General features: G+C 48.4%; 1 protein-coding gene and 1 long non-coding RNA gene across 9 annotated transcripts; both read right to left on the reverse strand.

The window, feature by feature from the left end:
- Positions 1-11,950: 11,950 nt before the first annotated feature.
- LOC142058404 (uncharacterized) lies at positions 11,951-29,012 on the reverse strand. 8 transcript variants are annotated; one of them, XM_075095522.1, is made up of 13 exons: positions 28,967-29,012; positions 28,191-28,283; positions 27,822-27,940; positions 27,628-27,731; positions 25,009-25,115; positions 21,644-21,768; positions 20,022-20,245; positions 17,761-19,815; positions 17,405-17,494; positions 16,607-17,273; positions 16,289-16,521; positions 14,393-14,501; positions 11,951-12,542 (listed from the first exon to the last, which is right to left on the reverse strand). In XM_075095522.1, exons 1-5 carry the CDS (start codon positions 28,995-28,997, stop codon positions 25,055-25,057), a joined length of 408 nt encoding a protein of 135 aa, XP_074951623.1. In that variant the 5' UTR covers positions 28,998-29,012; the 3' UTR covers positions 11,951-12,542; positions 14,393-14,501; positions 16,289-16,521; positions 16,607-17,273; positions 17,405-17,494; positions 17,761-19,815; positions 20,022-20,245; positions 21,644-21,768; positions 25,009-25,054. The 8 variants fall into 8 exon arrangements, 1 of the variants encoding a protein (XP_074951623.1); XR_012660961.1 differs by lacking the exons at positions 20,022-20,245; positions 28,967-29,012 and having other exon boundaries at positions 17,761-18,085; positions 19,737-19,815; positions 21,644-22,280; positions 27,822-28,954; XR_012660959.1 differs by lacking the exons at positions 20,022-20,245; positions 27,822-27,940; positions 28,967-29,012 and having other exon boundaries at positions 21,644-22,280; positions 28,191-28,954.
- Positions 29,013-29,863: 851 nt separating this feature from the next.
- Positions 29,864-35,084, reverse strand: LOC142058406 (uncharacterized). The gene is made up of 3 exons (XR_012660962.1): positions 34,577-35,084; positions 33,174-33,338; positions 29,864-32,758 (listed from the first exon to the last, which is right to left on the reverse strand). It is a non-coding gene; the product is annotated as an uncharacterized LOC142058406 (long non-coding RNA).
- Between the last annotated feature and the right edge of the window lie 36,325 nt (positions 35,085-71,409).

Below are 71,409 nucleotides of genomic sequence, written 5' to 3' on the forward strand. Positions count from 1 at the left end.
CGTTCTGATAGCGGCAGAAAGTAAAGAAAAATGTTTTGAAATTTTTAAATTTTCTGGGCCAAGGAAGATGCGGAGTTTCCAGAAACAAAACCCAAATAGGAAAAGAAGCAGCCATTTATTTAGGATTTGAAATATCTCAAAGACAAAGACAATTAGAAAGTGAAAAGAAAGAAACTATTTGTCAAATTCCCGAACCTAGCAGCCCGAAGGAACTGAGAGCTTTTCTGAAAACAATGAAACAGCATCAGCTCTGGATTCTGAACTATAGACCGTATGTAAAACCATTATTTGAGGCATTGAAAGAATCAAAGGATAAATATTTAACCTGGACGCCCGGATGCCAAACGGCATTCAAAGAACTTAAAAGAGCCTCGATGATGGCCCCTGCATTAGGCCTGATTTCGCTAAACCTTTTGAGTTGTTTGTCCACGAAAGACAACCTTTAGCCCTTGGAGTGCTGACACAGCGACTGGGAACCTGGAAGAGACCTGTGGGCTACTTCTCCAAACAACTCGACCACGTGAGTAAAAGATGGCCTAGGTGTTTACGGGCAGTAGCAACAGCAGCGCTGCCGATCCGGGAAGCCCCGAAGTTAACAATGGGACAGAAGATGACAGTATATGTCCCGCACATAGCGGTGACTGTTTTAGAACAAAAAGGGGGTCGTTGGCTATCCCTTAGCAGAATGTTGAAATATCAAGTTGTTTTGTTAGGACAAGACGATGTGGAATCGAAGACTACTGCTATACTGAATCCTGCTATGTTTTTAACAACAGAAAACCTTACGGACAATTTAGAACACGATCGCTTGCTAACTATTGAACAAGTCTATTGCAGCAGACCAGACCTGAGACACAAACCTCTGGGAAAATCCTGATCTGGAGTTGTTTACAGATGGAAGAAGCTCTGGGCGACAAGAGAAGCGAATGGCCGGATATGCTGCCGTTATCACCGCCGAGGGAATGGAGTCAGGGACGCTGCCTGCAAACACCTCAGCACAGAAAGCAGTATTGGTAGCATTGAAGCGAGCTCTGCAAATGGCAGAAGGACAAAGGATAAATATCTAGACTGATTCCAAACATGCATTTGGTGTGATCCACGATCATGGAGCTATTGGGAAGGAGAAAGGACCGCCATCAGCCCAAGAATCATCAATACAGCATAAAGAAGAAATTTTCCAACTTCCGGAAGACGTGCAGAAACCAAAAGAAGTGGCGGTAAAGCGTTGCAAAGCTCATCAATTCGGCCAGACGGCTGTAAACATAAGCAAACGATTGACAGATAAAGCTGCAAAGAGGACTGCAGAGCAAGGTATCCTTGCACTAGTACCAGTAAAACAGATCAGAATTCCAAAGTTGAAACCGAGATATAATAAATTGGATGAGCAATTAGCAGAACAATTGGAAGCATCACAAAACACAGAGAGATGGTAGGTAACACCAGAAAAACAAGTAATAATAACAACCACACAAGTTATGACAGAACTTGCAAAAGAAAAGCATGAGCAAACACATTACGGTGTAGATGCTATGGTTTTGAGTTTAAAAGCATCTGTAGCGTGTGTAGGCATGACAAGAATAGTTAAACCCATAGTAGCTAAGTGTGCAATCTGTCCTAGAAATAATCCCCTGAACCAAAGGAAACCACCTTTAGGAGTAACAAAACAAAAAATTCTCCCGGAAATTATTAGCAAATTAAGTTCTGAGTTACCCAGACAAAATAGATATAGCAGTATTTGTTAGTGCTGATGGACAAATTTTCTAGATGGCCAGAAGCTTTCTCGTGCTGCACCAACAAAGCTAGAGTAGTAGTTAAAAACGTTGCTGAAAGAAATAATACCAAGATTTAGAGTGCCAACGGGAATGCCCTCTGATAGAGCACCACATTTTTTTGCAGAGGTAGTTCAACAAATTAATAAAATTTTGGGTAGAAAATGGGACCTGCATACACCCTGGAGACCAATCAAGTGAAAACTTTGAGAAGATGAACCAAACACTGAACTGACATAGTGGAATATTATTGATCTAGGATGGAAATATTGATAAAATTATTATTTCAGAACTTCCAAATGGGGGAAATGTAACCGAAGTGATGAAATCAACCAGAAACGGTGTTCCATTATGGGAACACGGAGCGTACGAATCAGCGCATCTGTTGATCTGCATTTTAGTCCCTAGGCGATTGTTAATGCGACCAGAAGAGACAACGTGCTTCTGTCAGAAAAGGATGACAAAACGCGGTTTCGTGGAGCGGACTGAGAAAACTAGCCAAGAAGGTAAAAGGTAACTCCGGCAGGGGGAGATCGCGACCACCGACTCACAGACCACCACAGACCCAAGTAATACCACCTACTCGGAAGAGAACAACGGAAGAGGACAACCGAGCCTGCGCAGCGATTTACATACGGAACGAGCAAGTTTGTACCAATCAGTAGACAGGACAATAATGAATATGTACGAATACGTAAAATTTTGATCTACAAATTGTACGGGAAAGGTGCGTGAGGTACGCACGCCAGGAGGAGCGATCCCCTGTGCATCTGGCGCCGTGAATAAAGAATGCCTGCTCTTTAATACTAAATTGGCGTTGAGGAGTTGTTTCCGATTTTACCGCGTTTTTCGGTAACACAGGGAGTCAGACCAAGAGAGCCAGAGAACAACAAAATACCGACAGGCTACAGGACAGAGCAGGAGGAATAAAAAAAACAGAGCCAGAGCCAGGCAGAGAGAGGCGGAGAAAGAAAAAGGAGCCACAGGCTACAGGACAGAGAGGGGGAGGACTGAGAAGACGGGGAGGCAGGGAGCCACTCAGAGCGAGATGGAGAAAGAAGGTGCGGGGGGGCGCAAAAGAAAAAATAAAATTTTGCAGCAGGTAAGGAAAGAGAGGGGGCCGGGGGAGAGACAGGGAGGGCCCAGGACGTACAAGAGAGGCAACGGGGCCCCAGTGGCCCAGGACTCACCGCGACTCTCGCTCTCAGCGCTGCTGGCACAATTTAGCCGTTCAGATGCTTCTTTCCCCTTCTCTCCTCCCTGCCTCTTCTGCAGCTCCAGACTCTAGGCCGTCTTCCACCTGAAGAGAATACAAGGGTGTCTTACAGCTCTTACGAGATGAGGCTTCCTAGGCACATAGCCTAGCTCGCTCGTGCTGGAGCTGGGGGCAGGCGCACGGGGCAAGGGGGGCCAGGGGAGGCTGAGGGGGAGCTCTGGTGAGCTGGGGAGTCGGCCATCTTCTGCGCCCTGGGCAGGGGGAAAGGTCATCCTCCTCCTCCTCCTTTCCCTCTTCCCTTCTATCAGCTCCCGGGTAACTCCTGGGGCTGCCCTCACCCACTCGCCTTTAGCATACCAGAAGCCTGCCTCGGCAGGTCATTTGAAGCTTCCCATCCCACCAGCCCCAGTAGTGCAGGCACACAAGGAGACACCCCTGCACCCACCAAAGGGGCTCGCTCACCTCACCCGCAGCCCTAGGCCTCACCCGACACAGGGAATCGTGTCCGACACACCACCACACTGCAGCAGGAGCAGAGGAGGCCTTTCCTTACCAGGAGGCAGCAACGAGCACGGCGGCATCACCTCGCAGGCACCGCAGCATCACAGGGCTGTTACCTGCGGAGAGAGCAATGTGGATCACAGGGACGCCACCGCGCGTGCGCAGCTCCCGGGCTCAGTACCCAATTCTGGTCGCTGGGCAGCAGCATTATCTGAATTACTCTTCTTGATTAATACCATCCAGAAACCGTAACTTGGCTGCATCCACAGAGCTTCTATTCCTCTGCACCTTTCCCCCTCGCAGCCCCAGCAGCACCATTCATTGCCCATGCACCAAACAGCAAAGCGTCTCGAGCATTTCAGTCCTTTCCTCTCGACTGCTTAAAAAAATCTGGTGCTTGCTACTGTCCATGCCACTGCTCCCCCCCATGCCCGAGGGAGGAGAAGCAGCACAGCAAACCTGGGGAACAAGGTTGGGTTCCCCACCCCCGCAGAATAAGCCCCAGGAACTGCTTGTAGGCATGTGGCATCAGGGTTGTGATAGGGTTTTGGTTTGGTTTTCTTTTTTTTCCCCCGCCTTCTTTACATAATGTAATAATTGGGGTTGCTTTTCCAAACTACTGAGTTCTGTGGGGACTTTTTGTGCTTTTACCCTGCAAAAAATGGCCATTTTCACTTCCGGTTTTGTGCATGAGAATGGTTGGTGGGTGCTTTTAGGTGGTTGTTCCTTCCCCACCACCACCCTTTTTTTCCTTTCCAGCTGCACAAATCCAGCTGGAGTTGGCTTTCCCAGAAGCCCCAAGTTGTTTTCTTTCCACCAGAATGCTTCCTGTTTTTTCACCCCCCATTGCAGACCCAGAGTCAGGGGGTTTGAGCTATTTTTGTGCCCAGGCAGCAGCTCCCAGGCTGCATAAGCAGCCCCACAGGGGGAAGTCCCCGTTTGAGGGAATCGGCCCCAAATTGGGATGGGAAAGTAAAGAGAAGGAGAAAAAGCCCTGAATAACCTGAAAAAGAACACCTACTCCAGCCCACCAAGCACCGGTCACCTTGCCTGACTCACCTCCAGGGCCCAGATCACACTCGGCTCATCGCTTAGCACCCTCAGATCACAAAAAAAAAAAAGAGTAAAACCCATAATGGAGCCCTACAGCCATCAGTCACATCTTCCCTCCAGTACTACACAGACTCACCTTCTTACAGCGCTCCCCCGGGCTCTCCTCCGTTGCCCTGCACGACTCATCCATCTGCACCTGGAAAAACAGTGTTACTGAACAAGTCACCTGGAGGCACAGCAACAGCTTAACCATTCCACAGCTCTTGCGCCCACGTAGGAATACCGTCTAGAGCCCAACTACAGCCTGCCGTTAAAGGAAATGCATTAAATCAAACGTTAAGCCCTCGCATATACAAGCCGGAACAGCAAAAACACAGCACGCTCGCGCACCCAGGGCGCAGCCCGACGGAGGTCCACGCGCACCTCGCCGGTTTGATGCGGAGCCACCCAGCATCCCTGCGAGCACAGCTGCAGGTGCAACAGCAGTTTCACCTACACCCAATTCAGTGCGCAGCGCTTCTGAAGCTTTAAACCGAAAGCCCTACCTTGACGCTTGGCCACACTAGAAGCGAGCCGTAGCTAGAACTCCACAGAAACACAGCAACACAAATTGCACACCCACAGCGGCAACAGCTTCGCAGCTATTTAGACCAGGAACAACACAGAAAAGTAAAACAGCTTCATCACCCGCACAGGAAAAGCGGCAGACGGAGACAAAGGGTCAGCATTCATACCCCTTACAGAACACAGGCATCCTCTCTCCTTCCATTCCTAAACCCATCCCCACTTAGGTCTAAATATCACAGCCCTGCTGTGGCAATAGCGAGAGCGGGGAACAAGAGCCCCGCCGCCGGCCGTTTGTGCAGCAGGACACAAAAGCAGAGGGACATGTTTTGCCACACACAACCCTGATTCTCCTGAAAATTTATTTTTACTAAAAATAGCCATTTGGAACATATTGCCAAAAACATTCTGCAATGAAGCTTTTATGTGTTTGACACCCGCACATCTTTTGGGAACTTGCTATTTGCTTCCTAGTTTTGCTGGTCTTCCCTCAGAAGTTCTACCTGCAGCCAAGTTATTCCCACCCGCCCGACCGGTTCAAGCATTCACCTTCCTGGTATTACCAGCACATTGACACAGGCGAGCAACTTAACTGCTCTTCTAAAACTATCCAAATGACAATTACAGCCCTGAAAGGGGAGTGGAAGAGAAGAAAAGGAGAGATCAGCCACTAAAGACGCTCTGCAGGCTGCTGCCAGCCAACACTGCACTCTTTTGCTAAAGCCACCCCGCCCCCCCAAATGCAAACAAAAAAACCCCATGACTTTGTGGAATGCGGTTTTTTTTCCTTTTCAGCAGTCCTTTTGGAGCTCATCCCTGTCTCAGCATCTTGTCTTGTCAGAACATGAAGTGCAGATGATCTGTATCCCGATGACATTTGCATGGGATGAAGACATTTTCAGAAATAGACCAGATCTGTGAGACTCCTGTCACCTTTGTGGTTTTAATAATCATAACTCAATTTTATCGACTGACACACTTGTGAGAAAACTAATTACCTTTGAAACGTAGCCTCTCCTCGGGGAAAAAACGTGTTAGACACCAAGTGAAACCGATTCAGAGCTCCAAACCACGATGGAGCCGATAGAGCTGTTGTGACTTAGTTTGTATATTTAATTGGTTAATAACTATTCTAAGCAGCACAGAAAGAAGAGCTGGACCCAAAGAGGGTGCACTGCGCTGGATCCAAAAAGCACCCTTCCTCCAGAGACCCGCCTCAGGTGGCGAGTTCGCTCTGGTGCATGCCGGCCTCCCGAACTTCGGGGTCCGATGTGACCAGACCCCCACCTCCGGGGAGGGTCTTCGTACCCTGCCCAACCCCTGCTTTCCCCTGCAGCCCCCAATGCCCCCACACCACCCCCACCCCCCAGCCTGCACAAGCAGCCAAACCGGCTTCTGCTTTTGGCCCCCAAACCAGCTCACTTTGGGACCGTTTCTGAGCCAAAAAGCCCAGCTGCTGAGCCTGTTCTCAAGTCCCAAAAATGCAGCACTTGACCTCTGCTCCTCAGCCCAAAACCACACGACTTAGTCCCCTCGGTCAGGCCCTCAAAACACACGACTCGATCTGTTTCAGGGCCCCAGCGTCAGCCACAGGAGCCTGCTCTCAAGGCCCAGGAACAGAAGAGCTGTGCTCTCCCCGTTCAGGGACCAAACCAGCTGACCCTGGCTGCGTCCCGGCCCCCTCCGCAGTCCCCACGGGCAACGCTCAGGGCCGCGGAGAGCGCAGCCACCCCGCAGCCCTGCACCCCCACGGCCCACGCGGGCACTGTCGGGGAGGCCTTGGGAACTGAACTGCGCGGGCCCGGCCCCGCACCCCGGCGGGGCAGCCCAGCGCCGGCCCGGCAGCGCTTTCTTCCTGCTCTCGCAGGCCTCGTTTCCCCGGCAGCGCCGGCACCGCCGAGCCCGCGCCCCAACCCCACAGGGGGCCGGGCCCAGCCCGCCTCCAGCAAACCGCGGCGGCAGCAGCCGGGGTCCTTGCCTGCCTCGCGGGCAAGGGGGGACCCGCCCGGCACCGCAGGAGCCCCCCGCCGGGGTCGCCGCCGCCGCCCGACCCCGACGAGGAGCAGCCGAGAGCCGGGTGGGGCTGCCCCTACTCCCCGGGGCCGGGCACGGGCTCGGCCCCAAAACCCAACCACCGACCCACGACAGCGCTCGGCCCGGGGCCGCTGCTGCCCGCACTCCCACCCCCCCCGGGGGCTCCGCGGACCGGGAGACCCCACAGCCGAAACCCGCCGACCCACAGCGCGCCCGGCCACGCGGCTCCTCACCTGCCCTCCGGCCCGGCACGGAGCCGAACCCGGCCACCGGACTATCCGCCGCCCCCCCCAACCCCCGGACGCTCCGGGACGGTTCTCGTCCCTTTTCGCTCTGACGCCTCGAGCCGAGCCGGCCCCGCTCCTCCGAGCTACCGGCAGTGCCCGCTCTGCTGCTCGGGGCCGGGCCCTGTTCTCGCCCGGACGCGAGAAGCCGCCCCGGGGTTTCCTCGCTGCGTCCAGCCCCGTGCCGTGCCGGAGCGCGGAGAGCCGGATACGAACGCGGAGCCCTGGGGCAGGGGTTGCCCCAGTGCCGCCGATGGTGTGGGGGGGTGTGTCGTCCCCCCCCGCCCTACGCGGGGGGCGCACACACGGTACACCCGCGGGCAGGGGCATCCCCGGGGAGCCGTGCGGCCGGGCTCCGCCGTAGGAGGGGAAGGTGATGTTGGTTTCCCATTTTCCCCGCAGACTGATCCTCCCCCCCTCCCCCGTACTGACTTGCCCCCCAGCCCACCCTTTCCTGCGCGTTACAGCCCGCGAAAAAGCTTTTAACAACCCGATCGACAACACTCCCTTTATCCCTCTTCCAGCAGCAGCAGCAGCGAGAGATTAAGCCAACTGCAGCAGAGAGGAGGAAGGCAAGGAGAGCCTTTTCAAGCAAGGGCAGGACAAAAATGCACGACGTGGACAGGCACAGGAGAGGCTGCGTTATCTGGAAAGCACAACGCCTGCCCAAGGGCAGAAAATAAGGAACGAATTGTTTCCAAGGAGCTGCAGCAGACGAATCACCTCTTTCTTTATTGCTCTGCTGCCCTTTGTTATCCAAAGCGATAGGCTTCACCACCGGGCAGAAAATATCTGCCTAGATTTACACAGACAACCAGAAACAATCAAGCCACCCAGGAAGAAGTTCGCAGCAGAGGTATAACACATCAGCAGCTAAAACATTTGTTACGCAGGCACAACTAGGCACTAAACAAAGGCTTTCCAACACTGGAGGTCTAGAACAGGTAGACATTAGCACAGAAGCACAAAGGGCTCTGTCACCCTGCACAAATCTCGCCGTGCCTACACACGCACACGTTCAGAAATTTTTTATCAGAAAACGCCCGACTGAGCCATTTGCCACAGTCACGACACTCACGACATGACACACGAGGTGGGCTCAGAGTTTTAAGGCAAGAAATACCTCCCCCACCAGAGATCTTTCAGGCTCCAGACCTGCCATCTCCCCACACCAAACCTACCCGGCCAAAGGGTTTCAGGTGGCCCAAAACACAGTACACAGAAAATAACCGGGGAGAGCCCTACATTGTGCAAAAGCGAACGATGCCCGACCAGGGCTTCTCTGCGGGGCCCGGGCCCGGGCACGGCGCCTGCCCGCCCTCTCCCCGGCCGGGGCCGGGGCCCGGGCACGGCGCCCGCCCGCCCTCTCCCCGGCCGGGGCCCGGGCCCGGGCACGGCGCCCGCCCGCCCTCTCCCCGGCCGGGGCCCGGGCCCGGGCACGGCGCCCGCCCGCCCTCTCCCCGGCCGGGGCCCGGGCCCGGGCACGGCGCCCGCCCGCCCTCTCCCCGGCCGGGGCCCGGGCCCGGGCACGGCGCCCGCCCGCCCTCTCCCCGGCCGGGGCCCGGGCCCGGGCACGGCGCCCGCCCGCCCTCTCCCCGGCCCGGAACCCAGCACGGAGCCCACCCCCCCGGCCCACACGGAGCCTCTACCGCTGCCCGAACTCACTCACCAGCGCTCTCCGGCCCCCGGCTACGGCCGCGCTGCTGTCTCAGGCGGCTGCCGCAGGCGAGGCTCGGGCACCGCCAGGCCTCCAGGCGTCCCGAGGGGTGCCGGCCACCGCAGGGGATGGCTGCCGGCGGCCGGACCGCCGTGGAGCTCCCCGCCCAGCTCCGAGCAGGCTCCGCCGGCCGCGGGCTTACCACGCCGGGCCGCAGAGGGGCTCCGGCACCGCACAGGGACCTCGCGACCCGGCCGCCCCACACACCGCTCCCGCCCCCGCTCCGCCGCGCCGCGCACGCGCCACTGGAAGCCCGAGCCCCGCGGGACGGCCCTTAAAGGGCGGCCGGAAGGACCGGCCCCCACCGGCCCCGCCCCCGCGCCGGACCGCCCCCGCGCCCAGCCGGTGAGCGCCAGCGCCCCCTGCTGGCCGGGCCGCGCTCACCTCGCGAGGGCGCCGAGGGCTGGGGGGGGCGGGACGCGCCGGCTCGGGGCCGGCGCCTTATCGGGGCGAGTGGGCGAGCGGGAAACCCCTGCGGGCCCCGGTCACGGCCGGGCAGAGCCGCGCGCCCTCCGAGAGCGGCTGAACGGGGCTGCCGCTCGTGACACATACCGAGCCGTCCGCGACGGGAGCGGGCAGAGGAGGAAGGGGCCGGCGGCCGCGGGGCCCTGGCCGCAGGCGGGGGGAGGGGCTGGGGCCCGTGGGGCCGCCCTGCTGGGTCACTGCCCTGCGCCGCACCGCGCTGGGGGCTGGGGCCCGACCGGCGCCGGGGGACCGGGGGCAGCCACGAGCAGGGGGCCTGAGCTTAGCCACGGCCTGCAAAACACCCCGAAGCGTGAGACGCTGTAAGGCCAAGGTGGTCCTTGGCAATGGGGGGGCGCCTGGGCTCGGCCTCCGCCTTACCCGTCCTGGGTCTGCGTGGCGTTCCAGGGGAATGGTGTTTTCCTTGTGCGGAAGGTGGGCTGGCAGTTCGGCCGTGCCCCGGCCGTTACTGATACTGCCAAAGGCGCTCGCACGCTCTGGCCCATTACTGCTGCAGCACCGCGCTGTAGCAGAAAGAAGAGGTGGTGTGTTTTCTCACAAAAAGCCTCCTATGGTCAGTGGAAGAAATAACCTCTTTCCGTGGCACTGACTCTTTTCGTACAGTCCATAGCCGGCTTTTGGCTTTTGTCTTTACAGCATTCAGTTTGCTTTCTGCCAAGCTTTCTACCTGCTGTGAAACATTTGGATGGTTTTTTCTTGTTGCTTTTTTTTCCCCCTACTTGCTCCACAACTCCCACACCAACCACCCAGCGCGGCTTGCCTTTCAGCCCCCAGACCCAGGAGCCTTGCCCTGGGATGGCCCTTACATGTCAGCAGAGTTGTTCCAGCTCTCACCCTGTCCCTACCCAGCTGAGGACGTCTGTGTCCGTGGGAGACACCCAGAAACTCCCCCTGCAGTGTGGCAGTCCCCTGCCCCGTCAGTGAAAACTGCGGCAATATCGGCTAGGTTTAAAAGCGTCGGCAGGAGGTGCAGCATATGTAAATAAAGCGGCGGTTGGCTGCCGGCTATGGGTGCAATATAAATACATTTTGTTTACAGGCCTTCATGCCTATTCAGCGTTGAACGGCACCTCAGCCCACCCACCCTGGGGCTCACGGGGCTCGGAGAAGGGTCTCTCCAAGGGCACAACCTAAGGCAGCGCAGGAAGCCCAGCTGCCACGCTCCCAGTCGCTACGGGACGCTTGCTTACGGTTACACCGACGAGGGTACGGATGAGGCTGGCACCAGCAGAAATGCTGACTCTTCTGGCCTTTTATTTGTGGAAGGTACAGCGCGCGAGCCTCGGCAGCTCACAGGAGAAGCGTGCAGTGCTGCTGGACTCTCATTCTCAGCTCACGTACTACTGCCAAAGCTCCTGCCCTGTGCTGTGCCAGATGCCGGCTGGCGTGAGCACCTGGGCTCCTGAGGGACCCCCTTGTCCTGAGAGCCAGAGGTACTCACTTCCCTTTGCATGAGGCCTGTAGGAGATATACCCTGCAATTTAAAAAATCTGTATCAAACGTGGCAGACTCAAAAGGGGGCATTTTTAAAAAGGCAGGTTTGTTTTCTTTTTTAACTTTACGATCTACAGCCTAGCAAAGAGCTCCCTTTCGGTGTCAGTCGCTTGGCTTTCTCCCCTACTGATGAGGTCCCAGCCTCCCGGTGAGATCTCGCTGGAGATATTCTCAGTTTCCCTCAGGTACGGGGCTGCCCTGGCCCAAGGCCAGCAAAACAGCTGACTTTGCCCGTGCCTGAACCAGCAACACGTCCAGCAGGTGACTTGCAGAGCCCAGGGAACCCTCGTAAAGAGGTTTGGGGGTGGGCTGCGCCACATCTGCGGCATCGGCCATGGGAAAGGACAGGCACAGTAAAACAGGTGGGTGAAACCGCAGTCCGCGCCAATACGTGCTGCTGCCTGGGGCATCGCTTTGCTGCGGGTCAAGTCAGATGCTCTCTGTAAGAGTCAGTCAGGGTAAAGGCAGCAGCAGATTTCTGCTCATTTTAACAAAGGCTGGACGGAGCCCATAGAGGAAGGCACTACGCGTCTTGCTGGGTTGGTTTGCCTGCCTTCTCGTAAGCTGTCGCGGAAACTTGCACGAGCAAAGCCTGTGCAAACTGATGACAGCCACACACGGTTGAAGAGGGAGCAGACGGTGAGAGCAGAGGTGCGCTCAGGCTGTACGCTGGAAGCTACTGCTAATGCTGCAAAATAAAGAGTGGATTTTCTTTTTTGGGTTTAGGTGAGCACTAAACATGACATGTGCGTGTGTGCGTGTGTGTCTCTCGCGGGTTTTTGTCATACACCCCACCCCACCCCCCCAAAAAAAAACCACCCACACATGCCACGCGTTAAACAGTGGTTTTCCATTGTACTTAGAAGTGCTTACATAGGTGTGTTGGTTTTTTTCTTTTTTATTTTTTAATGCAGAAACAGCAATACGATAGATTTAATACAGCTAGCAATTAGATGGGTGTAGCTTTAGAGCGTCGGCTGTTTACAAAGCAACTGCACACCTTCTTTAACTCACAGTTTAAACAAGTAAACTTGCAGTGCATCACACGTGCTTTGTACAGTCACGTTCCACACGGCAGGCCAGATGCTTCACCCTGCCTTGTCCTTGTTCCCCCGACTCCGACGGGACCGCCGAGGCCATCCTGGGGACAGCGCCGCTTTCTAGCAGCTGGGTTGCTTGCCTGGACGCCCCACAGACAAACAGTCATTTCCCCACTGAACCTCTTCTCAAATATTTTCCTAGCCCTGCAGGCCCCACGTCCTTTGGTTCGTATTTCCTTTTTTCCGGGCTTGATGCACAGGACCGACGATTTCCAGAAATAGAAACAGAGGCTGATTCAGTCCAGGCTCAACATTCTCTGACCTAAACCAAACTGTCTTCGACGAGATAGCTGTACTGTAGGCACCACCTCGGGAACAGAAGTTGCCCTGTCATAAAAAAAAAAAAAAAAAGGAGGAAAACAAGGCATTTCAGGCTGAGGAGACTGAACGGTGTGCTGGGGGCGGTGGGGGGTTGGAAAGAAACAGTTCAGACGATTAGAGCGAGCTTAGCGTTGCAAAGCGTGCCATTATTTTTAATTTGGCAGTCAGAAGACAATAGATTCTGACACTGATTTCCTGTGTGCTGCGGGAGTTCTCTCCTCAGCATTCCTGTGCACCATTTTACTTTTGTGTCCTGTCCGCTTCGCTTTTGCGCTGTAGCTCTCCGGTTCTAGCTACGCTTCCCACCACCCCCATTACTCTTTGACAAGCCCAGCTCTCACTGTGCTTCCCTTCTCTTCCCTTCCCGTATGCGCGTGCAGGGAAAAGCCCGCGCGTCTGCCACTACAGGACACGCTCTGGGAGGCAGGAGAGATGACGACGCTCCCTGACAGAGGACACAGCTGAGGGGCGGTCCGCCGGGGCTGGGGAGATGGCAGCACCTTCCCTCAGCTGCCCCATCCGAGCACAGGTGCAGGTGAGCACTGAGGAGAGACAAGCAGGCAGGAGCCGCAGAGCGAGAGAGAAAATAAAAATCACGGGTGGGTGCTACTTACGTCTCATTTTTAGCGCAAGGGATGAATTCTCAGCACATTCTTGGAGCTGCCCCTTTGGGACTCATGGAGAAGAGGGAGGTTGGCCATGCGGTGCAGCCCAGCTCTGCTTCCCCTAAATGGTTTTACTGTTCAGGTGTTGCCCTAATCTGGCCGGTACCCCTGCAAAGAGTTTGGGATTTCTGCTGCCTCTCCGGGCGAGCCACAGACCCCGACTTCATCGCAGCGAATGACCCTGCACTCGTCAGAGCGGTTGCCAAGTCACATCCCGCTGCCTTCCCTGCAGAACCGGAGACCCTTTTTCAGCCCTTGCCCCCTCTTCTCTCAGCTCGTTGCCCATCCCTTTATCAGTGCCGGCACCGATCCTGCCTCCAGCTTGCCCTGTCTCCATCTGCGAGCGCCCAACAGGAGCTAAATGTCTCCTCAAGGATGCACGGAAGAGACGCGCAGGTAACCCAGCACAGACCCCCTGCAAACATCTTCTTTCCATTTTCTTTCCTCTCCTGACACAAAGAGATGACTTAGGAAAAAGCGTACTGCTCACATTTCACCTGCACTGCTTCTACTTTCACTTTCGCTCTCCTGGGCAGTAATTAATAGCGGTGGTTGGGGAGGGCTGGGGCATTCCCCCAAAGCGGCTGCAGTTACATCCAGGCGGTTGTGGCACTCCATTAGCTCTGTAGTTTTTAAATCTAAAACTTCTGGAATTGTTAGTTCTGGTCAGGAATCACCCGCACCTGCAAATTTTCTTAATAGCTACGCTTGACCCCAGCCACTGTTTAACAGCTCACCTTTATTTCTCTTCATTTAAGAATCTAAAGCTTCATTTACTGCTTGGGTTGGAAGCAGGAGCTGTCGCTGCCTCTGAACTTTCTAACAGCCCTGTTACAATTTCAGTACTACCCGCTCCCAATTTAGCTTTCCAGGTCGATTTTCACTGTAGATTCTAAAACTTTCCTTATTTTGTTTCTGATCAGGAGTCATTAATGCCTGCAGTTGATTTAATAATGGCTGTATTTAGATTGAGCTATTAATGACTCGCAACTCTATTTATGGCATAAAAAAGGACTGCCTTTATTTTTTTTTTTAATTACGGATTAGGAATAACGACTGCCTGGTTTGTTCAGTAATAGCTGCGATTAAATTTAGTCACGACTCCTCCCTAAATAATATGTATTTATTTGTACTCTAACAATTTAACCTTCCCTTTACTGGTCAGGGGCACCGACAAGTGCCCGTGCGTACCTCCGCTCCCCCTGCGCCGGCTCCCCAGGGAACAGCCTCTTACCCTGACCAGAGTCTGCAGCGGCCCGTTGTCGTCCCAGCTCCTCGCCCTCGAGCGGCGGATCCGCTGCTGCCCAGAGGGGATGGAAATAGCGCGGGGTAAATGATAATATGAAATGATAAATTAATAAAATGATCTCACAAGGGGGAAGAAAACCAGCAAAGCAAAAACCAAACCCCAAACAGAACACCATACCACTAAACTGTCTCACCGCCCCCTCAGCGCCCAAAACAACATCCCGGGAGAAAAAAAGCAAAGCAGGCCACAAGGGACCTTTCTAGTACAGATGCCGCCAAAGAGTGCCAAGCTCTGGAATCCTTACCTCAGGCAACGCCTCCGCTTCTCTAAACGCCAGAGCACGCCTGCCCGGGGAGCTGAGACAGCCCCAAAGCTGTGACCGCCCGAGGGAACACGGGAGCACCGACGCCAGAGGAGCCCAGGGGCAGCAAGAGCTGCCCGAGCCCAGGCTGGGGCTCTTTGACCCCCGGGCCCCGCCCCCGCCCTTCCCACAGCGCCCCGCGAAAGGGGCGGGCCGAGCCCCCCCCGAGGGGTGAAGGCCCCGGGAGCCGTACGAGAGCCGCCTGGAGTTCCCGGCACGGGAGGGAGGGGGGAGAGAAAACACCCAAACCGAGCACCCCGAGCAGAGCAAACACAGGCTCGGGCTGTTGCCGGGGGGCGGGGCCTGTCGCTAAGGGGAGAGAGCCGGCACCGCCCCCCGGGCCGTTGCCAGGGGGTGGGGCCTGTCATTACGAGGACCTGCTGGTACCGCCCCCCCGGGCCGTTGCCAGGGGGTGGGGACTGTCACTAAGGGGGTGTGTCCAAAGGGACGCTGGCAATGCCCCGTGAACCATCACCACGGGCAGGGCCTCTTGCTATGGAGGGTGGGGCCAGGCACACCAGCAACACCCCCAGGCTGTCACCAGGGGGTGGGACCTGTTGCTAACTGGGGGTGCTGGGGAGCACAGGAGCACGGCCTCGCCCCCCCAGGCCCTCGCCAGGGGGCGGGGCCTGTCGCAAAGGTGGGTGGGGCCAGGTGGGTCAGACATCAGACCGCCTGCCCGCCCATCGCCGGGGGCGGGGCCCGTTGCTAAAAGCGTGGTGAGGGGTATCAGCACCACCCTCACCGGGCTATCGCAAGCGGTCAACGCCTGTCGCTAAGGGCTGTGCCTACACGGTTCCGGCCCCCACGATGCCGTCACCAGGTAGCGGGAGGGGGGGTGTGGGGGGTGTGTGTGTGTGTGTGTGTGTGTCACTAAGTGTCGTGGAGAAGTGAGCGCGGCAAAATGTCGCTACAGCCCGTGCACGGCTGCTGGTTGCAGTACAGTAGTTTTGTCGCACGGTGGCAGCAGAGAGCTAAAATGTCGCCACTGCGCATGCGCGGCTGCCCGCCTGCAGTACGAGGGTTTGGGTGCTCGGTGGCAGTGGAGAGCGCAAGATGCGCCACTGCGCATGCGCGGCTGCCCACATGCAGTACCGGGCCTTGGTCGCACGGTGGCAGCAGAGAGCGCAAGATGCGCCACTGCGCATGCGCGGCTGTCCGCCTGCAATACCGCGTTTTAATCGCACGGTGGCAGCAGAGCTTAAAGATGCGCCACTGCGCATGCGCGGCTGCCCGCCTGCAGTACGAGGGTTTGGGCGCTCGGTGGCAGCAGAGCAGAAAATGCGCAACTGCGCATGCGCATCTACCCACGTGCAGTACCGGGCTTTGATCGCACGGTGGCATGGCAGCAGAGTTAAAAGGGCGCCACTACGCATGCGCGGCTGCCCGCCTGCAGTACCGCGGTTTGGTCGCACGGTGGAAGTAGGGGGCAGAAATAAAGCGCCACCGCGCACACGGAACTGCCTGGCTGCAGTACCGGCATCTGCTTGCACGGTGGCAGCAGCGACCAGACGAAAACTTCACCCTCGGGAACGGGCGGCTTCCCGTCTGCAGTACCCGGTTTTGATCGACCGGTGACTGCCGCGATCAGATAAGGGGCGGGTCGAAATCTCTACCAGGGTAGCGCAGCTCCCGCCTGCAGTCCCGGGGTTCGGTCGCTCGGTGGAAGCAGCGAGCAGAAAACAAAAGGTGGCCATTGCGTATGCGCGGCTGCCCACATGCAATACCGCGTTTTGATCGCACGGTGGCAGCAGAGAGCAGAAAAAGGCGTCACTGCGCATGCGCGGCTGCCCACCTGCAGTACCATAGTTTGGTCGCTCGGTGGCAGCAGCGAGCACACAAAAGGTCGCCAGTGTGTCTGTGCCTGCCCCGCTTGCAGTACCAGAGCTCGGTCATTCGGTGGCAGCAGCGAGCAGGGACACAACGTCGCCACTGCGCAGGCGTCTGTTCCGAGTGCAGTACCGCAGTTTGGCCGCACGGTGGCAGCAGGGACAGACCACTGTCACTGCGCATGCGCGATTCCCGGCTGCCGTAGCACAGCACGGCGGCAGCGGCACGATCTCCATGACTCTTCTCTGGGGCAAGACCCGCGCCGGCTCTGGGTCACGTTCGCCGGGATAACGGAACTGTTACTGCGTGCGCAGAGCTCCTGTTTCTCTCCACCTTCCCCACTCACGCAGCCCCTGCAGTGTCAGTGGTTGCCTCCGCACCACCCAGCACCAAAGTGCCTCGAGCATTTTAGTCCTTCCGTCTCGACTGCTTTAAAAATCAGGTGGCCATTACTGTCCTCCCTCCTGCCCCACTCACCCCCACCCCACGCCCTAGGGAGGAGAAGCAGCACAAACAACCTGGGGAAAAAGGTCCCCTTTCCCACCCCCACACCCCCCCGGAGTAAGCCCCATCAGTTGCTGTAGGCCTGCGGCATCAGGGCTGTGACAGGGAGAGCAGCAAGTCAACAGGTCCTAGAGGGTTAAAGAAGAAAATCAATTAGGGGAACACAGCTGCCCTTCTGAAGGCAGGCTGCCTGGGGTGAGGAGGGCAGCTGTGCGTCGGGGCACAGGGCAGCCAGGCAGACCAGATGCCAGTGGCTGACCTGCAAAGGAGTTGTGCACTGCTGAGCCTTGGGCTTCGTTGGCTTGGCAGCGCCTCGCCTCTGCACTGCCAGGACCCTGCTCTGCTCATCCTGCGTAAGCACAAGGCTTCAGCGAGCACACAACAGGAGAGCAGGGGAAGCGGGGGGGGGATGTCACCAGGGGAAAAAAGTCATGCAGGGGAGCCATTTCGGGGGACAGCGTTTGGGAGGGCACAGACACACGCAGAGGGAGGGCGGGGGAGGAGGTGGACACTGCTGGACAGGGGCATGTCTGGGCAGACATGCCATGGAGAACATGCATGGGGATGACTGACACCAGGGGGTCCCCCCAGGATAATCCACAACGGGCAACTCACCTGGGCTAACCTGCAGCAGATGATCCGCTCCAGATAACTGACCCACTCCGGAGAATCCATTCCAGAGAAGCCCCAGCAATGCCCCTCAAACTGCCGGTGTTTCACCCCAAATTTTCCCCAATTTGGGGTTTTTGGCGCAGTCATTTGGTGGTGGTGATTTCTGTTTGGATGGCTTGGCTTTTTTTGTTGTTGGGGTTTTTGGGGGTTTGTTCCTTTGGCTTTTTTTGCTTTTCCATAAGGTAAAAGTTGGGATTGCTTTTCCAAACGGTTCACTTCTGGGTCTCTTTGGCCCTTTCCACAACACAGAAATCGGTGATTTTTGCTCCTGGTTTTGTGCATGAGAATGGTTAGTGGGGTTCCACCCCACCCCCCGCTTTTTTTTCCCCCCCTCCTTTCCAGCTGCACAAACCCAGGAGTGGGCTTTCCCAGGAGCCCCCAATTGTTTTCCTTTCCCCAAACCTGTTTGGGGTTTTTCACCCCCCATTGCAGACCCAGACTTGGGGGCTTTGGGGTGTTTGTCTGCCCTGGCAGCAGCTCCCAGGCTGCCTACGCAGCCCCAGAGGGGGAAGTCCCCATTTGGGGGAATCGGCCCCAAATCGGGATGGATGAAGGAGAACGGGGAAGGGGCAGCATTTGAAAGCGCTTTTGTGTCTTCAGTTGATTGGGGGGTGGCGGTGGGGTGTGTGTCTAATTTTTAAATCCTCTCTATAAACATCTCTATCAACATGGTTTCTTTGCATTTTAAAACCTTATATAGCATAGACATTTGCACTTGTGTGTCTACTTACACATCCTTACAGAGTACATCTATATTTTATATATACTATCTATTTACATTTACATACAATACCTGTTTAGACTTAGCTATTATATGTACACTTACACCTATTTAGGCTATTTACACTTACACAGAATATCTATTTACACATACCTGTTTAGACTTCCATATTAACACGTATATAAACCACCTATTTAGACTAGCTATCTGCTTACTTACCCTTTGACACTTCAATCTTTTTCGACTTCTCTATTTAGACATCTACTTACAGTTATACCTAGGCTTATTTCACTCTATATAACCTCTATTTAGATTACACATCTGCTTAGACTATGTAACACACACTAAGCGTAGATGCTCACTCTAGTTGGACTTTCTTCTGCTTTGAATTCCTTCATCTATCCTTTTTCTTCGTTTTAAACTCCTTTATTTTTTAATTTAGATATATAGACAGTCGAGTTACTTTTGTGTTTTAAAACCCTGTATCTCGATGTAGAATTTTTGTATCCTGAAATCCGTTATATAATATAAGAGAGATAAGTTCTTATTTTAAAATCCCTTTATACATCTATAAATTAATATTACATGTCAATATATATAAAATAAGAGGTTTTTGTAATAGCCCCCCTGAATTTTCAGGCATTTTGGGGCTGCAACCCCCCTTTTTGGGGGGGAACCCCTACATGACGCCCCCACTCACCTGTTCCTCTGACGCATTATCAGCTCCCCCAGTGACACCGGGGCACCCCACATGACGTCATCACACCCCCCCCCAATTTTATTCACCCCCAAGAAGGGCACTAGACAAGGGCATCTACTCCAACCTGCAGCTCATTACTTTAATAGTGCCATTTACAAAGGTACACACGCACACCCCCCACCCCCCAGAAAAGGGGGAGCTCTGCTAAAATCTAAAACGTGGGGCAGCCCCCCAAACAGCTGCAGCCCCCCCAGCCCCTGTCCGCAGGCTGGCGGCTGCCCCACGGCAGAGCAGGAGTGTGCCAGAGGATGGTGTCACATCTCTCTCGGGCTCTGCTCGGCCATGCTCCTGCGCTGGGATGGGCTCCCCGGGGCGACAAACAGCCCCGGTCCCTGGGGGCCCCGACTCTCCCTCCCGAGGCAGCCCTCGCGGCCGCACCTGCGGGGCACCTGCTGGAGACAGAGCCGGGAGCCTCCAGGCAGAGGGATGGCCCCTTACCTTCACCATGCTTAACGACCGGCAGGCAAACCCGGGCCGGGGGGCATCTCTTGAGCATCACGAGACACTTAGAAGACATCTGAAAAACAGAAATCCCAAACTATATTTCAGCACGTTAATAAAATAGCACAGAAGAAAATGGAGGAGCTCAGTCAGCATAAGGGATAGGAAGGAAATTGAGCCGCAGCAAGATTCTAGGTAAACGGGTCATGTCAAAACACAACACATCCTTTAAAAGCTAGAGTGATTGGAACACTTCAAAACGGTATTAAGACTAACCGATACCATTTTGCACAGATTCTTTGCGTAACACTGAATGCTCTGGCTGGTGCTGGAAAACGTCTCATCCCTTCCTTATGGCACCGCTGCGGGGAGATAACCCCGTGAGGCTGCGGGGCAAAGTTGTACCGGAACCTCCGCTTACAGATCCACCGCAGCAGCTACAGCCCTCGCCCTGCCGTCGCACGTCTTGCTGCCTGGCTCAATGAAGCCTGAAGTGAAGCGTCAAACTTGAAAGAGTAACGTAAAAAATTAAGAATAAATCTCAGTAATTCACTTTGTGCTGAGAAGGCGGGCGCGTGTTTACGCACATCCAATATGAGCGTCTAGGCTATAAAAGCTTTCCATTTTCCTTCTGCGTTCATTTAACTCGCACAGCCGTTCACACCCGCCATAAGATTATCTATCTCCAAAATACACAGCAGCAACATGACTAGGGGGTTTTGGCGTGTTATGGAGTCGGGAGGGACATCCGCCCAGCTGCCCTGCCCAAGAGATGCTGCTGAACTGCCAGGGAACCGCGCATCGAAAGCGAGACTGAAATAAAATACTTAAGAGCGCTCCCTCAAAATACCAGCAGGAAACACACCCCTCCCCCCCCCAACATTCAGTCGCCCCTCATTAAATATTTACAACAAATACCTACCTGCATAAGTACACCTAACAAATCGTACCCTACATCTGCTTGGCAGTTACAGCTGAAACAGCGCAAGTCACATCGTAAATCAGACACTGTTAGCTTTTTTAAAACTTTCATTTATGATAGAAGAATCGGTGAGTGAAGAGATCCCCGATACGGTTTTACTTTTTTTGGGGAAAAAAAATACCACAACAAAAAAACACGCAAATCAAATCCCCAGTGTTGCAATACACGGGGCTACCAAGAAGGACCGGCAGACCTGCTAATGCGTTTGGCTGTACCGAAGCATACAGGGGAACCGTATTTTTATGGTATCTCGACTGTTACAACTGAGAACCCAAGCACTACCAATGCCATCAACCTTTGGAGTATGTGCTGTGCTTGGATCTCCGCAAGGACCATTGATTTTTTTATCTTAAAAAAAAAACAAAAACAATACTTTGCAAGTCTTGTGCTGATGAGTTCTACTGACCAAGTCATTGTCTCTGAGATGCACTCTGATGGCAAGTTCATAGAATGCAACCTCACTGAATAAGAAATATCTCAATTTTATAAAATCTCTTCCTAACAAAAGTCACACTGCGGGGCTTTCAGATGGGCAAGATTATGAATCCTTTCACAACAAGAAACACACCAGCTAACCAGGATATTCTCGCAGTGGCCAGGTGCCTCTTCATCACGTGGAAAAAAAAAACAAACAAAAAAAAACCCCAAAAAACACCAGGGCCAGCAATAAGTATCACACGGGTCAACACAGATCTCTTCCAGAGCACCCCCCTCATCAAAACGAACATGCCCATCGGCTCACCTGCTCTGCACAGATTCCAGCATCACACCCCGCTTCCGTCATCACTTGTGGCACCAAATGTATGAACACACAGTAAACTACCGTTACGCTCGTGAGAAATCACCGCCCCGTGACTTCCTCATTACTACCCAGCTCACTTCTAATGCTCATACGCCATTCCAAAGACGGCCCACGTGTTACCTACAAAACTGAAGAGCTCGACGACGGACCACAGCATTCTCTGGTCTTAGATGCTGGCCGCTGCCCCACCTTCTCAGACCTCTCATAGGCGTGCGGCAGCACCGCTCCGAGCCTGCCAGCGGCACCTGCAAAAAGCCAAGCGAAAAGGCACCTCCTGAGATGCTGCCCGATGCCACAGCCTGCCCGCACCAATCCCCGTCTCGCACCCCTTTCCCTCGACAGCCTCCCACCCAGCCTACGTCACTTCCAGGTGCCGTGTTCAGCTCGCCCGCCGTCCGTAACACCCGAACAACGCGCGTTGCTTATAACTTCCCCAGCAACACAACACCTCAGAAAAGAGCTGCTACTTCAGCCCACCAATCACCACTCGCCTTGCTCGACTTGCCTCCTTTGCTCATTGCTACGCTACTTCAAACCCGAAACAAAAGACAAATGCAAGGACCAACGGAGTCATAGAGCCATCGGTCACATCTTCCCTCTATATACACCACGCACCAACTCACCCGCTTACATCGGTCCCCTCAGTTCCCCTCCGTCGCCCTGCACGACTCATCCCTCGGCATCTCCAAAACCAATACCAAACAAGTCGCCTGGTTGCACAGCAGTACCTTAACGGTTCCTGAAGACCGACTATAACCTGCCATTAAAACAAACATATGACATCAAACATGAAGCCCTACGCACGTACAAGCTTGAACACCCTGCAGAGGTAATCTGCTCAGCTGAACTCTAGCTGCCTCTCCCAGATAGCTACGGTCACGGCCTCCGAGCCCACAAAACAGTCCTCGCCCGCTGAGGAGGGCCACTCAATCTGAGATGACGGTACAACCTTTCCCCCAACAGCCTTGGCACAGCAACAGATGAACCCTAACCTCTCATCGCTGTGCCACCTACCCGACTCTACACGGCCAGCAAGGCGGTCCGAGACAAACTCAAACGCACGCACCAATGCTATGAGAAACACTACAAACTGCGCGCCTCCAAGACGAGAGAACACTCTCGGCAAACACAGAGACAACTGGACGGAAGAGCTCGTCCAGCAACAAGACCTGCAGAACCCTGACAGTGACGCAAGGAGGCCCTAACGCGATCCAAAAAGATTAGAAGAGCATCAGGGCCCGTGACAAGAAGTTCCTCTCAAAACTGAGAGGGAGGAGGCACAAGAAGCCCAGCTACAAGACCTAAGAATGTAAGGATGCAGGAAAGAAATCACGCTCCCTGAAAATGGACAGCGACAGAGCAGAGCTGTTCACACATCTGGGAACGACGCCGCAGACGACAACTGCCCAGAAACTCCTCAAACACCAGAGCGATCCACACTTTAAACTGTAACGCAAAAAAAGAAGCACCCGATGGGCGCCGGCCCCACAATTAGAACCTTGCCAGCCCCTAGAGATAGCGCTGTGCTCCTGAGAGCAAAGAGAACAAAGTCACCAGCCCCATGCGCCTCCTCACTGCGACCCAGCTCGCCTGAAATGCTCCTCAAATAGCCTTCAGTCGCATCTTCCCTTTAATCCTGCACACGGACCCGCCGCCTTAGTGTGCTCTACTCAGCTCTGCTCTATCACCCTGCACAGCTCCATCTTCATCCTCTGCAAGAGCAGCATGATAGAACAAATCACCTGGACGCACAGCAACGGCTTAACCATTCCACAGGTCTTGCTTCCACGCAGGAATACCATCTAGAGCCCAACTACTGCATGCCATTAAAGGAAATACCTTCAATCAAATGTTAAGCCCCATGCACGTACAAGCTTGAACAGCTGAGAGATGCCCTCTGCTCAGCTAGCACTCTAGCTGCCTCTCCCAGACAGTTGCGGTCATCCCCTCGGCACCCACAAAACGCCCCGGAAATTACCGTCCTCGCCCGCTGCCAACAGCCACTCGCTCTGACGAGGGTTGTACGGGCATTGCCAAAACAGTCTATGCATATTAACATTAACCATATACTCTTATCGCTATTCTTTCCCCCGCTCTACCATTGCTACACCCCCAGGCGGAGCAGCTCTGACACAGGCATCGACGTGCACGGACCGACACCGCTCACAAATACTACAAGTGACGTGATCGAGGCACCTAAGAAAATTCTCACCAAGACGACGGACTTCCGGCCCAGAGATGCCACTGGGCAAGAAGACCTATACGGCAGCGAGGAAGAAGCTATAGCATCCGCAGAGAAGTCACATACCATCACCTGCGATAAAGCCATATACCCACAACTAGGACGATGTACGAGCGACAAGCCACTCTTAAAGACCTTAGAACGTTCAGGTGCAGGGAACAGGTCCCAGAAAAGGGCTCTGCGTATTCAGACTGCTCTTCAGCAGCAGTACTGAGACCGCCTTAATCACCGCCGCAAAAAGATAATCTTCTATAAAGGTCTAATATTTAAGACACGAGACAAATCTATGCAGTAGACTTAAAATGCGAGAAAGGAAGCTCTCTGTTACCATTATGCCGATGAGCCAGGGCTTGCAAAACCCTCAATATTGCTACCTAGGTGTCTGCTCAGCACGGAGAACAACAGACACATCGAGACCCAAGTACAGTAAGGAACAGACTACAAAATCCACACAACAGCACAAGCACAGGCAGGAACTCCCCTGCCTGGCAGATGCTTCTGTTTTGCAGAAAGGACACCACAACCTCTCTTGGCCCAAACGTGTCCGGTCTCTGAACGGTACCCTCCACTGATTTTACAACCCTTGCCTGCCCCACCTGCGCTTCCCCCAACCGACCGGCCACCTGCACAAAGACAGCATCGGCCCCTCAGCTTCCCTTCCAAATCCGGGGGCTCAAAAGCCATCCTTTAAAAAGGCCACACAGGCTATGTAGGATGGGGCTGCGGTCACACGGATACTCTTCATCTCCAAATGTGCGGTGCCATCACTCAGCGTCACACCACTCAACGCCAGCCACTTCTGCAACGACAGCCTCCTCGGAAGCGCCGTGAACTTCCGCTCCCCCACACTCTAATGAGGCTGGATGTCATGGCCGCCGCCACCTACGGTGCCTACAGAACCAGAGAGACAAGGTGACCGCTGCGCCTGGAAGCGGCCGCCCGCTCACAAACAATTCCACACCTCAAAAATAACAGCTGCTACGGCTCCCTGTTCATCGCTCACCTTGCCCAACGAGCTCGGGGCAGACATCCCGCTTTGCATATAGTTTTGTGAGTCCCTTCATTAACTAGTCACATAGGTGCTCGCACTGCACGACCCCTCCATTGTCACGTGCTGACCTACCTTCTCACGATGCTCTGTTCGCCCCCTCCCTCCCGTGTCCGGCTCCCTGCCATGCATCTCCACCAACAGCCACATTCCAGACTCATCCTTTCCCCTACCATGCCAACACGGCTCCCTCACCTCCCGATCCGTGCCTCCCGGGTCAGTGGCCGCGTCAGGCGCCTGCTCACGTACTCAGTCCATCCCCAATGGCTGGGGAACCGTCACCTTCAATGCCGGGCCCACTTCTGGGGAAATACGGAGAGGCACACAGACATTAGACACTGCTTTCCAAAAGCAAGAGCTCACCACGCAAAACAAACTAACAAATCCTTTTGACTGACTTGTTCGGCAACACAGAGACCCCAAAGGCAGAAATCCCAGACAAGTGACCTCACAGCCTGCCCCGTCGCAGCACACGACGCCATCTGCTCGCCTTTGCTGTCACGCCTCACTCAATTGTCCTGCTTAACCCTAGACCTATTACTTGAACTGCAAGAAAAAGTCAAACCACGCAACACACAAAAATTACAGTTCGTGTCAGATGACTCAAGCACAGGCGGACACCGATAGGGCAAATGCCAAAAGCAATATGGGAAGCAAACGGGTGTGGCTGGTGTAGTGACACACACTCCCTTTGTAGGTAACTCACTCCTGAGTGACTCCATGAACAGCTGCGTGGAGAACCTCTCGGCAGACAGCACGCTCGAGTGGCCGCGCTGACACATACGGGGAAGGAGACTGGGCTACCGGAGGCTGCTTGCACACAGAACGCGACCATTAGCTAACACTTAAACACCCCTTTCCCAACCATCCCCCGGTACCAAGACTTCAAAAACCCCTCCTCTCCTCCTGAACTGTCAGGGAAGGAACCTCACTCCTTCCCGACAGCTCCTGCCCTGTATTTGCACCCCTAAAGCCCCTCTGTCAGCCGCTCCTCGGGAGCTGCCCTTCCCACCTCTGCCCCGCGTTCTGCGAGCACCTCCCACCTTCCGGCTTCCCGCAGACTCTGTGCTCTCTACAGGCCCACAAAATAACGGAAGCCCTGATGCTTATAATCTACGAGGGACCTGCCGCAAGCTGCAAAGGTTCTCGGGACAACGTGGTACTCTGCGGGCGATTGGGAAAGGTGATGAGCAGTTCCATACCCCGAAAACCACCATGCATTACGTCCCTGCTGCTTTCTGAAGAAAGGCTAGAACTCCATATACAGGCACATACAACACGCTCACCCTAACCCCTACCGCAGCATCTCACCATCAGTCCTATTGAGAGAGAACGTCAACAACTTGCACAATACACAGGCAAAACTGGTGGAAAAAATATAAGCTTCTACCTTCAGCCAAGTCATAACATTCCTGGAAAACAAAACAACCAAACAAAAAAAAAAACTACCACACACAAAAACAACAACAAACCACAAACAAAAAAACCCAAACAAAACCATAACACCCCCACAAAACCAAATAATCCAAAACACACTATTAGACCGTCTTGCTACCCCTGAACACCCAACACAAACTTACTGACCTAAGGAAAAACAAAAGCTGCGTACAAGTGTACTTTCTAATATATATATGCTGCTCAACTTTGACAGCTCCTTAATCTCTTACCTCAAACAGAAACCTCCCCCTCTCTAAATGTCAAAACACACCTACCCAAAGAGCTTAGACAGCTCAAAACCTGCAACCAACTCAAGGAACAGTACCAGAGAAGCCCAGGAGCAGAATGAGCCTCCCGAAAAAAGGCTGGGGCTCATCTACCCCAGCGGAATGGCAAAGCAGAATGAAATCTTTTAAGAACCCCTTCTCAAAAATATCTCTGGTTATAAAGTAAATCATTTATTGTAAAACCATCAACCATTCGGAGTCACCTCAACGCGCTCTCTCGCTCAGTCCCTTAACAGAACTGGATCAGTCTCAAAGGACAAAAAACATGAAAAGAAACGTGGAAATACACAAGCGTATCGGGAACCGTACGAAGCAGCTAAATTAACACCTCAGTAGCTGGGACAAAACTAAATTGCAAAGGACAACAAAAAAACACCCCAGGAGATGCATCGATAAAAACAGATGAAGACTATCTCTTCTTGCAGAAGCTCAAGAAGAGACCTGAGCCAACGGTACACAGCTTTGGGGTATCCGATACCAAAAAGAAACATACTCGAGACAGAAAACAGACTGCTGTGGAGCACAAAGGTGGCTTTGGCAAAGGTTCTGCCAGGACAAGAGTCACAGTTACAGGGAACGGACAGCGGCCGGCAGGGGAAACGCCGTCGGCGTGGAGGGGCCAGCGGGGGAAATGCCGCCATCAGCGAATGCTGCGCTATCAAGCCTTAAGCCAAAACTGCAGAGTAGTTACAGGAGACGGGCGTAAGATGGATGCTGAACATCACTTGATGGTCACAAAATCTCATGGGGATGGGCACCATGTAGCCTCGTGGACACCCCTCAGACCCAAACGCTTAACAAGAGACGCTTCTTGCCAAAACATAAGCTCGACGAGGAAAAGCCAACGGTGATGCGGGGGCAACTACCAAAATCTCAGTACGTGAGCAGGCATTACTTAAGATGGTGCGGTGGTTCTGCCAGGTCCATCCAACCTGAGCAATGGGTTCTAATGCCTGTCCAGCAGCATCCATGATCTCTCTCACGGCCTCCCACGTCATAGACACCTCCCCTGCCTGGGACCACGTTTTGCATGTCCCAGCCCCTCCCCATCCCTGCAATGAAAATCAAACACAACAAATAAGCACTCTACTTCATCTTCTTGGCCTCCAAAAGAAGCTTCCTTCCTCTGCTGAGCGTTGACGCCAACATCCTCGTGTTGTTCCTCAAAAGCAGGCTGGCCCTCGGGTGCCCGTACTGCCACAGGAAGAAAAAATGATTATGCTCTTATAACGAGCTCCATCATCCTCTCCTCCCTCAGGAAATCGAATCCCAATTGCTACATACCAGAAGTTTGTGCAGGAGATGGCCGAGGCCAGCCCCGTAAATGAAGCACTCTGTGACCCTGCTTTCTCTTTTGGCCACAGCACCCGACACCGGGGAGCCCCAAACCCCTTCGTGACTCCCTAGGAGAACCAGATACAACTAGTTCAAAACATCTGGCAGGTGAGAGATGACCAACAAATATGTATAGCCCACCCTATCCTCAAACCACTCAGAGAGCTGGCTTCCTCCCACACTAAACTCTCATCTTTGATGAATACACCAAACAGAACAACGTTTACACTGAACAAAACAAAATCCTTACCCTTTGACACTCTGAAAAGGATTCGTGCACCCACAAAATATATATATTCATGCTATCGACCCACATACCACACTTCCTCAGGGTCAGCCCCGCAAAGACAGGAGGACGCCCGACACTCCCTCCATGGATACCCTGACGATCCGCACCCTGCTTTGCCGCTCCTGTCACGGGAAAACGCTGGGAATAAAAAACAGGTTCAAAGAAGCAAAACAATAAACAACAGGGAGAGGGACCAGCGCAAAGGAATAGAGAGAGGAAGAGATGAACAGGAAGGACAGACAACCCCATCCTGAGCACAGCCTCTGGGAGAGGGAAAGAGGAAACAGTGACCGTTATTACTGCAGATCAACCCTGACCAAAGCCTCTCCTTCTGCAGGGGCTTCTGGACACACCGCTCCTTCCCTGCGCTACTGCTAAGGGCCCCTGCGCCGAGGGGGAATCCAGTGCGCTTGAGGGCCGGCTCGCTGCCTTCACGACAGGGCCTGGGGGCGGCCAAGGGCTACGCAGCACGCTTCAGGGGAGGTGCCGGAGCTGGGGGCAGGCGCACGGGGCAAGGGGGGCCAGGGGAGGCTGAGCGGGAGCTCCGGTGAGCCGGGGAGGCGGCCATCATCTGCGCCCTGGGCAGGAGGAAAAGGTTATCGTCCTCCTCCTTTCCCTCTTCCCTTCTGTCAGCTCCCCGGTAACTCCTGGGGCTGCCCTGACCCGCTCGCCTTCAGCAGACCAGAAGCCTGCCTCGGCGGGTGGTTTGAAGCTCCCCGTCCTGCCACACCCGGACGGGCAGGAGACACCCCCACACCCGCCGAAGGGGCACTTTCGCCTCAGCGGTGCCCCAACCCTCACCCACCGCCGCCATGCTGCTCCCGCGCATTGCGCATGCGCCGGCCTCCGACGCCCCGCTGGAGGGGCACACCCGGCCCGCGGCGCGTGCCCAGGGGTGGCGCCGGCGCCGCAGTTCCGCGCTGCGCGCGCCGACCACCCGCCGACAGCACGCAGGTCGCGGAGCAGCGGCATTGCCTTACCGGGAGGCAAGACACCGCAGTGTCGCGTTGCCGTTACCGGCAGCGCGTAGCGCGGCGGCCCCTCTGCGCATGCGCGACGCCAACGTGCCGTACCGCCTATTGGTCGCCGGGCGTCAGCAGCGAGCGCCGCGTCGCGCATGCGCGGCTCCCCAGCTGCAGTACCGACGTTCGGTCGGCGGGCGGCAGCAAAGCAGCATGCCCATCGCGTTGTAGTGCTGGCAGAAACGAGCCGCAGAGGCTTGTTCGGGTTGGGAAATACCGGGCTTTTTCTACCTGTGAGCACTGCCTGAAGGCTGTTACAGCGTAGTGGCTTGATCATCCATCCATCTATCCATCCATCTCTCTCTATCTATCGATCACTTCCTTTTCTTGATTACTATAGTTATTATTACTGAAAACACCTAGCCTTTTATAAAGGGCAGATACCGACTTTTTGAAAGCTTTTTTTAGTGACTCCACAGAAATGCCTTTACTTTTGATAGGTTGCCAGCTTCCTCAAACCAGGCTGCAAGAAACATTTTACCTTCCAGGAAGAATCTTCTGCTTCTCCAGGAGTTAAAACTGTAGTTCACTATTTTCTAATAAAACCTAAGTGGTAAAACACTTTCTCTAAGGGAAGTAACTACTATATCTCATTCACTGCAGGTTTCTGAGTATCACGTTGTAATCTGCTTTAAATGCTTTTATGTAAAAGAAAGACATCAAAATGAGGTATTACTGGATTTAATCTTTATTATACACACAACCCTGGTGCCATGGAGGACCTGCTTTAAAGCATAACACACAATTTTTGCACTTGATCTCAAGTATGCCTGTGCATAAAAAGCTATGAAAATGTGCCATTAGGTAACAAACCTACACATGCAAATATTCACTCCAATCCTTTGGTTCTTGGTACTTCCACTGGATGTAGCCAAAAATGTCTTTTTCACATTCTACTAGGTAGGACCTCCCAAGAAACTCCTGCAAGCATATTACAGATGGGATTTAAAAGGTAGAAATTCTGTGCAACTGCTAAGTGCATTACAAGCTTAAGATGAACTGGATTTGTGCAGAAATCACAGACCTTTTCATACAGTCACAAAGGTGTTTAGATATTAATTCAGAGCACCAAAGGAAATAAGGCATCTAATTACCTTTGGGGCTATATGCTTGTTCAGTTTCAAAACAAGAATGATAGCCAGTCCTGTCCTGTCCTGTTCTCCTGTCCAAGAAAAGACACAACTGAAAGACATGGATAATCTTGTTAAAAGAATGGGAAAACAGACACACGCTGTGCATGGCACTCCAACACAATCTTTAGACCAAAAAAACCCCAAACCAACAAAAAAACACTCTTAAATTAGAGTGGATGGCCCAAAGGGATATCTTATTTGTGACACAGTAGTGCCTGTATGTAAGCAGGCTGCCTCTCCCTGCTATAATGACATCTACTACCAGCAAGGAAACACAAAAAAAAATTAGGAAACTATACAGCATTTACCAGAAGCATTTCCAATACATGTAGGGAACTATTTCAGGAAAAGATCACACAGAGCATATAACCAGAAATAATACTCTTCATAAGGCTTGAACTGACCAGCCTAGGGGATAGATCATGTACTCACCAATTGTGAAGCCCATTTCCAGAACACGAGTTCTCATGTTTTTACTGAATGTATCACTGCCTATGAAATATAGTGCACCACAGTAATTCTGATCTTGGGGCTTAAGTCTGGAATAAGAATGAATCATAGAATCATAGAATGGTTTGTGTTGGAAGGGACCTTAAAGGTCATATAGTTCCAAATCCCTGCTATGGCAGGGACACCTTCCACTAGATCAGGTTGCTCAAAGTCCCATCCAACCTAGCCTTGGACACCTCCAATGACGGGGCATTCACAGCTTCTCTGGGAAACCTGCTCCAGTATCTCACCACCCTCATAGTAAAGTTGTTCATCCTTACATCCAATCTAAATCTGCCCTCTTTACAGTTTAAAATTGTTGCCCCTTGTCCTGTCACTATAGGCCCTGGTAAAAAGTATCTCCCTGTCTTTTCTTATAAGCCCCCTTTAAGTATTGAAAGGCCACAACAAGGTCTCCCTGGAGCCTTTTCCTCTCCAGGCTGAAAAACCCCAAGTCTCAGCCTTTCCTCACAGGAGAGGTGTTCCAGCCCTCTGATCATTTTCATGGCCCTCCTCTGGACCCACTCTAACAGGTCCATGTCCTGCTTGTACTGGGGACACAGATCTGGATGCAGTGCTCCAGGTGGGGCCTCACGACAGCGGAGAAGGAGGGGAGAATCACCTCCCTTGATGTGCTGGCAACATTTCTTTTGATGCAGCCCAGGATACAACTGGCTTTCTGGGCTGCGAGTGCACATTGCTGGCTCATGCCCAATTTTTCATCCACCAGTATCTCACAGGGCTGCTCTCAGTCCATTCATCCTCCAGTCTGTATTGATACTGGGGATTGCCCTGATCCAGGTGCCGGACCTTGCACTTGGCCTTGTTGAACTACATGAGATTCACACTGGCCCTCTCCGTAAGCCTGTCAAGGTCCCACGGGGTGGCATCCCTTCTCTCTAGAGAACTGAATGCACCACTCAGCTTGGTGTCATCCGCACAGTTGCTGACGATGCACTCAGTCCCACTACGTGTGTCATTGATGAAGATATTAAATAGTACTGGCCCCAGTACGGACCCTTGAGGGTCACAACTTGTTTCTGCTTTCCACTTGGACATCGAGCCATTAACTGTAAGTTTTCCGATGTGGCCATTCAGCCAGTATCTTGTCCAGCTAACAGTCCATCCATCAAACCCATCTGCCTCCAATTTAGCAGCAAGAATGTTTTGGGGGACCATATCGAAGGGCTTACAGAACTCCAGGTAGATGACATCCATAGCTCTTCCCTTGTTCACAGATGCAGTCACTCCATTGTAGAAGGCCACAAGATTAGTCAGGCACGATTTGCCCTTGGTGAAGCCATGTTGGCTGTCTTTAATCACCTCCCTGTCTTCTGTATGTTTTGATGTGTCTTCCAAGAGGATCTCTTCCATGATCTTATCATGCACAAAGGTGAGGCTGACTGTTCAGTAGTTCCTAGGGTTCTCCTTTTTTAAAATGGGTGTGATGTTTCCCTCTTTCTAGTCGCTGGAGACTTCGCCTGACTGCCATGACTTTTCAAATACGATTGAGAGTGGCTCGGCAACTACATCAGCCAATTCCTTCAGGACCTTGGAATGCATCTCATCCGGCCCCATGGACTTGTTTATGTCCAGGTTCCTCAGGTGGTCCTGAACCTGATCTTCAATTACAATGGGAGGGACTTCATTCCCCCGTCCCTGTATTGAGCTTCAGGGGCTTGAGAAATGTGGGAAGAGAGATTACCATTGAAAACTGAGGCAGAAAAATTATTGAGTACCTTAGCCTACTCCTTGACAGTTGCCACTAGTTCTCCTGTCCTATTTATCGGGGAGAGGGGGTGTGGTGTGTGTGTGGCGTGTGCATTTTCTTTCATCCTCCTTTTCTGCCCAACACACCTGTAGAAGCCCTTCTTATTATTCTTCAAATCCTTTGCCAAATCCAACTGTGCCTTGGCTTTCCTGATCCCATCTCTACACATCCAGGCAGCATCCCTAGATTGAAAGAAAAGTATACATTGAAGACAAGTGTGAGGTTACAAGTCATCTGGAATTCAGCCATCCAGACGTTCTAGATTTACTGCCTGTCTAAGTGCACATATTCCAGAATTCTGTATACTTCCCCTTCCCAGAAGCCTGTTGCAAGAATGACATGCATATTCAAGAAAGGTCTGGCACAACTGCCTTGACCTATAAATTACTGGTGTTCAACCACTGCACAGTTATAGTGCTAGCATTCATGCTAAGAAGTAATGTCAAGGCAGCATGACAAAGTAGGACATAATTCTGAAACTGGATATAAAGAGCTATCCTCCAGTTGTGAGCTGAGGTGCAATATTCTCACTAATAACAGATTATAGAGAGCTGCAGCTGTACAGTGTCTTCCATACTACACAAAGAAACCAGATACCCAGTAAATGCCAGGTTCAGAATGTAGAAGTAGAGATTTGAATGTAGAGCTTCAAACAAATGCCCATGATGTACCAGACATTTAATGTATTCTTAGCTTTACTGGCTAACAGCTCTTTTGTGTGGACAGGCTGCTCCATCTTCCTTATTTGGCAGCTGACAGACACTGTAAAAGGAAGCAAGGAAAATAAAAAAAAAAAAATCAAAATTAAATTAACCAGATGTGACATCTGTCTTATAGGATTTGGCCGATTCTTTGCCCCCCAACCAGCTTTTGAAATGCATGTTTCCAAATACACGTAGTTCTGTGATCACTTGTATTCTGGAGAGGCTAATAAGAAATGGCACATGTTAAACAGGCATGAAATGGTAAACATAAGCCTCAGAACTGTATAAAGCCAAGATGAAATGAGAAGCCCTGTGTTACAGGTTTCCCAAGCTCTTTGTTTCATTCAGAAGTTTGAAGTTTTTTGAACGCCATTTACAATGTCAGCTATACCAACCAACATTCTGGTATAACCTCCCAAGCATTGCTTCAACTCAATAGTTATGAATGACCCATGTGTGAAGGACTACCGGAATGGATGCATCTCAGTCATACACCTGCAGATAGACCATTGCAGGGTTAAAAAGCATGTTGTTCTGAAACTCTGGGGTTCCCCAACCCTCTTTCCCTAGCCCTTTCCTCAGTGCCTGGATGAGATGAAGCTGTTCCATTGATCATGACTTTTCATCCTCCAGAGGCAGGTGCTGGAGTGAAAGGACAAAACCGGCAACCACAGCCTCCTACTGAGCAGCGTTCAGTCTTTCTGCACTTACGCAGCTGCAAATTTGCCTTTGCCTGCTCAGGGCTTGAGTCAGGACAGGCACATAACAATCAACATTCATTCAAAGGCATAGTCTGCCTGCCTATGTTCATTATTAATTCAGATGCTATTATTACTAGATGACTATTATTTTATAATACCACAAGTTATAATACCACAATTGCAGCCCCAGTATCACCATATATATATGAATTGGATTATAATTTCCCCCATTTTTTTCTGGATTTTTACTGCTTCTTCCACCAGAGCCTAAATTTCTTCTTTATTCTTTTGTAATGTTTTTCCCATTCCCACTGATTGTCTTCAGGATCCTTAGGGTTTTGTGTGTGGAGCACGGGCTGTCCAAACAAAACATGCCACAAATGTAAACTGGTGCATGAGCTGTTGCTATTTCTTAAAGCTCCTAATATCAATGGTAATTTTTCAGTCCATTGCTTTGGATATTGTGCTAAAATCTTCTTGAGTTTAATAGTCTGCTTCATTCCTTCTACCACTCCGGAGTGCTGTGGTGGCAGGATATATGCAGCCTTTGTTTAATTCCCCGTTTACTCATGAATGCTTGAATTACTTCACTTACCAAATCTCCTCCTTTTCTATCTCCTGTTCTGTCTTATGCTAGCCAGTGATCCACACCAACAGCTGATTTCCTTAGGCAGGTTTTTTTTTTTTTTTACACTTCAGCTGTGTTTCTTTCGGTAGGGGGTCCTCAACCCATCCCAAAAAGAGGTATGTGATGATAAGAAGAGACCGGCTGTTTCTTTAATTTAGAGCAGGTTATATAATCCATTTGCTGTTATTTACAAGGTTTCCAGCTTCTCTGATGCAAGAGATGGAAGCTTGGTTTTATTATTTTGCTTACAGAGTTAAGCTCAGTAGACAAAATGAGATGGCATGAAGCACCTCACGGCAGTCCAGAGCTCTGCCCCCCACCTTCAGTAAAAACAGAATACAGCACGAAGTGCTTTATCTCGAGATGCTCTAGCAGATCACCGGGCGATGCACCCCTCACAGGCAGTGCCTGACATTCCTCTCCGGAAAACCTGCACCTGCGGGGAGCGCCCACCCCACCCTCCCCAGTACCCTTCCCCTCCGCAACAGCTCGGCGCCCGACAACCCCGAGCGGCGGCCGCCACTCTTCCGCCCGCACACCCCGCAGCCCCTGCACGACAAGCTCTCCTCCTGCCGGCACGCCCGGGGGCGGCCCGGGGGCGGCCCGGGGGCGGCCCGGGGGCGGCCCGGGGGCGGCCCGGGGGCGGCCCGGGGGCGGCCCGGGGGCGGCCCGGGGGCGGCCCGGGGGCGGCCCGCCGAAACGCCGCTCCAGCCCCTGCAGGGGCGAGCGCACGCAGGTGCCCCGCGTGGCGAGCGGCCGGTCCGGTTGGGGTGAGGGAAGCAGAGCAGGACTCCGAGGCAGCCCCGGCCTGGCGCGCCGCCGCCCCGCGCGCCGCCGGACCTCCCCCCCCAGCCTTCCCCGCACCTCCCGGCGGACTAGGCCGCAGCGGGCGGGAAACCTCCCGCGGCCGCCATCGGGGACGCGCTCGCCTTGTCGGGAAAGCGGCCCCGCAGCGCCGGGCGGCCCGGCCTCGCCGCTGCCGACAAAGCGAGAGGCGGCCGTGGCTCGCCGCCCGCGGTGGGGCGCGGGGCCGGGGGCGCGAGCGGGCGCAGCCGAGACCGAGAGGGCGTGGCGCCGCGCGAGCTGGCGAGCGGGCCCTGCTGGCCACGGTCCCGCAGCGGCAGCGCGGCCCGGCCACGCCGGGGCTCCCCGGCGCTGGCAGTCGGCCGCGGGCGCGGCGGAGCTGCGCTGCGTGGCCGCCGGACAGCGGCGGGGAGCGGCGAGCAGGGTCGGCTGGCGGCCGCCCGGTGTGTGAGCGTCGGAGGGGTCGGCGGGCAGCGACAGTGCCCTGAGCCGCTGCGGGACGCCGTCGGGCGTGCAGCCGCGTGCCTCAGACTGCTGGCACAGCGCAGGATCTGGGTGGCCCAGAAAGTGTTACCGGCGGGCGTGGGGCACAGAAGGGGTGACTGGAGGGATCTGCCTGTACAAACAGGTAGACGCATGCTCTTCTCGGGCTCCCTTGCCCCGCTCCTGATCTCCAGCTGGCAGTGAGGTGTTACCATGCTGTGGAGGAAGAACGTGTAGCAATCAGAGCACCAGATAGAGAAAAGAGATCTAAGAGCCCTGAGCAAAACAGGAAAGGGAAGACGTTCGGTCCAAGTCTTTGCATTTGTATTTTTTTCTATTGCAAAGCAAGGCTCTTCTTTCCCCCCCCACCACCCCCTCCCCTTTTTCTCCTTCCTGACTGTTTGTCAACAGATGCAGGCTGGAGAGGAAGCTGGCCTGCAGGGGCTGTGTTTTCAACGGATATGACTGCAGCAAGAGAGGGACCTGCTGAAGCACATTGTCAAGGCTTGCCTTGGCTGTAAGATGGGTCACTTCCTGATGGACAGCTTCAAAGTTAGGCAAAGCAGGAAATGAGGGGGAGGGAAGCCCATGTCACATCTAGGTCTGTTTGCAACAGGTTCTGGAGTAACTGAGAGGATCTGGGGGTGGGTGGAGATGGATATGGCCAGGGTAAGGCAAGTGGCTGTACCGATGAAGTCGTAACCAGCTTCTTCAGTTAATAACCAGTGTAAGTGGAAAAACAGGAGAAATCAAACACATGCTAAAATTAGATCTGGTGAAATGGTTTTCCTCAGGTATTTGAGGTTCTTGGAAGATCCTAAATCGAAGTGCCATGCTTAACGTAGGAGGGAGAACAAGCTGTAAGGATAGTCTGGGCACTCTCAGGGTGCCAGCTAAAGTCATCTAGTGAGTGCTGGTTAGGAGCATCCAGGACTTGTGGGGGATTTAAAAAGGAGCCAAGACATTTCCATTTACTCAGGAAAACCCGTTCGTTGGATCATACTCTGGGCTGAGGTTTGCAACCACACCTTATAGATCCAGCCACAATGGGAAATCATCACCTTGAAGCCTACACTACGTGGAAACTAAACCCTTTAATTTCTTTGGTGTCAATGGAGAACAAATTCTTTGCCACACTGAGGTCTTTCCCTTGCTGATCTGAGGGATCTGCAAGGAAAACTGCTTCCAAGGCTGATCTGAGCTCAAGACCATAACTCAGAGGAGCTGAGCTATTAGGTAGTAGCTGCTGATCTCAATCCACCGTGGAAAGCTTTTCCTTCTCTAAGCCTCTCTGGCAGGCAAATGTTGCTCTGCTTCTCCACATCTCAGATTAGGGTAAAACTGTGGTTGGGATTTTGTTGACGTTTTGCAGAGCAGCTTACAGAGAGGGCATTCCAGCATTCCCCAAGAGCGGGATGCATTGGAACAGGCTATTGAATCTACTAACGTACAGCCTTATTTGCTGTCTCTCATGGTTCAGGTGGCTGCAAGGTGCTAGCAAGGCATGGCCAAGGCATGAGGTAACACCTTCTCGAAGCATTGCTTTGAATATAGACAGGCTTTGTAAGTGGTTACGCTTTCCAAGGTCTGTGCATTTGCTTGTACGGCTTTGATCATCTTCCAATACCCTGTATCCAAAGCATGCACACTTAAGGACAAGATCCTTACAGGAAATGAGAGCTCTTGCTTCTGGGGGCCAGCAGTGTGTATAACTGGTGTTCTGGTAGCTAGAACATGGTTTCCAACAGCTAAAACAGTCTAAATCTGAACCTAGATCACTGAGAGTCTTTCAGGAATCTCCCCTTTGTTCTGTGGCTGAACCACAAAGGGGTGTGAGCCAAGTCATCAAGACAAAACCAAGATAGAGCAGTATGTTAAATGAAAGGACCGAGTCAAGACAGTAAAGGTAAAGCCAGTATCAGTAAGTGGAAGGCAGCATGATCCAATGATCACCAGAGGGGGGCAGCTGGAACTTCCTGGAAGTGTTGGACTTCCCATGCTGGCCCTATGCAACAGACCTGAGCACTCACAATAGAAAACATCTGCGTGCTCTGAACATGTGGAAGTCAGGCTGAGTCTGTAAGGGATTCCTGCACTTTGGAAAACCTTAGACAAAATAAAAGATAAAGAAATCCCTTCAAAATCACCCAAACAAAATCTCTGGAAAAGCAGTAGCTGCTAGGTGCTAGGAGGATGTAAGGGAATCCTCTGTTTCCATACATGCTTTCCATCATGATGGCAACCACAAACTCTGTTGTCCCTTGGAGTACATTTAGGACACCTCAGGGGTTAACAGGGCTGGTATCTAGGATGACTTTGTCACAATAAAAAATCACCCAACCCTGCAGCACATATTATTCCTTTTAGTGATGGCAAAAGCATTCTGCATTTTTACAGGAACCTTGCTCTTCTAGTGACTTAACAGTTACTCGTTTTTCTGGTATTATCTGTGCTGATAATTCTCTGTGAGGTGGGAGTGAAGGTCATTCAATATTCACTCACACAACAGCAGAAGAGCTACTTCCTTTTCTTTTGCACTCTAAGCTTGCTGCTTTTGGTCTAGATGTGGAGACTTCACTGTGTCTTGGAACTTGTGGCCTTGCACTGGTTTGATAGTAAGGGAAGTTAAACTTTCACTGTGCAGATAAAGTTGTTTGTGTTAAGGGGCTCTTAGGTTTCTGTACAAGTATGGTATTCGAAACTACACCACTGGCAGTTGCTGCTTAAGAAATTGCACTGGTTGGCTCATACATGCACTTTTATCTCAGCATCAGACATTGATGTGTGCTCAATGCTCTGGGGCAGATATTTTACTCATTCCTTTCTTCAGGCAACCATTGGTTTTGATTTCAGCAGATGTTTTCCTGAGGAGGGGCAGCAGAGATAAGGGAGTACTTTTTCTGGTAGGATTGTTATACTATGGGATGCTTCTCACTTTCTTCTAAAGCACTCAGAATTTGGAGACATTACAAAATAGATGGCCTAGGAAGTTTGTCTGAATGTGGCAATTCTTGTATTTTGATGAATTTAACATTGGAGAATTTCCAGGATCTGTCTGACCATACTGTCAAACTAAAAGTCCTTTTTTTTAAGCTCCCACAGGATAAACTTAAAAAATGTTCAGGAAGGATGGGTCAATTTCCAAAAGTCTAACACTGGATTTGGGATACTATGCCTAGCTCTAAACAAAGCTGTTCCCATTAAGGAGTGACAGGCAAGGAGAGGCTGTATAGCAAAAGAATTGGCCGGTTTGTTAAACATACAAGAGGTAGGAGGGAGATGGGAACAAATTTGAATCCAGCTTGTGATAAAGATGTGATTAATCCAGGTTTTGTGGTAGAGAAAGGTGAGAGATTGAAGATGTCATTTCAAGCTGCATCAAAATGGATACATTTTAGTGTTCGTGGGGTGGACAAAGCAAAGATGGGTGATAAAGATCAGCCCCAAATGGATGAGATCAGAATCACTATAATAATGTTGTAAATAGGGAAAACTATCTTGATATAAACAAGGCCAGAGCAGCACTCTCTGTCTTCCCATCTGCTGGAGGCTAGTGTGGGATATTTCAGAAATACAAAATTCCAACCACATTGTCAGGGACAGGCAGTGAGTCAATAATGTGAAAGCCCAGCAGACATTTTCTCTTCTGTTCCTGTCATTGTGAGCAGCATGGGGTGGCAGCTGGAGAGGCAGCAGATCACTTGCCTAATAGGATGCATTTGACAGAGAAAATGAATGATGAAAAGTTGAAAAGAAAAAGGAAAATTTCTGAAGTCCAAAGGACAGTGAGATAAAAGTCAGTACTAAGTTTTCAGGGGAGGTTGAGTGTAGCCGGAAACTTTTGATGCATTAAATTACTTGTCCTACTTGTTCATATCAAATCTCTCCCAGTAATCTGTAAATTCAGTATTCATGTTGGGGGAAGTTTCAACATACAGCAGTACAGCATGTAGGGATTTTTTTCTGAGCACCTTACGTTCAAGGTATATCCAAGTTCTGTATAAGCACTCGTGATCTCATCTTTTGGTTTAACTGTACTATTGCTGCAATGGTATTTCTGCAGTGAATGCATCACCATCCAAGTAACTAAGGAAAATGGCATTACCTTATGTGCCTCATGCAATGAACAACCTCCCTTCAGTTCCATTGGGACTAAGGAACTGGGTTATCCAGTTTGTGTTTCAGGTAGTGATAGATAATGCATTGCACATTTATTTTAAGTAAAGTCACTGAGTTTCTGCTGGTCTGCATAATTGGCTGCAATAAATTACCAGAGTGCCGCGAGCACCAGCCCTAAACTGCATTCATGCCTGTGCAGTCTGTCAAAGTCTCTGTCTATTGCTGTGAATAACTGACTGTAGTGAGAGAGGCTGGAACTTTGCTAATACTTAAAATGCTTTTGAATGAAAGTGAGTAATGGAGGGGGGAGGAGCCTGTCTGTACAGATTACTTTGCTTTTCGAGGCAATCGTCAGAGCAGTCATCCTCTTTACAGGGAAGATGAAGCATAAGAAGGTTATTAAATAGGATTGGTGAACATTTTTCTACTAAAGCAGATTTTGATAGAAAATGTGGTTCTTTGTGGGAAATTTTTCATTAAAAGAAAATCGTGAAGACATTGGGCTGAAAAACAGCGTATCGCAAAAATAGATGTTCCCCATCTCCTCTAGGAATCCAGCAGGGATTTAATCTTCCATGACCCTTCTGTGAAGCTCTGCCTCACGTTATGTCAAGAGCAGATTGCAGTTTGACAGGAGAACTGTACTGCAGCATGAGCCTGCGCTGTTGACAAGGTGACAAGGATGAGATCACAAATCACAAGTCCCAGAAAGTACAGCAGCAGCATTCCCAATCACACAGGTTCAGATTTAGCAGCAATATTTCAGTTTTGTATTTCCCCTTTTCTGGAGGTTATATTTTTCCACCCAATCAATTCTACTGATTTTTCCAAAGCCAGATGGCCAGTTAGTGGTAACACTGAAAATGAAGATCCCCGTCTTTCTGTCCTTTCCAACCTCCAACATCTAAACAAGATGGCCATCACTTGAATAACAGAGAAAAATAAAGTGGGAAAAGATCATTCCTTGTTCCTGTGGAAAAAATTGTATAAAATGCATCTCTCTGATCCTATTTGGTGGCTCCTGTCTTGTACTTAAAGAGCAGTGATACAGCTAACTTTCTGATGTATATGCAAATGAACTGATAAATTGGCTGCTTTTTGTTTATCAGTACAATCCTTTTGAGTCACCCTAATTCAGAGTGTGATTGCTTATGTTCTGCTATTAGCAAGCAATACATACTCTTAGTGTCAGTAACGCTTCTGTGACAAATAATAATACTACCACCAGTTGCTTTTACTGCTTCTGGAAAATTAAAATTTTACCTTGTGGTGGCAATATGGGTTGTGCCCAATCTATACCCATGCTTTACAGGAAGAAAGCAAAACCCTCACAGATCCTGAGAATGTGGCTTCAAAATTTCATTTCCAGCTTCTAACCTAAGGATAAGTTTAGTTGTTGTGACAAGAATTGCTATAGCTAAGCATCTCATTACACTACAGCCAAGATACAATCAGTATCGACAGGGACAGCTGGATTGCTGGAAATTGAAGCCATTAGCTCTCAAATGGAAAAACCAGTAGCTTCATTGCACAGCATCCTCAGGTGGATGTCCAGATCTCCCCTGATAGCAGAAATCTCTGTTACTAAAGCTACAGTTCCCTTTCTGGCTCATTGCAAGAGAAATTTCATTTTGTTTTATCAGGACAATCATAAGTAAAACAAAGCAAGGAATGACAGATAAAACCTAATGCCTTTCTGCCTCTAAAATCAGATATCTTTCAGTAAGCCTGGAACCTCCACAAACTGTCCTACAAAGCAATGTGATAAGAATACAAAGAAAAAGGTGTCATATCCACTAATGCCACAGGGCCCAGTTGATAATGTTCCACTTACTGGAACAAGATGCAATACAGCCCAAAAGGCATCTAGCTTGCAGAGGCTTCACTACATGCTGAAAACAAAGGCAGCTGTAGTCAGCAAACACAGAAATGAGGCCAGGCCCATAGTTGATCCTGGTGGCCTCTTTCAAGAATGTCTTAACATTATGACTGTGGGTATCTGCCGAAAATGTGAAAATAACAAGATTTTAGCAAGGAATGAAAGTTGAAAAAGACTCAAGAGAAGAAGAACAAAATCTGAATCCACTCCTAGGAGAATTACAGCTATGTGTTCCTTGCCTACCAGCAAAACAGTACCAGTAGGACCTTTGTAGTGGAGTCTGTTTATCACTTCATTACCCAAAGCTATCAGCCTGCATTAGTCTTATGAGGTTTCACTCCTGACTTCACCCTTTAGAAAAACTTTGGAAATTAGGCTGATTGTATAACTGTGTCTTGGGGCAATTAAGGGTGTAGAGAACTACTCAGGAAGAATACATCTGAAAAAGGAAATTACTATGCCTGGCCAACCCCGATTTGTGTTTTTTCTCTCTCCCCTCCCATCCCCTGTATTGTTCTCATGTGCTGTCCTCCACATCTTGTTTTCTCCTCCATAAGCACTGCTCAAACAGAGCCCTAAAAACATACAGGACTACCAGTAGTCTGTCTCACAGAAGTCCTAGCCATTGTTTAGCTGTCCTACAATAATAAACTACAAGTTTCTTTTAATTCTTTATCAACATAGATCTCACAGGGCATTACAGGAATAGGTAAACACCATTTTCCATTTTAGAAGGAGAAGGGATCACTTTAGATACCGTGATATGTCACTGACATAGCTTGAATAGCATCCTTGTTGTGTTCTTGTCACTAAACTCTGGCTCCATCATCACAGACTCCTGAGAACTCCTGGCAGGATGTTGCCTCATCTGGGAAGAGGAACAGGTTGTAGTTCCTGCCTAGAAGATGAGGCAACAAAGGCCTGGCTTTGTTTTAAATTGTGCAAGTGTGTTCAGAGAACATAGCTGTTGCTCAGAAACGTGACATAACTATAGATGTGCAGAGCAAGTGCCATTCAATTTCAAAGCAAATATGGGTGTCAGTGGGAACAAGATAACTCAAGACCTTCAAGAAAAGTTTATTTTATTTTGGGTTTTGAGGTTTTCTTGGCATATGGTTTCTACTCAACAAAAGTTTTTCTTTTTTTCTTTATAGTGAAACTTGGTCTCACCTCTTGGAGTGTAGAGATAGATGCTTGCTTGCTTGTTTATGGAAGCCACATACAAGACTTAAACTGTTATAAAGAGTAGCTGCCCAGTGACATTGGCTCTGAATAATTTGTAACCGCGGTACAGGGTGACAGGAGCCCATGCGAGATCATCGCTAAATTGTGGGGTCAAGTCATAGGTCCTGCCACGTCTGAACAGACCAGAAAATAGTGATCAGATGCTTATGGACTGATGGCAAAACTTAGGACAAGGACCTGGGGCCTTGCACATCAAACCAGTGACCCTGTGCTTATGTGCTGTGCCTGGAGCTCACTTGCAGGCTCCGTGTTTTCAGATAGGTAAGAAGGGCTGCCACTTCATGCTTCTCAGAGGCCAGAGAATATTGTAATGGTAAAAACTCTGGCTCTTTGCTTACTGGAATTTCTACTCATGAAGCATCAGTGAATGCTTTTCTCTCTGCTTCCTAAGTTTTATCCCTGTGGAAGACCCTTTCCAAGAAACACAGAAGAAATCTAGGGAAGATCCTTTGACAAAGGAATAAAAAAAGACACAGGTCTAAGCATTTACCATGGGAACTCTGCCCCTTTGCTACTCCAGAATGAACGCATTATCTGCCATTTGTTAAAAAAAAAAAGAAAAAAAGGATCTCTCTTAAATTAGATATTGGGGCTTTAGAAATGGACAGGCCTTAGGAGAGTGTTAATTTGCATGTTTCTCTTAGAAATGGGATTTCTTCCAAATCTTTGTTACGCCAGATTATAACCTACTTCTTATCCAGTTTGTTTTAGAGAGAAACAACAGAACTCCTTGGTGTCTTTTTGGGTTAAGAGACATCCTTCCAGTCCGTGGATGAGTTAGGGGAAGATGTGATCCTAAGTAATTCTGTCTTCTGTAAGAAAGGCTGAGAGGATTGATGTGCACAGAAATCCCACAGAAAAGAGGCCAGCTGCCCTTGATTAACATGTTGCTAAATTAGTCAAACCCTAATATTCTAACATCACAACTGTAGGATGACCAAGTCACCGTTATGCTGAATCGGTCATAACAGTGACCGAATTATTAGAACATAGCGGGGGAGGTACTTCCAGCAGAGACAGAAGAGCAGCCACTGTACATTGTGCTGGAGAAAGCTGATCTGCAGTAGTGTATACATAGTTGTCAGGAAGGAGGAACTAGAGCGAATGAAGAGAAGAGCTAGCCTAACCACTGTTAAACTGGGGCTAAATGAGTTTGAGGTCAGACACTGAAGACCATGGTTGCCTCTGCTAGCAGAGAACTGCTGCAAGTGACACAGGAGGCTCCTTTTGACCTAGCGAGAGATGGAAGTCTGCTGTGGAATTATCCCCACTAGTTTGGATAGGTGCAAAATCTATAACGTGCCTGAAAAAACTGCTCCTTCATTGGCTGCTACAACTGGATTTGAAATTGATGCAAGAGCTGAACCTTTGGGGGTTGGTTTATCTTTGGGATTTTTATAAGTCTTGCCATCATTTCCCCATGTGTCCATCCCTCGTCTACTCCAGCATAAATAATATGCTCTCAGCAGGGAACTTAACAGGAGATGAGACAGGTCAGGCATATGAAGCATTTAGGGGACACTCGCTGGTAGTTCTACAGAGTAAGCAGAGGAAGCCTTTATCTTTGGCAGATCAGCTGGCAGGTGCATCAGTTCTGCAGCATCGGTGCCAACTTGATCTGTGATGGTGTGGCAGGCAGTTTTAAAATGCAGCTGCCAGTAAGCAGACCTGTTCCCATGGGACTTTAGCTTCAGGGATTTCTAAAGGAAGAACAGGGTCACTGTTGTTTGGAAAACCTTGGAGTGATGCTTTTACTTTTGCTACTTTCTAATAAAGAACACCATCATTAGATAGTGTTTTTTTCAAAGTCTGGGTAACGAGGAATGGAAACAGACCACTGATCAATATTCTGTCAGGAAGGTAAGTGCTGTGCAGATAGACTTTCAGAAGAGCTGGATCTTCTTGTTGGACATTGGGAGTGCAGAGGGACAGAGGTGTGGTCAGAAAAGCTGGAATCACTGGGTAGAACTCCATTCCATAGGCAAGTACTCTGTCTAAGATCTGAAAGTTGGGACAAGGCAACAAGAAAAAAACAGTTTAAAATGGCAATACAAATATCCCAAAGCTAAGTTTCTGTGAGCCAGATTCCATCTTGGCTTGAACACATGAATCTCCCAGCTAGAACAAGTGTCAGAATGCCTGAGGGAAGAATTTGTCTCACAGACCCTACAGTGAGAGACTGCAGACCTTAAATTGGCATAAATTTGCAGAATATTTACTGACATGACAAAAGTTAGTCTGCTATAACTAGATATGCCTCCAGTGTGACTTCTTTGCTTTGCTTTGTGGGAAAATTTCTTCATCCTTCCAAAGTTAAGGCAAACCAATGAAGACCCATTTTTGTCTTCAGATCAGCTCTCCACTAGAAAGATAAGTTTTAGGAAAAGGGTAATTAGTGTGCATGAGTATTATTGATATTTAAAGTGATGTACTTCTCTCTCTCCAGGGCCTCCTTTGGGTGGATATCTCAGGTCGTGTTCCTGAACTTTCATTTTCCTACCACACCTGATTTTCATACAAGAAATATTTTGACTCTGATTAAGGCACATTGGCAACAATTTGTTCAGCCCAGAAAAACAGTGACACAGCCACCTTTATTACCTGAGTTTTCCCTATTAGGCTGCAGAATCTGATGTCTGTAAGGAACTTGTTACTGGTGCAAAAGCAGAAGAAAAGAAACTTAATATCTCTCAGAGCACTGAAAAAGATGCCTGAAAAGTGTCTTGGCTGAACGGCAAAGCATTGGGCATACGTGCTTACAAGGCAGGCGTGTGCATCCCTCAATTCTGCAAACATGTGCTTTTCAATTTTCAGTTTGATAAATTTGGGTGCTTTGGCACTTTCCAAATCTGAACATAAGGTGGTTAGTAAATATCAATTTCATGACTTTCCCCTTCCAAGCCTTCACTGCTTAGTTGCTGCCACAAAGAACCTTGAGTAGAGTTCAGGTATGTCCTTCACAGATGTCCTTCACCTGGGTGGCAGCCTCTGCGAACACCAGGGTATGTGTCATCTCCCTGTCTCAAAATGAGAGGAAGGGTCATGCTCACTGTCTCTGCCAGAAAAGACATTGCTGAAGCACTGTCAGGGCCAAAAAAGTGAAGCTTATTTAACTTGGATATAGAAAAAGGCCATACTTGCCTTTAGTTTTAAAATCAGTTCCAAAAGTCACCAATGAATGGCATTTGCCCCAAAGGAGATTGCAACCAGTATACTTTTCCAGATTCCACTTTCAGAGGATGCAGCAGCCTCCAAGAGTCAAATTCTGAGCCCTGCTAACTGAATTTCAGCTTTACACACTTGTTAGAAACATCTGTATATACTGCCAGCAGTAGTAAAATGCTGAAGTTTCCATTAAACAATCCTTCCACACAGAATCTGCATCCCGAGCCTTCAAGTTAATGTGTAATCCTATGAGGTTTAATCTTTCTCTTCCATCCACCAGACTCACCCTGGTTGACACTAAGGATTTCCCTTTCCAGCTGAGTGCCGCTTGCGGGAACCCATGCACTATCCATTTCTCTGGGAGGTGGAGAAGTGAGTCTTTCCTAGGGCAGCAAAAACATTTTGATGGAAGTTTCTTTCCCATGGCTGTCTGGGAGAGCTGAAATTCTCCATTTCTCTTACAGCAAAATTCTCATTTTGCTTCCTTTTCATGGCATACTTTTGGCTGCTACTTTCAAATGGACTCAGTCAAGAAGTGAAAGAGCACCATTTATTCTAATGCTTGAAGGCTGACTGAAGCCAGACTAGATGTCTTTATTTTTAAATTTTTTTTAATGTGGAAGGCTAGAAGTCTGACATCACCAGCCCTGGAAGGGACGTCTATGGTGGCTGTTTGAGAAAGGAAGAGCAGAGGAAATCCTCATCCACCTTAGCTACTGGGTGACAAAACAACTAAAAAAAAAAAAAAACAGCTCCAAGATCTGAGTTCAGGTGCAGGGACTGCCCAGGCTTACAGCAGCTGGTATTACTACAGAGCCAGTTAGCCTCATAAGGGAAACTGAGACTAAAATATGACACATGACTCCACAAACACATCCCTGGAATCTGAACCACAGAAGTCTCTCAGATATTGATAGTAGCTGGTCCATCAGCTTTCTTTTGAGCCAGGTAGTGTTTTTTCACAGTATATTTCTGGCTGATCTGGGCATGGATTCAGCTGAAACTAGGGAGGTTTAACTGGGGGCAGGGGGGAAGGGGAGGCTGCCAATTAAATTGTTTACTCAGATGAATTCCTGCTCCATTTCACCATACAGCTACACAAAGGACTGCACAGATGTGAGGGATGGTGTGAGCACAGAATGAGTGAGAAAATTTGCTGGTTTCGGCTGCAGCATCAGGCTGATTGGTGGCATAAAACATATGTGGAACTAAGGCATTTTAATGTAATATTATCTTTGGATGGTGGAGGAAATTGTTAAGGCTCAGAATGTCATTTAAAGGAACACTGATTTTTGAACACACATACACAGACAGACAGATGTGTTATATATATATATTAACCAGCCTCAACTACCACACTTCAAGACATCTTCCAAAACACTGTAAATGTTAGACAATTAGACAATATGACCTAATTTAGTGTCAATAACTCAGTTTGCTGAGGAAGACTATTCCTGTTTCATGTAATCATTCCCTAATAATGCTGTGAGTCAAGGGAAAGCAACATTGTCTTAGGACATCTGGGATACAGGACAGTGAAACTAACTGTAAATGGGAACTTAAACCGATAGCTTTTCTTTCTGGTTCCAGATTACATGGAGCCTAAAAGGAAGGAAAACACCATCATTGGAGGAAAGGCACCAAGTTTTTTGGTGGGGTTGTTTTGTTTCAGTTTTGCTCTGTTTACAGGATTTATTTTAAATGCTTCCTACATTTTCAGTTCAATCTGTATGTTTGGAATTTGTCCCATATTACACCCCCATCATGTTGTTATTTCTGCACTGACAGTATCCTTTTAATTTGTGCATTTAAAGGTCACCAAAAAAGGTGAATGGCTGGGAGGGGGCATAAGTGAATTTTTAAAGAGCAAATGTATGTTGTGCAGAGCATAAAAGGCTAATGTGCACACCCCTGCAAGACCTGCATCCTTGGGGATACTCAGCTCCTCCATAAAGGTGGTGAACACCTGCCATAGCCCAAGGGAGACATTGAATGCTCAGCACTTCTTGGGAAATGCTCAGCATTTCTCAGCATGAGCCCTGTCCTAGTGTTTATAGGAAACACCTCTATGTTTTAGTAACTGTAGGAGGGCACAGGGCTGACAAGAGGCTCCTGCTGGCAGCTTCTGCTGATTTTATTCTTGGCTTCATCTGATTATTTTCCCTGTCATGCTTTGTTAGTATCATCAGAAAAGAAAATCGGTGCCATAAACTATCCATCAGATTATATGTTGCCTTCCAAGCCGTAATTCTCAATTATTATCCAGCTGCTACATGTATCTTGTGCAGACTGACAATGCAGGTGGTCAAGGGAGTGCAATGTAGTAAGCCATTGTCTAAAATAGTCTGTGACTTTTATCTCTTCATTGTTTTTTTCCCTACCTCTACCTTTTTTACTTCTTTTTGGTCCTCAAGGAGTAAAACAGGAATCTTGAAATAGAATGAAGGACACACCGATAAATACCTGCCATGAGAAACATGTTCATTAAAATGGCGCAGTGCAGCACAAGCTGTAGTGCTAGAAGTTGTGGATTTGAAGTTCTGACCTTTTAAATGATGATTTGCCATCAGCACTGCATGATGAGTAGCAGGGTTGTCAGTCCTGCCTGACTGCAAGAACTTATTTTTTAGTATATATTATTTTGCAGTACTGTAGTGCAGTTGAGAAAAATTATTAACCACATTTCACAGCTAGAGGAAATAAATAAAACATCAGTTAAGGTATCATGAAAGTCAAAGTGCAGTCTCAAAACCTGGCTCCTGCTCAGTGGTGATGCTTTTGGAAAGCACACTGACGTGGCATGGTGACTTCCTCTACCACCTCCTTCTCCTTCCCTTGCATGGTTGGGTTGTGACCTCAGGCTTGAGTGATAGCAGCAGTGCAAGCAGCTGGTGGTTTTTTCCACAACTCCTCAGACAGACCCCTAGACACAAAAAAGAGAAATCTGCCACAGCAGTGTCACCTTTGCACTGCACAGTCTCAGGAGCGAAGTGCAGAGGGCGACAGAGGAACTCGTAAAGAATTTGCTGGCCACAAGTAAAAGCAGTCACTCAGCGAGGCTCACGGTTTGTTGTAGGTCAGGATATGCTATGGTCAACTTGTCTTACCTTTTCACATCTCTGCATGTGACACTTGCCTGCTAAGTTATCACTTCAGCAAAGACAGACAGGTTTCAGAGTCAGTTGTGACTAATTAAATGTGCCTTCTCCTTATGTGGGAATGCCTCACACTGCAGCGAGAACTGGAGAACAGGCTCCGGGCAAGCTGGCTCTGTCAGGGCACTGACAACCATGTTGCTCAAGGAGAAGAGGGTTGTCCAGGGAAACACTGCATGTATTTGCACTGTAAGTGCCTATCTTAATGTACTTTAACTAGATCTTAAAAAATAACATTTTTTGGCCAAAGGAGTGTGCCTTAAATGGCTTTGGGCCAAAGTTACGCAGTTCATCACACTTAAAGCTTGTGGCCAATGGAAAGTACACCAGCAGACTCGAGGTGGGTAGCAGTGCCAGTCTTTCACTGTATGGATGGTAGGGATAATGGCAAAGATTAGCTTCTGCACTGAGCCTTTGGCACCATCATTACAGGGCTGTTACCCGCACAGGAAAATACTTAAGTGCTGTGGAGCTTAATCACTCTTATTTCCGCAAGAGTTTCATTCCCATTTCTCTCAGTCTATTGCAGGTGGGACCTTGGTTCCAACACGCACAGGGAAACACATCATCAAGCTCCTGCAGCCACAGCAGGGGAGCTGGATGTGGCAGGGACGCGAACAGGGAGATGCTTTCGGGGAGGAGAATGACATCATTGAGGTCCAAGTTTGCAAATGGAGAGAATGACAGTGAGCAAAGTTCTCTTCTTCAGCTTGCTTAGCTCTTGAGCCCTTTTGAGAAGATAAAGGCCACAGAATAAATTATTTTGCAAGCCTTTTCCCATGGGCTAAATTAATCCTCTTGATGCTTCTAAGGGTGATCTTTAATGATTGTTCATATAGAGTATTTATTGTATTAAATACTGAAAGTTCTGGGGACACAGATTCTCAGAGAAAAACCCCTAGATAAAAGAAAATTATACCATATATAATGTACATATGCAATAAAGACAGCAAATCACACAGGATCTGAGAACAATTATAACTCTTTTTTTTTTTTTTTTTGCCAGATCTGGGAGCTTTTTACTCTTTATCTTTCAATAAAGCTGGTAAAACATTTGACAGGGTATCTTCATAACAAAGTGCTCTCTGGAGAGTGTGATAAATTAATATGGGCCAGAAAATTGCCATCATTAAAGCAACATTTTATTGGTGTGGATGTCTAGCTATTCCCCATGCAGACTCATTCTCATTATCTAAGAGATGTTGCATGATTTTACTCAACTATATAAAACTGCAGGGTGGGAGGAGAGGATGGGAAGAGAGAAAGAAAACAGTGAGAGGTCCTCATGGACTTCTAAGATCAAGAGAGGCCAATCCATTTTCATTTGCTAAGAACATCTCCCTCCCTGTGGGAGCCAGGCACTACAATTATGGTGGGCCATAGAAAGGTATCTCCTTCTCTCCCCTCATTGCACACAAAATGTTGGATTTCTGTTATACCGCCCTAAGAGGTAACCTTGTTAAAGCATTGACTGTAAGGTTAATAGGCCTGAATCCAGACATTACCTGTGAGGGAGCAAAGAGATATGACTCCTGTGATGGAGTCCAGTTCTGCAATGGTGGAAGAAAAGGACTCTGCCTCAGACGTGAACACAATACCACAAGTATTTATCAAAGATTTAGTGTCCTGAGAGTTAAGTATACCAGTCCTCTTTGCAAAGTCCAAGCAGCCGTAAGGAGGTGGTTCTGTGCAGCTCAAATAATGAAATAATGGAGGTCCTTGCCTCACAGTAGGTGGATGCCAATAGTTTAAGCAGATCTCAAATGGGAATAGAAGTATCAATAGAAAGAAAACTCCTCTGAATCTAGGAAATCCTAGAGCCACAGATCTCTGGAGAATGGGACACTAGCCTGGGGGATGATCATTACCTACCTACACTCTTAAGGCGTCCGCATTTGCTACTCTGGGACACAGGATGCTGGGCTGTCCAGACCTTTGGTGTGACCTGCATAGCTGCATTTACCTCCTTAGGCACTGGATGAAAGTCCTGAGAGACTCCAGGAGAGTGGCAGACACCGAGCAGGACTGTCCTGCAAAACCACAGGCAACAATAGCCAGCATGGTCCTTTGCCCTGGGAACATCTGGCCAGATACAGGCTACACACATTTTGTGCTTGTCAGCTGCCCCAACAACCCACCACTGCTGGCCCAGTCACAGAGGGCAAGGTGTCCTCTGACGTACTGGAGGGCAAGGGAACAGGCCTCAGTAAACACCCCATTGCCACATAATCCACACTCTTTTGGCTTGCCTTCTTCATTCTCCTCTATCTGGAGGACACTCTAGTTGAGACTGGACTTGCTTGCAAGCACAAGAACTAATATAAAAGCAGCTTTTGCAACAGCAATGGTGTTCTGTAGAATCAGCTTTCCTGTCAAGAAAAGCCACCTCTGCCTCCATAGAGGCTGCTAATAGTATCCTGTGTCACATGGACCAAAACAAGGGATTTCTCAGACCTGTCATGGACTGCTGCCTTGAGCAAATGGACACAGCAGCTGCAATGAAGATACCCTTCACCACCTCCTTCTAACAGAGATACTGACAATTTGGGAGTCAGGAACACATTTCCATAATCAGACCTAATTCCAGCTGGGATAATGTAATTTACAACCTCAGCAGCTCAAACCCATCTGGAGCACTTCAGGACCATATGTTCTGTAGGCTGCACGGATTATTTATCCTGAAAATCTTTGGTGTAAAACACATTTAAGCCTCCATTTAGTATCATGATGTGAAAGTCAATATCTTTTAAAGAGCTTACTCTGTGCTCTGTCAATGTGGGAGAACTTTGGCCAGCAGCATCTATTGATTACAGCGAAAGATGATGATCCAGGAGAGCTAAGCCTGAGCTTTCACATCTGTGCTCAGGGCAAACCAACATGCTATTATAACAATAATGAACAGCTCCAAAGCTGCAGGCATAAATAGTGCCTGCACAGAGTTCTGAAGTACACACATACAGGATTAGATCCTCCACTAACATGACCCTGGGCCAGTCTTTCCAGTTTACTAGGGCCTTCATTTTGTGATGAAACAAGGAATGAGAAATCCTTTCTTTCAAAAGAGGCAGGATGAGAGCAGCTGCCAACATGATCAACAATTTTTCTGAGCACTGAAGTCTGCTGATGAGAGCCACCATGGGAATGAAAAGCACCTCTCTCCCTCTTCTGCAGAGGAAAGTACATTCTGTCCAGCCCACCTGGAGACATAGTAGAGCAAGCTCTGCCCCAAGAGCCAGGCAAGGGGCAAAGCTCTGAACACCTCCAATTCTGAGCCCATGCTCTTTCTTCTTGCTTCCATGATGTTCTTTCTGGTCTACTCTGAAGGCTCTAGAGTTAGCTGGGGCTCGCATCCCTCTTGACCCTCACACCTTTGGGATAGTGCCTGTGTTATGATGCAGTACATATACTTGCGACCCACTGAAGAATGCCCTGGTTGGTGCACATTCATATGCCACCTTCCTTGTGCAGGCCTCCTTAGCCCAAACAAGGCACAGATTTTCCCAACTTCACTATGGCTCAGGCCTCAGATCTGCCCTGCCACTGTGGTATGATCACTCACAGCCCCATGTGAGTCAACGAAATCTCATCAGCTGCTCCCACAACATAACAGCTACTCCAGGAAACCAACAATAACAGTTTTTAGGGCAGAATTGAGCAGGGGCAGGGTAATGTACAGGCCAAAATCCTGCACAGCTAGGAAAACTCTGTTAAGGGACTGCTGTACGCATTTGCCGTTAAGAGGCTTACACATGAACTTTAAGATCGAATTAGTGTGTAGAACAAAGTAGTGTCTTAGAAAGGACTGACCAAAGCCATTCCTGTATACTGTAGGGAGAAAGGAAGGAACACAATTAATTCAAGGACAATGATGGCTAGTTATGTGATGATCTGAGCCAGACCTGAGACTTGGATCCATGAGGAGGCTGGTGATACCTAGGAAAATGTATCTTAATTTGAAGAATCAGAGAGCCAGTGAAAAAAAGGAAAAATGGACAGAAAAAGGAAAAGTAGATTTACTTATACACCCTAAGATAACACTGGCCAAAAAATGGGAAACTGCATTAAAAAATCCACCCAGATTCACTGAGTGTAGTAAGGCTGGGCTGGGAAGTGGGCAGTTAAAGAAGATTCATTAATCACAGAGACGTGGTTCTCTCAGCAGCCATGTAGGACACAATCTATTAGAATTTATAGATCGTAAGGTTACCCCAAGGGCCACCATTGCAATTATCAGCATGCACTTCAGCTAAGGTGCGAAAGACCAGCCAGGCCATGAAGGTGAAACTACCCTTTCATCCTGAGAGGTGGATACCAAGGGCAAGAGTGGAGACACATGGGTAAGGGCAGAAGGGGCAGCAAATGCAATAGGACTGCACTTATCACCCTCAACTAGTGTTCAGCTGCCTGTTAAACCTGAGCCAGACTTAAGTCCTGAACTGGCAGGTTTAAAGGTTACATGACAACTGCATGCCATTGTCCTGCCAATGTCATTCTAAGCCCCAGTGTGACAATACAGAAATGCAATTTTAGACTCCTTCCTACTCCAAAGAACTGGATCAAGACCACTACAGCCACCTAGCCAGTGTGCTGCACCAGCCTGAAACGACAATTTTGAACAGCTTTAATGCTAGTTCTGGTGTTGCCTACCTACTCTGTCACAGCTGGAATAAAATAATCTGAACTCTGTGTTGTGTACAAATCTTTCAAGGAATCAGCACCTAAAAGAATTTCTAATGTGTGCTATTAAAAAGAAATCAACTATCAGCCCAGATTGGTGAAAACACTGTATTCATTCCATGGAAGGTAATTTAGGAATTCTCAACACACATGGAATTTTCTAATACTCAATAAGTAAGTGTATAAATGTAATGCAGTGGAGCAATTCAGCAGCATTTTTTTAAATTTTCATTTAAACCAAAACAGTTGCTTTTAAGCAGGTTTTTAACATCCTCCCACTCTGCTTACTCTTCATTTTTCACCATCACGAACCTGAAGGTGAAATGGCTGTAAAGCAAAATGAAGCTGGCTGTCTTGCTTTGCCTTTGCAGAGGCAAGCAAAGAAAACAGCAGACGCTGATTGTGCACACGAAATTAGATTTCAAAAATTGTGCAGTTGGCTATATAGAGAAAGACATTTGTTATGCAGCTTTTAAATTGACAGTGTTGCTTAAAAAAAAAAAAAAAGGGAGGCCAAAACTGAAAAAAATAGAATGTAAATCTGACACCCCATTTCTATAAACACTTTAAAGTAATGATGCTGCTAATGAATGCTGAATTTCAGTGTAAATCTAATAGATCAACTCCTGGCACCTAGATTATGATGACAGGACTTCATCAGGTGTAATGAATATACCAGTGGAGTAAACAATGATTATCTCATTATGTTAAAAATGTTACCTATTTTTCTTTATTAAAGAATCATTAATTTCATTTTTCCTTCCAACAAAGCAAACACTTGAGGAGCTCCCATTCACTTAATACAGCAGGGTCTGAGATTTCAGCAGGCATCTCCTCTTGATTTTTGCAAGGTATCTGAGGAGGTGCAAGAGGTCTGACAGCTTGTTGCTGTCAGAACGAAAGCAGTGTTTTCAAATGATTAAATATCTAAGGGGGCTTTCTTTGTTGTGTTGAAAAAGTTTCACTTTCCTGTTGCACTTTCCTCCTCAACTTTGTGGTTTTTTTGTATTGATTTAACATTGGAGTTTTCCAGGAACAGTGGAAAAAATATTTTGTCATTGTTCACAGAATGAGGACAGCAAAAGTAAGTCAGCAAGAGGTGGCTCTAGCACAGGCAAGAGGCATTTTGTCCACAAAATGATAAGGACCAGGATTGCCAGGGCTGACTGCTCTGCACTGGGAATGGTGAAATGGAGGCTACTGGGAAGCCAGAGGAGCTAGGCCTGTCACTGCAGGGACAGAGAGGGTGGAGCAGGTGGCTGCTTCTTTGTGAAGAGCTGGGAGATATGGGAGGATCAATGAGCTCATGGTAGCCCTGCCTGTGCTAGGAGAACCGGGAGGTGGATGCAGCTTTAGAAACTAGCCGTTGCACTGACTGTGCCTTCACCATTGTATAGATATGTCCCTGAGTGACAAGCCTTGATTCAGATTTGGAGCAACAGAGTCATCTCCCCTCATCTATAGAGGTACCTGTATATCAACTAATAATACAGTTCATAGACCCTAAAATAGTTTTCAATGGATAAGTATTAGCAACTACATGCTGACAAAGGAAAAGACTGAGTGGTTCTGCCTGTGTTACATAGAAAGGCTTTAAATATAGCCACAAAAAAAAAAAAGAATATGCTAAAATAAGAGGTATCTCTGGAAGCCTTTTCCATACTTCCTTCATCTGAAATGCTTAGAGCAGGGAATAGCTGCAGGGAGGAAGCCAGGAAGTAATCTCAAGGTTTAGAAATGGCACCATATGTTATAGTCCCTCTTAAATACTTTCTCTGGTCCATTTTAAAATGGTGTGGTGCAAGAAGATGGGAAAAACACATTGGAGGAAAAGCAGGAGTTCCAAGGCCATGGATGAGGCAGAACCTCCCCAAGACAGAAGGAAGAGAGCTGATGAGGCTGCTGGATGGATGCTGGTGTTCTTGGTCAATGCTAGAGAAGCCATGCTTTTTTCAGTTCTTGCTTTAGTAATTGAGTGATGAGTGAGAAGTGCAGTTCCTGACTTAGAGGGGATGCACCCAGCAGGAATGTCAACTCCACACCCACCAACCTTACCAATACAACCATATAAAAATTTTCTGCACTGTCCCCAGAGTCTTCAGCTTCGTTAGTGACAGCTACCTGGGATGTATCTGTACCTGCCATCCTGCTGTGACATGGGGCATTAAAAAAGTGTGACCTGTACTACACTGTAAGCAACATCCTGAAACTTCAGGGAAGTGAAGAATACTGTGGCTGTTCTAGAATACTGTTCTGCTGTATTCTAGCAAGGGACAATTTTACCCTAGAAGATGTCCCCCAGTAGCATCACATGCATGACTGCATAACACATTACAAAGTGTCTGTGAATACAGATGTATAGTCATACATCTGCGTAAACACATCTGTTTACAGAGGTAATGCTACAGCAACAGGTTTGTAAGAGGTGGTTGGATTTAGAAGAAAGAGTTCTAGCCTTTCCTGACTGAGTTTCAAACTCAGTGGTATTCCAGTTGCTATATGCTGTTCTTATACTGTAAAGCATAATGACAAAATCTATTGAACGGGCTAGTTAAACTGAGTTTATGGCTGCATGGTATCTCTGGAGAAACACAGAAAACAGGCAGAGCATTCAGCTCTATCTTTACTATGATCTTTTAAAATATCAGAAGGTATCTACATTTGCCTGGTCTTATATGTCCCTGCCACCAGTCTGCATGGTCCAAAGCATCCATGGTTGCCAAGTCCTCATGCAATTTTTTCTACCAGTGCAGATATTGCTGTCCAGTAGCTCTGAGTTCACTGAGACACTTTGCACCAAAATCAAAAACCTTTGTTCTCTATTCCCCTAAGTCTAAAAGTTCTTACGGCTGCTGTTGTTAGCTAAAGCTATAAAACACCCTTCAGCAAACCATGCAGTGCAAGAATTTCCTTTTTGGACCATGTGTGGCCTGACTCTCACTTGGAGCTGTTTTAAATCCAGCTATGGCTCAGATTTCCCTTTAATGATTAACTGTTTCTCTACTCCCTCTCAATGGTGTTTGAAAAGTTAGGATAAGTGCAATCCTTTGCATACACCCAATAAAATGGTGGTGCTGAGTGCTAGGTCTTATTGTCTGATTAAATGCCAACCAGTGGAAAGCAGCTGCAGATCCACCCAGGTGGAAGGAAGTAGTACTTGTTTACAATGCTTTGATTTTGGCCCAATATAGATTAATTTACATATGGGCAAAACATAAGGATCATGCTCACATCACACACATCTGTCATAACTTCTGCCTTGACTTCTGCAGCTAGGAAAAAACTTTCAAAAAACTTCTCCGAGTATCTCGTGTGAGATGCCCTCTTTCCTCCAGCACCAGCGAAGAGCAGCCAGCACAGCTGGGGCCCTGCCCTACAGCCCTGCTCTGCAGCCCCTTTGCTGAACCTCCACAGTCCCAGGCTAAGCACTCATCACGTTCAGTGATTTGCTACATGACAAGCTCTGTCATCAATATGTCTTTTTTTTTTTTTTCCTGGTATTCACTTGAATTCTGTATTTTTACCTCACACAGTTGGAATCAAAACACTGTGAAGGAAACTAGTATTTTTGGATTTTACTGCAACAATAGGAGTAAATGTCTACCACCAGGCCCCCTACCCAACCACATCTGATATAAGTTTTATGACTCTTGCAAGCACATTGACTATCTGATGTGGTAACCAATAATCTTCCCTCTAAAGTCTTGGGGACAGCTGAGACAGGCTAGTAGATCTTGATTTTTATTACAGATTTTGCTTCATCCATACTCTGCTGAGGGAAAGGCAACATTTAAAGCCAAGTGAAATTTTACAGCTCAAGGGAGGAGTTCAATATAAAGTGAAAATTACAGGCTACAGAAACAAGGAGAACAGAGCAATAGATACAATGTTTTCCTATTATCCACAAGGGTCTGACTCTTGAGTGGTATTTAACTGACACCAATTATCTTTTAAAGGCTGGTTACTTGATGGTGTTTATACAGTTATGGTGAACGTCTGTTGGCAGTTAGGGCTAGAGATCCAGGACCTATAAAGGATCTATAATCCTCTCCACACAGAGCTGGAAGTGGGGTTTTTTTGCCTCCTTCAGGTATGGATTCTAGATGCTTCTGTGCTAATACGAGTATCTGCTTTGTCCCAATGATCACTGTGTTTTCTCCCAAAGAGCTAGCACATCATTTCAGATTGAATACTTCCATTTCAAGTGACACAAAGGGCTGGAAAGAAAGCAATTAAAATCTCCATCATGCATAGTTTGCACGCATCCCTCGTAAAAGACCACAATAGCTCTGTTCCTGGGAGTAGCAGTTGCTCCTGCAGACAATAGGTATATGGATTTTAAAATATAAGTAGACAGGGAGAAACATAACACTTAAATACACTTTCCTTCTATACACGTAAATGTAGACTTACATAGATTGGAGTCCTGTATCACAACATATATGTCCTGATACATATCAGAACATCTAGTCTCTAATTAGATCCAAATCCTGCTTGGATTTGGGCCTATTTCTGATAGTTTTACATGATACTGTAACCATGTCTGAGCCAGCAAATATACTAGAAAGACAAGCAACAGTAGAAGAGCTATGTCTCTTCCTCCAAACATTTACCTGAATTACTGTTGTATTAATCTGTCTCACTACTTACAGGATTTATCCCCCTTTCTTGTTCCAAATTTCCTAGGAGTTACATGGGAAGAGATTTATTGCTGTTAAAACGTGTTGGTGTAAATGCTGTTGTGGTGTATTCTTCTGCAGGGGTAGGATTAACTAGAACTGTTCAGAGGCATTGAGGACTGGAGGTGCTAAAACCAGGTCACCACGTGCTGTTCAGTGAATGTCAGCAATGAGCTTTGCTGTCAGTTTGCATCTCTTGTTTGCCTCATCCCCAGCCAACTGCAATACTTCCAGTCAAAGAACCTCTGTATATTTACCTGTCTTGACAAATGTACTGTCCCTGAACATTCAGATAGAGATGTTACTTTTCACTCTGTTGTCTAATATGAAAGGCAGAATCCCTGGGATGCAGACAGGTGGTGGCTTTTCATGAGGGATGGGGTGGTGGTAGAAGGCATTTCTAAATGTGCATCCTGCATGGATGCACATGGATAAAAGTGCATCCCTGCCTGATGGAAAAGTACCTCTTCTTTGAGACAGACCGTCTTATCGGAATCCCAGAGCCCATGCCCTCTGCACTTCTTAATGCTGAAAGGAAAACCTAACCGCACATGAGCAACATGCTTCACCTGTTCGTAATTTCAGGCTCAAAACCCACTCCAGAACTGTTCCAGTACTGATTGCTTGGAGATGCAGAGGACAAATCAGGCTGCAAAATGGAAGCCAATACCACAAGGATTTCATACATTTAGGTCGGTCTCTACTGCCATGCCTTGATCTGGAATTTAAAAGTCCTGTGCTCCCAACGAGGTCAGAACTAAGCCTAGGGCTTCAGCCATCTTATTATTACATTAATGTTATTAATTTTGTTGGTTATTGCTGCTATAGCCATAAACATAATCTACACTTGATTACCAGGTCTGCTGTACTGATCCTGTAACTGATTGTGAAACGCATGATCTTGTGTGTGACCACTGAAGATATGTCATCATTATTCCTTGTCCAGCAGGAAATCAGTCTAAGTTCATTTACCTTTTCAAAACCTACTTGTTAATGTTTGTAACACCAAATCAATGAAATTCACATTACAATACACAGTCTCCCAGCTCTCCATGTCAACAGGAACAGGAAAGTTTGGAACAGTCCCATTGCTTTTTGGTTTTATAGCCTAGCAGAGATTCACATCTGGTTTCCAGAAACAATTAACCCTTATAAGGGAGTGCTACAACCCAAACAGTCTTCCTGAACCCAGCCAACTGTATGTAACTATATACACCTGTGGGTAAGGGAGATACACATTGTCTAGCAAATAGATTCTATTCTGCGCATAAGCTTGACTATAGAGCAAATATATATACTTATAGAGGACTAGATGGCTCAAGGGTCTGACAACGATGTATAGTGCCTTTCACTTGTAGGCTGAAATCCAACTCAGATCAGCAGCAAGCAATGACATTAGTACCTAATGACAGTTTGACAGCCTATGGGAAATGCATGCATGTCATGAAAAATTACAGCTCCAGACACACCTCTTCACTCAAACAGCAGACACAGAGAGCTGACTAGAGGTAGCTCCTGAGGCTCAAGAGAGGCTGAAAGCAACTGTCCTGACTCTTTGCACTGACCATCTATACACTGGCTACAGCTGTCAGTCTCAAGACCTTCCACCAGCACCAGGTCTGCTAAACGAATTGAAAGAACGCTGTTCCTATTGCTTGTGTATGCAGTAGGTGTAACAAAAATCTGTCACACACCTGTTTTCAGACCTTGTCACAGTTTTATCAGCCTCCCAGACCTGAACAAGGAATTGCTCTGTTTTTCTTCCATTTACAAGGAGCATCAAAGTTTAAAAAAAGTTGGGATGAGAGTTTTTCTGATATAGAAACCAAACATTGAAAGCACTTATTTAAGCTCCATAATATACATTGCAGGTAACCTTCTTATAGAGTCATTTAAAAAAGCATAATAAGAACAACATTAGTTTGACATCATGTTCTGTCATTGCATGGCAGCATTAGTGGATGAAACAATTAGTTGTTCTTTTTCAGCACCCATAAACGTCATGACAAAGGGCATGGGTTCCTTCCAAGCCAATCTTCAATCCTTGCAATATATTTTACAGCACATTTCAAAAATTCATACAGTATGTATGATGATAGGGGAATTTAATCAGTACCACATCTCTGTTTTATGAGTCACTGTGGTTCCTCTGATCATATGGGAAATGTGGAATAGAGGTGGGGTAACTCACATCTGACAAAAGCAATGGTTAATATTCATAACCATCTGGGAAAAATGCATGTTATCTGATTGCTTTGCAGGAAATAATCTTCACGGTCTCATTTTTCGATCTGCACTTCAAGTCTTTTTTTCACTCTTTTTTTCACCACCTAAATTACAATGTTTTATTGAATGAAACAGACACAAGCCAGGCTCCATCTGGGAGAATAAATTCTGCTATCATCCGCTCCTCCTCTTAGCCTGAGGGCAAGACTATGGACCCTCTCTCAGATCAGTGCTGATTTGCACCTTTCAGGTGTGGAAATGAGAGACATGGTTCTGGCCACTGTGCGATGCAAAAAACATCATATATTGATGGCCGATTCTGAGCTTTAAGAGCAAAATCTCATGCTGTGTTGGGTCTGTAAGTGAAAACACTTAACAACTTCAGAGCTCCTCCACATGCATGAGCTTCCAACATCAAGCCTTGCAACTCCACTGCTCCTAGTAAGTGAGGCACTATTATTTTTATTTTATACAGGCAGAAGCAAAAGCACAGAGGTCCATCCAGCAGTAAGACAGAAAGACTAATCAGTAGACTTTAAAAGCTCAGATATTATTTGGGCAAGTTATTGTACTAATTGCTTGCAGTGACTGGTCTCCTTCAATTGGAGATCCACTGCAGCTAAAGGACACAGAATGGTTTTTCACGTCTCCAGCAACTCAGGCATGCATTTCACAAGGTAACTGATCTTTCACTTACCTGTCCTGAGCAAGAATTAGCCTTGTGCTAGATGAGCTACAGAATCAAAAAGGTTGGAAAAGACCTCCCAGATCATCAAGTCAACTGTCAACCCAAAACCACCATGCCTCCTAAATCATGTCCTGAAGTGCCAAGCCTACAAGTTTTTTTAATACCTCCAGGGATGGTGACACCACCACCTCTCTGGGCAGCTTGTTCCAGTGCCTGACCACTCTTTCAGTAAAGAAATTCTTCCTAATATGCAACCAAAACCTCCCCCAGTGCAACTTGAGGCCATTTCCTCTTGTCCTATTGCTAGTTACTTGGGAGAAGAGACCCACTTCACTAAAACCTCCTTTCAGGTAGTTGCAGAGAGCCATGAGGTCTCCCCTCAGCCTCCTCTTCTCCAGGCTAAACCCCCCCAGCTCCCTCAGCCGCTCCCCAGCACACTTGTGCTCCAGACCCTGCCCCAGCTCCGCTGCCCTTCTCTGGACACGCTCCAGCACCTCAAGGGCCTTCTTGTCCCGAGGGGCCCAAACCTGAGCCCAGCACTCGAGGTGGGGCCTCCCCAGTGCCGAGCACAGGGGCCCCATCCCTGCCCGGCTCCTGCTGGCCACACCAGTGCTGACACAAGCCCGGGGGCTGGTGGCCTCCTTGGCCACCTGGGTGCTGCTGGCTCATGCTCAGCCGGCTGTCAGCCAGCACCCCCAGGGCCTTCTCCACTGGGCAGCTTTTCCGCCACTCTGCTCCAGGCCTGGAGCATTGCCTGGGGTTGGTGTGACCCAAGAGCAGGACCCGGCACTGAGCCTTGTTGAACCTCCTACCACTGACCTCAGTCCATCGATCCAGCCTGTCCAGATCCCTCTGCAGACCCTTTCTACCCTTGAGCAGATCGACACTCCCGCCCAGCTTGGTGGTGTCGGCAATCTTACTGAGGGTGCACTCGATCCCCTCGTCCAGATCGTCGGTAAAGATATTAAACAGAACCGGCCCCAATACTGAGCCCTGGGGAACACCACTGGTGACCAGTCCCCAACTGGATTTAGCTGCATTCACCACAACTCTTTGGGCCCAGCCATCCAGCCGGTTTTTTACCCAGCAAAGAGTACACCCGTCCAAGCCATGAGCAGTCAGCCTCTCTAGGAGGATGCTGTGGGAGACAGTATCAAATTTTTACTAAAGTCCAGGTAGACGACACCCACAGCCTTTCTCTCATCCACTCAGTGGGTCACCTGGTCATAGAAGGAGATCAGGGTAGTCAAGTAGGACCTGTCTTTCATGAACCCATGCTGGCTGGGCCTGATCCCCATGGTTGTCCTGCACTTGCCTGGTGAGCTCACTCAAGATGATCTGCTCCACAACCTTCCCCGGCACAAAAGTCAGACTGACAGGCCTGCCGTTCCCCGGATCCTCCTTCTGGCCGTTCTTGTAGATGGGTGTCACATTTACTAACTTCCAGTCATCTGGGATTTCCCTGGTTATCCAGGACTGCTGATAAATAACGGAGAGTGGCTTGGCAAGCTCCTCCACCAGCTCCCTCAGTACACTTAGGTGGATCCCATTCAGCCCCATAGACTCGTATGTGTCCAGTTGGCTCAGCAGGTTGTAAACCTCTTCCTCCCAGATTATAGGTGGCTTATTCCTCTCCCTGTGTCTGTTTCCCAGCTCAGGGGGCTAAATATCCTGGGGATAACTGGTCTGATAGTTATTGACTGAGGCAAAGAAGGCATGAAGTACCTCAGCCTTTTCCTCATCCTAGGTGGCAGTGTTCTGCTCCACATCCAGTAGAAGATGGAGATTGTCTTTGGTTCTCTTTTTGTTGATAATGTATTTGTAAAATCTTTTTTTGTTACCCGTTACAACAGTGGCCAGATTGACTTCTAGCTGGGCTTTTGCCCGTCCAGTTTTCTTTCTGCATGACCTAACGAGATCTCTGCACTCTTCTTGAGTTGACTGCCCCTTCCTCCAAAAGTGGTAAACTCTTCTTTTTTCCCTGATGTCAGCAGAAGCTCCCTGTTCAGCCAGGCCAGTCGCCTTCCCTGCTGGTTCATCTTGCAGCACTTGTGGACAGCCTGCTCCTGCACCTTCAGGACTTCCTTCTCAAAGCCCAGCCTTCCTGGACTTCTTTGCCCTTCAGGACTTCCTCTCAAGGGACTCTCCCAATGAGTGCCCTGAGCCAGCTAAAGTCTGCCCTCTGGAAGTCCATGGTAGTGATTCTGCTGACCCCTCTTCTTACTTCACTAAGAATTGAGAACTCAATCATATCATGGTCGCTAAGCCCAAGACAGCCTCTGACCACCACATATCCCACCATCCACCACCCATGTCCTCCCACTATCCCCCTCTCTCACATGATCATCAACGTCCAAATGAGAGAAACATGGAATGGTGAATGCTATTCTGCTTCATAGAGACCAGGGACTGCAATGCCAGCAAGGTGATGGCATAAATGGGCAATACAAGAAAGGTTTCGCAATGCAAGAACACCACCTATAGGAGACCCTCCTTGGCTGCCCACAAGTCTTACTGCCTCCGGCACTGAAAGCCTTCAACAAAGATATTCATTCCTAGTTGAAGGACCACCATCCTTCTGAAGAATACTGATTTCAGATATATATGAAATATATAGCCAGAAAATACAGACTTTGTGTTTTGGGACCAGTTTGCTCCCTGAAAAATTTAGCCCAGGCTTCACGTGACACTCAGTTCAGGGAATTGAAGACAGCAAAGTTTTGTCTTGACGCAAAGTGTTCATACACTGCAAACTCAAGTAGTCGAAGAATACCTCTCTTCATTTAAACATGCTCCTTCTAATGCTAGTCAATGCCCTCTAACTCCTTTAAATCTTTGAGCATCACTCAGGATAGAGGTCCTAGGTCTGAATCTGAGTCTCCTTGGGTAAGTCACAGGTCAAAACTATAATCGATAGACAATGGTTTTTCACCTAGTCTTTGAAACAACTAGCTGTTCTAAGCTGAGCATGCTGAAGTAGAGATGACCCCAAATATTAGGTGTCCCATAGATCCCATAGGGATCTCATTGGGTATGGAACCTATATCCCCGAGAATATAACCACCTTGTGTGACTTTGGAGTTAGCTTCTTTCCAACACACCTTCATCTGTTAAGGGTATGTCAAGGCTTCACTAATGTCTGTAAAGTGCTGCAAGATTTTTAGATGTATGGCATGGTTACTGTTCATCTTGCTAGCTGTTATTAGTTTGTGATCAAACCCCATGTAACACAGCATACATACAAACTACCTGTGCTTTGAAAAAAAAAACCGCAACAATGAGGACTGCACCAGAATGTCAGGTCATCATCGACATATTGAAATTCTGGGCATAACTGTATGCTTATGAATATGGAAGTCCAAGCAAGGGCAAGACCTTCATAGTGGGGTGAGAAGTCAAAAGAGCCAGGATTTTTATGCGGACATTTCCACATTAGTTACTAAGATGGCTCAGTGCAATTAGAGAAACTTCCTATGCCAATAATTTTTCCATATTCATCCTCACATGTAAGATAATCACCCTAAGGTTACAAGGCTATTGATTTGAGATCCATTTCTCTGAAAGACAGATGTTTCCCACCACAGCAAAGGCTACAGACAATAGGCAAAAGTACCCTTGATGCATCATAGATCACCTTGGCAAGTATCAAGCTCTCCCCCAACAAGTTATCATTCCGCAGATGTCTTCAGCATAGTCATCTTATTATGCCAGTCCTCAAGGCAGTGGTTTCCTTAATTAGGCGTCAGGGTGATATGGAGGAAGGCCAAACCTCTGAACAGATCTATAGGAGGAAGGGGTCACTGTGAATGTTATTTGATTGCCAGGTTGGATAAAATTTCAATTCCTACTTCCCAGCTTCCCATGGCTCTTCTTCCATCCTTTATCTGCACTTTCTCTAACTTCTCAGTGCTGACCCCTTTTACTAGCATCATGACGTGAGCTGGCAGGATGTGTTTCAGTACCAGATGTGTTGGTGTCAGTTTTCTATCCTGCTGGTCCTGCCTCCTCAGGGAGTCAAGGGAGCTGTTGGCATCTTCTGTATGATTGCTTCACATAGCCCTTTGTAGGTTTTGCTGCTGGATCTCAAGGTTGCTAAATAGGGTTGAGATACACTGTGCTGGGCCTATGGAAGTAGGATGCAGGCAGCTTTTGGTATATGAAGCAGACAGGTAGATCACATAGAAAGGGAGAAGTGGATAACTCATATACAGGCTGAAGCAGTGTCTTGAGTTTGCTTCAATGGAAAACCACTGAGTATTTACTGCCTGTAAAATAAACTCAGAGAATAAGATGATAACTTGACTTAAGTCAGTATAATATAATGTCCTGGTTTCGGCTGGGGTAGTGCTGTGTTTCGGATTTAGTATGAGAATAACGTTGATCACACACCGATGTTTTAGTTGTTTAGAGACTTGTTTAGAGAACAAGTCTTATAATGAGCGGCTGAGGGAATTGGTGTTGTTTAGTCTGGAGAAGAGGAGGCTGAGGGGAGACCTTATTGCTCTCTACAACTACCTGAAAGGAGGTTGTAGCGAGGTGGGGGTTGGACTCTTCTCCCTAGTAACAAGTGATAGGACGAGAGGAAATGGCCTCAAGCTGCACCAGGGGAAGTTTAGGTTGGACATTAGAAAAAACTTCTTCACCGAAAGGGTTTTCAGGCACTGGAACAGGCTGCCCAGGGACGTGGTTGAGTGTCCATCCCTGGAGGTATTTAAAAGAAGGGTAGACATGGTGCTTGAGGATATGGCTTAGTGGTGAACTTGGCAGTGATAGGTTGGCAGTTGGACTCGATGATCCTAAGGGTCTTTTCCAACCTTAACGATTCTATGATTCTATGATTCTGTGTTGCTGAGTGAGCAACTGGCAGCCCAGATGGCTTTGCCTCTCCGCTGCTGCATTTTGGCAAGATATTGCTGCCCATGTAGAAACCTGGTTGTAAAAGTATGTCACGTGGATGCTCACATCCCCAATAGTTGGGCCACCGAAGAGCATCAAAACTACCAGCAGGTGGATCAGGCTGCTAAGATTGAAGTGGCTCAGGTGAATCTGGACTGGCAACATAAGGGTGAATTATTTCTAGCTGAGTGGGCAGGTGATACCTCTGGCCATCAAGGAAGAGGTGCAACGTACAGATGGGCTCGTGATCGAGGAGTGGTGACCATGGACTATTTTGCACAGTTATCCATGAGTGTGAAATATGCACTGTGATCAAACAAGCCAAGTGGTCAAAGCCTCTGTGGTATGGAGGATGATGGCTGAAAGATAAATATGGAGAGGCCCAGCAGATTGATTATATCACACTCCCGCAAACCCGCCAAGGCAAGCATCATGTGGTTACAACAGTGGAAGCAACCATTTTATGGCTGGAAACATACCCTGTGCCCCATGCCACTGCCCGGAACACTATCCTGGGCCTTCAAAAACAAGTCCTGTGGCCACATGGCACCCAGAGAGAACTGAGTCAGACAACGGGACTCATTTCTGAAACAACCTCATAGACACCTGGGCCAAAGAGCACAGCATTGAGGGGGTGTATCACATCCCCTGTCATGCAGCAGCCTCCAGGAAAACAGAATGATACAATGGACTGTTAAAGACTACGCTGAGAGCAATGTGGGGGTGGGACATTTAAACACTGGGATACATATTGAGCAAAGGTCACCTTGTTAGTCAACACTAGGGGATCTGCCAATTGAGCCAGCCCTGCCGAATCAAAACTTTTACGTACTGTAGAGGGGGATAAAGTTCCTGCAGTGCACATAAAAATATGCTGGGGAAGACAGTCTGGGTTAGTCTTTCCTCCAGCAAAAGAAAACCCAATTGTGGGATTGCTTTTGCTTAAGGACCTGGGTGCAATTTGTGGGTGATGCGAAAGGATGGGGAGGCCTGATGTGTACCTCAAGGGGATTTGATTTTGGGTGAAAATAACCAATGAACGGAATGGTATGATATTAATTGCTATATAATACTGTATGTCATCACTTTTATGGTTGCTATATGCCATATAAATGGTATTACAGTAAGAATCACCCAGATTAATGAAGAATGAACTTTGATGAAACCGAGCAAAATGCAGTGGTGATGGAACCAGAACTGGCTTCAGCATGCAATGATCCAACACCACACACGCTTTCTTCTGCCCTGAAACACTGTTACAACAGATGGAGCCCAAAGTCATGGACTGAATGAACTCAATGGACATTTTAGAGGGATGATGCATAGACTAAGGGAATGATATCTGTGTGCATGTGTTGAAAGACAGGGAAAGCAGTGGTGATTAATTGGAATGTATTGGAAAGGGTAGGACCTGGGCACCACACTCAAATGCTGCTGTACTCAAGCACGTGTGCAGTCCAAAAACAGGATTAGTAGCTGTATTAAATGCGCCTGTATCTTTATAGCAGACCCAGCAACATCTGAGTATCTGGGTATCCCACTAGACTGAAGATTAGAGCTTAGGAGTTTCTAGACCCTGGTCCCATGTACTGGCCACACCTAATTCAATACCCAAACAGCAGAGTAACTTTGTTTTACAGAAAAAGTCACATTTATCATAAAAAACAGGATGGTATTTTCCCTATAAATGTGGTGTCACAGTGCTACAGAACTTGTACCTGCCTTGTATTTACAGTGTATGCAAGGTTTCTGCTTTCAGTATCGAAGAGCTATTGCTCCTGAAAACCATATTTTCATAATGTTGTCACTTTCAAACGTCTGAAAATAATAGGTTTCTGAAGAGTATGTGGAGGGGTTAAATCTTATTTCTGTTTTACCAGACTATTGACTAATTGGAATATTGGAAACAACCTTCCTTACAGTGCTCCTTGACTGCAGTGATAGTCCAGAGGAATGAAAAGCTCTGCTAAATCGATTTTGATCACTTCAGGAATCTAGAAACCAGAGCTGTGTTGCAAAACTTCTGAGCACTATTTCCAGAAACATCACCACCTCCCAGCCATGCCTTGTATGCAGTAGCAAAGGAATGTTCTGATTATTCACCTCTGTCTGACAGTAGAGAAGGTCTACCAGTAAGTGAGTTCTTCCAAATCTAAATAGCCTTCAAATGTCTTCAGAGTTTATCTTGAGAGGCTGGGTGTTAAGACCAGAGCTGCAGAGATCTGTTTGCCTGTACAGTGATGGTGTGCTGTTCCTGCCCCTTGCCCCTCTCTGATATGTTCTGCATCCCTTCTAATTCTGGTGAAGCCCTAGGTTGAATTAACTTTTGCGGAATACACAGGGAAAAGACCAATCCCTCAGTGCACTAAGTCCTTCGCCTGAGGAGAGTCCTATTCAGCAACTTCAGCATGTGAGACATCTCCCATCCATGCATGCAATCCCATATATGCAGCTGGTGGGCAAAACCCTTGCCCAGGTCTCTGGGGAGTATTTAATTCTGTTTCAGTGTCTGTTGACCTTATTTCTATTGACCTGAACAAGTGCATGGTTCAGGTTCTAACAGGGACAAATCTGGAGGCAGAACCTCTCTTTCCCCAGAGGTTCTGTAAATGCCATTCTTATCACAATGCAGAAGGCACCATAAGATATGACTGGCAAATACTCTATGCCAATGAGTAGAAACCTTTGGTTGGATTCTGGCAACATTGCCTCCACTATGTCTGAGCAGGACTATCAAAGAGTAGGGTAATTAGGAGTGCGGAGTGTAACTGTTATCTCTAAGCATGAGAATTGCACAGTAACTAAACACTATCCATTCCAGGAAGGTTTCCTACATAAATGTCAGTCATTAGAATATACTGTCCTTGAATAATTTGCAGAGAAAAAGGAATTAATCTGTACTGTTATGCAAAATGGTAGTATGATTTATGTTACTACTTAGGTGCCCTAGCAGTCTTTCTAGAAACACTAAGCATCCTTTACAGCCTGAGTTATGTCAGACACTCCTCCAACAAACTGACTTTATTAAATGCTCTTTATAGAAAAAACTAGCAATGAAGGAAGAAATTTGTTTATTACAGGCTGCAGAAAATCACCTGCATGTAGAAACAGTGTTTACTAAGGGAACTTAGCTTAATTGGGGATAATGAGAAAAAACTGAGAACGAGGAGGGCTGATGATACCATAAGGATCATCCAAATTCCCTGGGATGAAATATAGCATCCATTTGACACTGCAGGGCAGTTTAAGACAGGAAGTGAAAAACACTGTATCCGGTAGGATAGCCTGGGAAGGGAATTAGACAAAATATGATTATGCAGACGGAAAATTAGCCCAGTGACTGTGCTTAACATGTTTTCTTTTGCAAGACATGCTGAAAGATCTCCAAGGGAATCAACCTGATTAGCTCCTGCACTTCCATCAATGTTGCTTTCCCAGTTCGAGGGGGCAGGAGGAACACCACCATTTTCCAATAATTGATGCAAAGGAATGTACATCCTTTGTGAGTTGACCCATACTGTGACAAAAATGTGTATTTATTTCTTTATTACAGACTCACAGGGCCCCAGGCATCCTTCTAGTCCATTCCTGCTAAGAGATACTTGCCTATCTGGCTCTCAAAGACCCTGAGCGGTGGAGACTGCAGTTTGCCCAATTAACCTATGCAAGTCTTTCCCTCACCACAGCCATGGTGTTCCCCAGTCTCTAAACTGAACACTCCCATTATTATTTAAATGCATCACTTCCTTTCCTAGCAACCGTGACAAGAAGATTAGATTGTTTGCTTTTTCTTTCCTTGCTACATCCTTTCACTCCTACACCTCTTTTCTGGAACAGCCTCAACTCCACCAATCTACTTCTACGCCATATTGCAAGACCTCTATTTGTGTTATCACTCTTCTCTAGTTAGACCACATCTGAAATGTGGTGCCCGGCCTGAGTATGGTTTCCAGCAGAAACCTATCAGCACAAAGAGTGGAAGTATTACTTCACAATTGCTTTGCAGAATTGACTTCTGTTTAAACATCCCAGTATCTGTTCACCTTTTCTACAATTTCATAACACTGTTGACTCGCAATCACCTTGCAACCCACATATACAAACACAATTTTAGGCTGGTTTAGTGTGGGTTCATTTAAAAATCATTTCGTTGCAAGGACTTCCTTTTGGGGAACAGCTCCATTTTGATACAGAAAACAGATAATCTTTATAGGCTCAAGACACTTGCAAAAACATCCACTCTTATGGGAGTTTCTTAAACAGGTGTGCTGCACTTCAGGAGGTTTTCTTGCCCCTGATCACAGAGTTTTGCAGTTATCACTCATAAATAATAGGTCCATGTCCCTACCTTCAGACTGGACATTAAAGGAAATAGTGAGGTTTTGATCTGCCATCACATATGCAGACTAGCCTGTCACCAGACCTCCCAATGTGTCCCAAAGCCATACACAGGATAAAATCTTTTACTTTTCTACCTTTCTCATGTCTTAACTAGGAACTGAACTGAAATCCTAGGTGGAAGTTCCCCTAGTCTTAGAGGAACATAAAATACATGGCTGAACTGAAATCCTAGGTGGAAGTTCCCCTAGTCTTAGAGGAACATAAAATACATGGCTGGATAACAAAACTGCAGCTGCATGTGAACAACTCTACCTCTTTCTGCATCTTTAATTTGTATTGGATTTTGTTTTGCAGAACAAACAAGAACATGAAGTAGCCTCTTGAAGCTTTCATATTGCGGTGAATTTCATTAAAACCTTCCTGGTTTCTTTATAATGGCCCTG

Source organism: Phalacrocorax aristotelis, chromosome 6 (assembly GCF_949628215.1).
Source record: "Phalacrocorax aristotelis chromosome 6, bGulAri2.1, whole genome shotgun sequence".
In the NCBI taxonomy this organism is placed as follows: Eukaryota; Metazoa; Chordata; class Aves; order Suliformes; family Phalacrocoracidae; genus Phalacrocorax; species Phalacrocorax aristotelis.

What these genes read in the sequence shown, in the direction of transcription:
- LOC142058404 (XM_075095522.1), bottom strand. Translation starts at nt 28,997, where the DNA reads ATGCGCAATGCGCGGGAGCAGCATGGCGGCG. An exon ending in GCTGACCCTGAGGAAGTGTG is followed by an intron (nt 27,941 to 28,190) that starts GTATGTGGGTCG and finishes TGGTTCTCCTAG; the next exon opens with GGAGTCACGAAGGGGTTTGG. An exon ending in TTGGAGGCCAAGAAGATGAA is followed by an intron (nt 25,116 to 27,627) that starts GTAGAGTGCTTA and finishes GTATTTCCCCAG; the next exon opens with AAGTGGGCCCGGCATTGAAG.